Genomic DNA, 56,142 nt, shown 5'->3' with positions numbered 1-56,142 from the left:
AGCTATGACTACCAGTATAAAGATATATGGTCAACTGATAAACTACAGTGCTTTAGAACGTGTCACCCAGCTATGATCACCAGTATAAAGATATATGGTCATTTGATAAACTACAGTGCTTTAGAACGTGTCACCCAGCTATGATCACCAGTATAAAGATATATGGTCATTTGATAAACTACAGTGCTTTAGAACGTGTCACCCAGCTATGATCACCAGTATAAAGATATATGGTCAACTGATAAACTACAGTGCTTTAGAACGTGTCACCCAGCTATGATCACCAGTATAAAGACATTTGGTCAACTGATAAACTACAGTGCTTTAGAACGTGTCACCCAGCTATGATCACCAGTATAAAGACATTTGGTCAACTGATAAACTACAGTGCTTTAGAACGTGTCACCCAGCTTTGATCACCAGTATAAAGACATATGGTCAACTGATAAACTACAGTGCTTTAGAACGTGTCACCCAGCTATGACTACCAGTATAAAGACATATGGTCAACTGATAAACTACAGTGCTTTAGAACGTGTCCCCCAGCTATGATCACCAGTATAAAGACATATGGTCATTTGATAAACTACAGTGCTCTAGAACGTGTCCCCCAGCTATGATCACCAGTATAAAGACATATGGTCAACTGATAAACTACAGTGCTTTAGAACGTGTCACCCAGCTATGATCACCAGTATAAAGATATATGGTCAACTGATAAACTACAGTGCTTTAGAACGTGTCACCCAGCTATGATCACCAGTATAAAGATATATGGTCATTTGATAAACTACAGTGCTTTAGAACGTGTCACCCAGCTATGATCACCAGTATAAAGATATATGGTCATTTGATAAACTACAGTGCTCTAGAACGTGTCCCCAAGCTATGATCACCAGTATAAAGATATATGGTCAACTGATAAACTACAGTGCTTTAGAACGTGTCCCCTAGCTATGATCACCAGTATAAAGATATATGGTCATTTGATAAACTACAGTGCTTTAGAACGTGTCCCCAAGCTATGATCACCAGTATAAAGACATATGGTCAACTGATAAACTACAGTGCTTTAGAACGTGTCCCCCAGCTATGATCACCAGTATAAAGACATATGGTCATTTGATAAACTACAGTGCTTTAGAACGTGTCACCCAGCTATGACTACCAGTATAATGATATATGGTCAACTGATAAACTGCAGTGCTTTAGAATGTTTCACACAGCTATGGTCACCAAGATAGAGATAAATGGTCATTTGATAAACTACAGTGCTTTAGAACGTGTCACCCAGCTATGATCACCAGTATAAAGATATATGGTCAACTGATAAACTACAGTGCTTTAGAACGTGTCCCCCTGCAATGATCACTACAGCCATATGATTTACAGTCAAAATACTTCAAAACGTAATGGATGTCTTAAATTTCAGTGTTAATGTTGGATGCTTTTCATGATAAACATAAATATAGGATTGATAGGTATTAAAATTCAAACAATGGACTTTTTGTTTACCCCTTCTAAAATACTAGCCACAATAATCCTAGTATAGGGAACTTTCGCCTATTCAAAAACCGTTAAAGACTCTAAAGCGGCTGTTTATATGGAGTACTAAAATACTAGCTTAGAAATCTAAATCAAAGATGGGTCCCTCAAAGATGAAGTACAGCGGTCCCGAAGTACAGTGTAGATCTTCCATTATTTCTTAATTGTTATTTCATAAAATAATCATGGGAAAATGTGGCAACTACTTACATTATTATTTTATATAAACACAATCAATGTTGAGTTCATTTTGACAAGAGAAAATTATGATAAACATTATCAATACTTTGCTGCAAAGGCAAATGTAATTGTCTATTTTCTATTTACACAAATATCTATGACGTAAATAGGCCATCTAAGCACCTGCTGAAATCCGCACTGTCGTTTATCTGGCAATACTACAATCCGCACTGTACCTTAGGCTAACCGGATTTCACTCAGGTGTTTTCGGATTCAAAATGTACAAACTATCAGAAATTACATAAAAATCGTAAAAATGACGAAGAAAAGTCTTCTTACAGTAACTTGCCTTCACTTTACTGTTTTCGTTCTGTCAATTATCTCTGTAAATGCTCAGTATCACGTCCTCGTCAGAACAGAACATGGAGAGGTTGAAGGGTTCACAGTCAGATCTCAGTATGAGGCGTATGACAGGCGAAGGGTTAACGTCTTCCTTGGAGTGCCATACGCTAAGCAGCCAACACAGTACCAGGACTGGAGAAGGGAATTCCGATTCAACGTAAGATTTTCATAGATGACCTATTTTTGACTTTCGGTCCACACAAGAATGGTGTTTATCCCCGCCAAATGCTCCCGCACCCAAGGGACCCTAGGTAAGCCAAAGGCCCATTTCCCGCTATTATTGGCGCTAAGACAAAACCACCGCATTCACCCGGCACTGCGGGGCCTCCTGGAAGGTAAAAACACAGCCCATTTCCCATTTACAAATACAAATCAACAGCAATAACAGAATCAATTTACTGCAATATTTATCATAATTATTTAGTCATTGTCCCAGTTCATACTGACAATAAAAACCTAGTTTGCTAGTGACATTTAGATCCAGCATTCTGGATAACAATAAGTTGGAGAAGAAATTAATGTAATTATTCGACCTTATTTCAGACTTATTGATAGTTGTACAAGTGTACATAGTGGTGTCAGTTACTACATGTTTAAATGCCATTTGTACATGACCATTTTAGAAACCAGAGAAGCCTTCTTGGACTGGGACTTGGAAGGCAGACAAGTATGGCCCAGCGTGTCCCCAGCTGCCATGGTTTGTGAAGCAGACAGTTCCCAGCTTCAGCCGTGCAGCGACCAGCGAGGACTGCCTCTACATGAACATCTTTACCCCCAATGTAAGTAACTAGCTTATAAATAATATACTTATGATAAGTGCTTGCTTATAATTTATAAAATTACTAAATCAGTGCAAAAATGGTAAAACATTAATTCTGGCTTCCATGACTTTAATGTTGATATATATTTTTTTGATATTTACTACACATTAAAGTTGAATATATAACGTGCTCCCTGAAGTTCTCTAGCTGGTAACATATCTGAGATAATGAACCTTTAAGGAATAAAAGGATGGCATTATATTTCAGAAAAAACTTTGAAAGTTTTAAAAAAAAACAGTGTTTCTTTTTCTTACCAATTTGAGGCCTCAATTCAGCTCAATTTTAAAACATTATTTTCTTCCAAAAATTTCTGTAAATACTTTCCTTGTTTTATTATTAATTTGCTATATCAAATGATTGGAGTCCCCCATGGCAATTCTGTTTGGAAAAATCCGTGTATTCTTTAAAAATTAACTAATTATCACATTCTTTAACCTTTTCTGCCTATTTTAAAGTTAATACAATCTTGAGTACTCAGCAATTTTCACCCCAATGTTCCATGTTTAACCCCATTAAGGACCTTAAAACATGCACAGTGACCATGTATGACTTTTTCCTGACAGGCGACAGATGAACAGCCAGTCGCAAATCCTAACCTGTTTCCAGTGATGGTGTTTATCCACGGGGGAGGGTGGACAATGGGGGCCTCCCAACAGTACCCAGGGATCTTCCTAGCTGAACGCAGGGTTGTTGTCGTTACATTCAACTACAGGCTTAATGCTCTGGGTGAGAAATTGTGTGGTTTACTCAAGATTAAGATCACATTATCTTTGTCAGTTTGTTAGCATTATAGCTGCAATCTCACAGATTGACCTTTTTGACAACTTTTTATTCTTTTGTCTTGGAATGAACCATTCTTTACGTTAATATCTGGAAACTAGTGATATAAGACTGGTGACACAGCATCAGATCGCAGTATTTAATATTTATGTTCGAAAATTGAAGTTTTGTGGCCCAAAGCATCCCTAACGCTTTATGAAAATTGAGCTTTTCGGCATAAAACATCAATTTTGAACGTAAATATAAAAAAGCAATCCAATACCTTGTCAGCTGAGTCAACATCACTGGTTCTCAAACATTAACGAAAAAGAGCTCATTCTTAGACAAAAATGTTCTTTTTTTTAAAAGGTGTCAAAACGGTCCATCTGTGAGAGTGCAGCTTTACTGTAAAGATAAAAAACAAGAATGTTTTTATATGGATATTTCCTTTCCTCTGATGACAGTGTTTTATAAGCCCAATGTATTTTTGATGCTGCAATTTAGTACATTCAATAATTGTGTATACATGTTTTTCCTTTTTACAGGATTCCTGAGCACAGCCGATCAATATTCCCCGGGTAACTATGGTTTGTGGGACCAACACAGAGCCCTGGAATTTGTGAAAGAGAACATTCGCAGTTTCCGTGGTAATCCTAACATGGTGACCATATTTGGTCACAGTACTGGAGCTGCAAGTGTGGGCCTACATTTACTGTCTCCAAGATCCTACAGTAAGTGGCGTTAGCAAAGTTTCAGATTTAAACGCTCAAGATTCAGCCAGGTTGTTATATTGGAGAAGGAAAAGAAGAAGAAAAACATTTTATTATTATGCTTTCCTGTTCTTAATAGGGATTTTTCAATGAAATCAAATTCATATTTCACTGTATTAAACAGTTGAGTTCTTACTGTTTTGAAATATAAGCTCTTTTTTGTGTCCAAATACAACCGCTCACACTGCTAGGACACTATTTTATTATAAATTTCTGAAATAATGTTAGGTTTACATACAATTTGGTGCACTTTTCTGAAAATAAATGACATTTGATATTTTTTAGGCATATAATACAAAGAAAAGTTGTTAGTTTCATTGTAAGATCGCCAAATAGTTTACCTTTTGAACAGGCCTCAAGAAAGTTAGCTTTGGTGCTCACTTGGTGTAATATATTGCAATCTTACACTGAAACAAACAGTTAGCCTCCATTTATTCATAGAAATGATATATAAAATTGTATGTCTGAGGTAGGCCAATATGACCCTTGAACCGACATTTCAACATAACTCAATTGAGATTTTATACAATATAAGCAGACTTACTCTCAAAAAAGATTGACCCATTGTATACAAATGTTCTAATATACCGAAAAGGATTAATAAATGTCGAAAACAATGGTTCTTATGAAGAATACCGAGTTAAATTTGGAATGAAGGTGTAGGAAACATGGTATTTCTACCTTATGAGACGATAGTACATTAGAGTAAATCTTTAGCACTCGCCAATCATTAAATATTTTTGAGTTTTCAGCTTTTTAATACACGGTTACCATTTTGTTATCAGTAATTTATATTTTCCATAAATGCATTATTTAGAAATTATTAAAGGGTTATCTCTCAAAAGTTATGTTTGTTATACAATGTTCATGTGTAATTAATTTTGAATAAGAGTGTCACTTTAAATCATCATAAATATGACAACCTATTAATACATATTTTTAACACAAAGTACATTCAAGTCAGTCAAAAATGAAAGTTGTGCGAATTTCAGTGTTCTCAATAAGAACCGGCTACCGGGCAAAATGGACGGTTCAAATGGCAATAGGGCCGGTTCAAATTTGGAAAACTAAATGAATTTTCAGTAGAATAAGTAGAAGCTGGTCGTTTACTTTACTATTTGAGACGGTTCAACCGAAACTTCTTGAGAACCCTGGAATTTAAGGGTGTAACTAAATTTCATTACTTTTCAATTAATATAATAAATGAATTAGAAATAGTATAGTCTATACAATTTTACATTTGGTAATATTTCAATATTAAAAATTAAACGTCTGTCTTCTATTCCATTAAATAACTCTGTATGGCAGAAGATTTGATAATAATTAAATTATTTGTGAATAAAACATTTGCATGACTCACTATATATCATTTACCTATTATTATAAAATGTTATTCTACTGTTATTCTATTAATAAATTACTATGTAAGAGTAGAGTCCCTTTCATTGACCTACAGGTAGTGAATTCAATATTACCTCCAAAATTCCATTGGGAGTTGTGTCCCTTTTATTGTGATATTCCAAAATTCAAAACTTACTTTTCATACTAACACTTATTGCCATGTTGTCATGTTAATGCATATTAATCATGCGAGTGGTCTAGTGGTAGAGGGTCAGTCTGTTGCCAAAGAGGTTGTGGGTGCGCCCCCACTAGGGGTACCTTCTGATACTTCCACCACGGACCTATAAACCAGGTCCATACTTCCACCTATGGTTTAAAAAATCCAAGTGAACAGAGTATTGCTTAATTCGAAGTTAATGGAATTTGGGGTATTTTCAGTGAGTCAGTCGGGCCACTGTATGCTAAAACTTTTCAAGGAACATCAAATAAATGTTACATATAACTCATAAGAGTTTCATTTCTAAATAATATGGATATAATTGTTTCTTTTCCAGATTTGTTCCATCAGGCCATTATGATGTCAGGTTCTGATCGAACCCAGTGGGCCGTTCTGCCGAGCAGTGACGATGCAAGTTATTATGCCTCGGAGCTTGCTCGTGAGACAGGGTGTCCACCCAATGATAATTATCGGTTGATCAGGTGTCTGCAGGAATACCGCAGTGCCGATGAGATTGTGAATGCCTCAGCTAGGGTCAGGGTTAGGGTAGGTGTTGATTTTTATGCCCCCACAAAGTGGCGGCATATAGGGTTGCCCTTGTCCGTACGTACGTCTGCCTGTCTGTACGTACGTACGTACGTCCCGAAGATTGTTTCCGATCTAATTCTTGAAAACCGTTTGTCCAATCCTCACCAAACTTTACATACATGATTGTGACCATAATATCTTGATCAAGTTCGATAGCCATGGAAATCGCTTTTGTCATTTAGGAGTTACGGCCCTTTATTTGCAAAAAAAGACTTGAAAAATACGTCCCGAAGATTGTTTCCGATCTAATTCTTGAAAACTGTTTGTCCAATCCTCACCAAACTTTTAACACATGTTTGTAACCATAATACCTTGATCAAGTTCGATAGCCATGGAAATCGCTTTAATCATTTAGGAGTTAGGGCCCTTTATTGTATGAATATTTTCACCTCTTTTTTAAATTCATAGCAACTGGTTGGATATATGATGTTATGACTCAAAAAAGATTTTCATATTAGTGACTCAAGTTTTCTGGTTTTTGAGATACAAAATAAAGTTTGTTTGGTGCCCATTAATGATTAATCTATTAAATTAGATCACCCTGCAATCATAAACCCTTGGCATTTAAGGGTGGTTACAAGAGGCTTGTTTATTGTCAATATACATTTAAAGTTTTAAACACAAGTAGACTAAAGACTCAAAATCCTGTGACTTTAACACAAGATACAAGATAAAGAGAACTTTAAATGAGACTTTTACACAGAATAAAATGAGACATGTTAGAAATACATGTACATGATATTTGGATTACATGGAATATTTAAACAGATCCAGGGAGTTCTCTTCCTGGTGGTGAATGGGCTCACAATAGACCTTCTTAACAGAGCCGCCTGTGATCCTTGTGGTCAATGGGCTCACAATATCCCTCTTCACAGAACTGCCTGGGATCCTGGTGGTCAATGGGCTCACAATATCCCTCTTCACAGAGCAGCCTGTGATCCTTGTGGTCAATGGGCTCATAATATCCCTCTTCACAGAACCGCCTGTGATCCTGGTGTTCAATAGTCTCATAATATCCCTCTTCACAGAGCAGCCTGTGATCCTAGGGTCAATGGGCTCACAATATACCTTCTTGACAGAGCAGCCTGGGATCCTGGTGGTCATTGGGCTCACAATATACCTTCTTGACAGAGTAGCCTGTGATCCTTGTGGTCAATGGGCTCACAATATACCTTCTTGACAGAGCAGCCTGTGATCCTGGTGGTCAATGGGCTCATAATATCCCGTCACAGAACTGCCTGTGATCCTTGTGGTCAATGGGCTCACAATATAGCTTCTAGACAGAGCAGTCTGTGATCCTGGTGGTCATTGGGCTCACAATATCCCTCTTGACAGAACCACCTGTGATCCTGGTGTTCAATGGTCTCATAATATCCCTCTTGACAGAGCAGCCTGTGATCCTGGTGTTCAATGGTCTCATAATATCCCTCTTGACAGAGCAGCCTGTGATCCTGGTGGTCAATGGGCTCACAATATTCCTTCTTGACAGAGCAGCCAGGGATCCTGGTGGTCATTGGGCTCACAATATACCTTCTTGACAGAGCAGCCTGTGATCCTTGTGGTCAATGGGCTCACAATATACCTTCTTGACAGAGCAGCCTGTGATCCTGGTGGTCAATGGGCTCACAATATACCTTCTTGACAGAGCAGCCTGTGATCCTTGTGGTCAATGGGCTCATAATATCCCTTCTTGACAGAGCAGTCTGTGATCCTGGTGGTCAATGGGCTCACAATATACCTTCTTGACAGAGCAGCCTGTGATCCAGGTGGTCAATGGGCTCACAATATACCTTCTTGACAGAACCGCCTGTGATCCTGGTGGTCAATGGGCTCACAATATATCTTCTTGACAGAGCAGCCTGTGATCCTGGTGGTCAATGGGCTCACAATATACCTTCTAGACAGAGCAGCCTGTGATCCTTGTGGTCAATGGGCTCACAATATATCTTCTTGACAGAGCAGCCTGTGATCCTGGCGGTCAATGGGCTCACAATATCCCTCTTGACAGAACTGCCTGTGATCCTTGTGGTCAATGGGCTCACAATATACCTTCTTGACAGAGCAGCCTGTGATCCTGGTGGTCAATGGGCTCACAATATACCTTCTAGACAGAGCAGCCTGTGATCCTTGTGGTCAATGGGCTCACAATATACCTTCTTGACAGAGCAGCCTGTGATCCTGGTGGTCAATGGTCTCATAATATCCCTCTTCACAGAACCGCCTGTGATCCTTGTGGTCAATGGGCTCACAATAAACCTTCTTGACAGAGCAGTCTGTGATCCTGGTGGTCAATGGGCTCACAATATACCTTCTTGACAGAGCAGCCGGTGATCCTTGTGGTCAATGGGCTCACAATATACCTTCTTGACAGAACGGCCTGTGATCCTTGTGGTCAATGGGCTCACAATATATCTTCTTGACAGAGCAGCCTGTGATCCTGGCGGTCAATGGGCTCACAATATACCTTCTTGACAGAGCAGCCGGTGATCCTTGTGGTCAATGGGCTCACAATATACCTTCTAGACAGAGCAGCCTGTGATCCTGGTGGTCAATGGGCTCACAATATACCTTCTAGACAGAGCAGCTTGTGATCCTTGTGGTCAATGGGCTCACAATATACCTTCTTGACAGAGCAGCCTGTGATCCTGGTGGTCAATGGGCTCACAATATACCTTCTTGACAGAGCAGCCTGTGATCCTGGTGGTCAATGGGCTCACAATATACCTTCTTGACAGAGTAGCCTGTGATCCTGGTGTTCAATGGGCTCACAATATACCTTCTAGACAGAGCAGCCTGTGATCCTGGTGGTCAATGGGCTCACAATATACCTTCTTGACAGAGCAGCCTGTGATCCTGGTGGTCAATGGGCTCACAATATACCTTCTTGACAGAGCAGCCTGTGATCCTTGTGGTCAATGGGCTCACAATATACCTTCTTGACAGAACCGCCTGTGATCCTTCTGATCAATGGGCTCACAATATACCTTCTTGACAGAGCAGCCTGTGATCCTGGTGGTTAATGGTTTCATAATATCCCTCTTGACAGAACGGCCTGTGATCCTTGTGGTCAATGGTCTCACAATATCCCTCTTGACAGAACCGCCTGTGATCCTGGTGGTCAATGGGCTCACAATATCCCTTCTTGACAGAGCAGTCTGTGATCCTGGTGGTCAATGGGCTCACAATATACCTTCTTGACAGAGCAGCCTGTGATCCAGGTGGTCAATGGGCTCACAATATACCTTCTTGACAGAACCGCCTGTGATCCTGGTGGTCAATGGGCTCACAATATATCTTCTTGACAGAGCAGCCTGTGATCCTGGTGGTCAATGGGCTCACAATATACCTTCTAGACAGAGCAGCCTGTGATCCTTGTGGTCAATGGGCTCACAATATATCTTCTTGACAGAGCAGCCTGTGATCCTGGCGGTCAATGGGCTCACAATATCCCTCTTGACAGAACTGCCTGTGATCCTTGTGGTCAATGGGCTCACAATATACCTTCTTGACAGAGCAGCCTGTGATCCTGGTGGTCAATGGGCTCACAATATACCTTCTAGACAGAGCAGCCTGTGATCCTTGTGGTCAATGGGCTCACAATATACCTTCTTGACAGAGCAGCCTGTGATCCTGGTGGTCAATGGTCTCATAATATCCCTCTTCACAGAACCGCCTGTGATCCTTGTGGTCAATGGGCTCACAATAAACCTTCTTGACAGAGCAGTCTGTGATCCTGGTGGTCAATGGGCTCACAATATACCTTCTTGACAGAGCAGCCGGTGATCCTTGTGGTCAATGGGCTCACAATATACCTTCTTGACAGAACGGCCTGTGATCCTTGTGGTCAATGGGCTCACAATATATCTTCTTGACAGAGCAGCCTGTGATCCTGGCAGTCAATGGGCTCACAATATACCTTCTTGACAGAGCAGCCGGTGATCCTTGTGGTCAATGGGCTCACAATATACCTTCTAGACAGAGCAGCCTGTGATCCTGGTGGTCAATGGGCTCACAATATACCTTCTAGACAGAGCAGCTTGTGATCCTTGTGGTCAATGGGCTCACAATATACCTTCTTGACAGAGCAGCCTGTGATCCTGGTGGTCAATGGGCTCACAATATACCTTCTTGACAGAGCAGCCTGTGATCCTGGTGGTCAATGGGCTCACAATATACCTTCTTGACAGAGTAGCCTGTGATCCTGGTGTTCAATGGGCTCACAATATACCTTCTAGACAGAGCAGCCTGTGATCCTGGTGGTCAATGGGCTCACAATATACCTTCTTGACAGAGCAGCCTGTGATCCTGGTGGTCAATGGGCTCACAATATACCTTCTTGACAGAGCAGCCTGTGATCCTTGTGGTCAATGGGCTCACAATATACCTTCTTGACAGAACCGCCTGTGATCCTTCTGATCAATGGGCTCACAATATACCTTCTTGACAGAGCAGCCTGTGATCCTGGTGGTTAATGGTTTCATAATATCCCTCTTGACAGAACGGCCTGTGATCCTTGTGGTCAATGGTCTCACAATATCCCTCTTGACAGAACCGCCTGTGATCCTGGTGGTCAATGGGCTCACAATATCCCTCTTGACAAAACCGCCTGTGATCCTGGTGGTCAATGGTCTCATAATATCCCTCTTCACAGAACTGCCTGTGATCCTTGTGGTCAATGGTCTCATAATATCCTTTTGACAGAACCACCTGTGATCCTGGTGGTCAATGGTCTCCCTCTTGACAGAACCGCCTTTGATCCTGGTGGTCAATGGACTCATGATATCCCTCTTGACAGAGCAGCCTGTGATCCTTGTGGTCATGGGTCTCATAATATCCCTCTTGACAGAACCGCTTGTGATCCTGGTGGTCAATGGTCTCCCTCTTGACAGAACCGCCTTTGATCCTGGTGGTCAATGGACTCATGATATCCCTCTTGACAGAGCAGCCTGTGATCCTTGTGGTTATGGGTCTCATAATATCCTTGACAGAACCGCCTTTGATCCTGGTGGTCAATGGACTCATGATATCCCTCTTGACAGAGCAGCCTGTGATCCTTGTGGTCATGGGTCTCATAATATCCCTCTTGACAGAACCGCCTGTGATCCTGTGGTCAATGGACTCATGATATCCTTCTTGACAGAACCGCCTGTGATCCTGGTGGTCAATGGGCTCATGATATCCCTCTTGACAGAACCGCCTGTGATCCTGGTGGTCAATGGACTCATGATATCCCTCTTGACAGAACCGCCTGTGATCCTGGTGGTCAATGGGCTCATGATATCCCTCTTCACAGAACCGCCTGTGATCCTGGTGGTCAATGGTCTCACAATATCCCTCTTGACAGAACCGCCTGTGATCCTGGTGGTCAATGGACTCATGATATCCCTCTTGACAGAACCGCCCGTGATCCTGGTGGTCATTGGTCTCATAATATCCCTCTTCACAGAACCGCCTGTGATCCTGGTGGTCAATGGTCTCCCTCTTGACAGAACCGCCTGTGATCCTGGTGGTCAATGGACTCATGATATCCCTCTTGACAGAACCGCCTGTGATCCTGGTAGTCAATGGACTCATGATATCCTTCTTGACAGAGAAGCCTGTGATCCTGGTGGTCAATTGGCTCATAATATCCCTTCTTGACAGAGCAGCCTGTGATCCTGGTGGTCAATGGGCTCACAATATATCTTCTTGACAGAGCAGCCTGTGATCCTGGTGGTCAATGGGCTCACAATATATCTTCTTGACAGAGCAGCCTGTGATCCTGGTGGTCAATGGGCTCACAATATATCTTCTTGACAGAGCAGCCTGTGATCCTGGTGGTCAATGGGCTCACAATATACCGTCTTGACAGAACAGCCTATGATCCTTGTGGTCAATGGGCTCACAATATACCTTCTTGACAGAACGGCCTGTGATCCTGGTGGTCAATGGGCTCACAATATACCTTCTTGACAGAACGGCCTGTGATCCTTGTGGTCAATGGGCTCACAATATACCTTCTTGACAGAACAGCCTGTGATCCTGGTGGTCAATGGGCTCACAATATACCTTCTTGACAGAACGGCCTGTGATCCTGGTGGTCAATGGGCTCACAATATATCTTCTTGACAGAGCAGCCTGTGATCCTGGTGGTCAATGGGCTCACAATATATCTTCTTGACAGAGCAGCCTGTGATCCTGGTGGTCAATGGGCTCACAATATACCGTCTTGACAGAACAGCCTATGATCCTTGTGGTCAATGGGCTCACAATATACCTTCTTGACAGAACCGCCTGAGATCCTGGTGGTCAATGGGCTCACAATATACCTTTTTGACAGAACCGCCTGTGATATTGGAGCTAGATTTAGATTTATAATATACCACTATCGCCCATTCTAGGAGGGTACGGTAGGGAGCCCATGGAGTCCAGTTGTTGATGGCCCATTCCAGGGCTCACAGTATGCCTTTATGACCGACCAGCCCAGAGATATGCGTTCACAGGGACGTTTCCAGAAGCTACGAGTCATGGGAGGACTCACCAAGGATGATGGATCATATTTTATACGTAAGATTTATCATGATTTCTAATCATTTAGTGATTTTATTCTCTCTTTTACCAAAGAAAGAAGTCAATCATTCTTATAATGCCGATCACCCTTAAATAGCTTCTTACCCTTTGATAATAATAACATATTAATAATGTCACTACCCTGCGCTTGAGTGCAAATATAGGGTACTAAATTTTAATACTGACATTGACAGTTGTCTGAATTTCTGCTTCTGATTGTGTATAAAATATGTTTCTTTCTCCCTAGCATGCCATCCTTAGCAAGAGAGCCATATGCCAACCTAGTTTGGCAACATACTTATAATTACTCTGCTTCTTCGCCTACTAGTAATATATACATAATCTGACCCAAGCCAATGTGGTGACACTAAAGGTGGGACTGACACCAACACAGGTTGAAATGTAAGATCTGAATGAAGATTAGTCACTACTTTCTTATTATTTTTAATTATTGTACGTTCTTGACAATGTGTATTTTCCCATTTCTTTCTCTCATCCTAACGGACATACCATTTGCTCCCACAGGTCCAGATGACTATCGACTCTGACAACATATTTTACTCTTGCCCAGCTACTTTACATTTGTATAAAACATAATTCTTTTCTCCCAGCAAACATGCCATCACTCCAAGAGGGCCTATCACCAACTCAATTTGACAACATCCTGCTGGAGTTCCTGCGTGACCAGAATGTGAAGGACATGGTGAACGCCCTGGAGGCTCTCCGGTTCGAGTACTCGTATTGGCCACAACGCAGCAACTACTCCTGGGTACGCCAGGAGATGATGGATGTAAGTAGTCAGTGGCATAATGAAAGTCAGTATGATACTGACATAAGCATGTGTGTAACATTTGATTGAAAAATGAAAGAAACAGATTGCCAAACATTGCAAGTCTAGGAGAAAATAGAAGAGCAAATGTCCCGAGTCTGTGGCTGATGCTGATCATAAAAAATAGTTCAGCCCTGCTCCAAGAAGCTTTCAAGTAATGCTGAATTTCATGTTCAGAAAACTATTTACCTATAAGAAACAATAAAATGCTCAATCCCTTCCATGATATTCAAATAAAACTTTGTATGCATGTTACCAGAGACAGTATGCATATTTATAGGAAGGGGAATAACTCTGACTTATAGAGTATTGCCCCTTGTTTACTGAAAAAACAAGGGAAGACAATCGTTTGCTTTTACTCGACATCGCTCTTGATAAATTTACAACCAAATTCATTATGTATTTTATTAATAAACTATGATTTGCAATATATCTAAAGGTACGTTTTTACAATGTGTCAATATTCATATTATCTTAGTTCATAATCGCCATTAATAAGGCATAATCATACTTTTCCAGATGATGTCAGACTACCTGTTTGGTACAGGGATGGACGAGACACTGCGTTCCCAAAATCTCTACAACAGAACCTATATGTATCTTTTTAACTACAAGTCAAGATACGACTATGTCCCGACCTGGAGAGGTATGTGCCTTCTGATAGATCTATTTATTGTTAGAAAAGATATATGTACTGCAATCTCAGAATCTCTTCAATAGGGTGTACATACATATGTATCTGCAATACAAGTTAAAATAAGTGGATGGGCTCTGTTTCAGTTTAAGTACAAGTCACAAAAATGCTAATTGTTGCTATTAAATATTTTACATGTGTGAGTTCATGTATTATAACCAATGTCAGAATTATATTACATATACAATGTAATTTAAAACAACACCATGAAAATGCATATTTTTGTAAAACCACAAAATTTCGTGCCAAGTAATAATTATATGATTCACAGTATGCAAATGATCATGAATTTTATGAAGGAATGTACATGATATTGGTTCTTAAGATTGCTTTTATATGTACATTTCTAATCAAAGGGAGGTTAACGATATTCTATACCCTTCCACCCCAGCAAGTTTAAAAGGAAACTTATTTCGATGTACTGGTTATTGTCCAGGTGTTGCCCATGGTCAGGAGCTGCAGTACGTGTTTGGTTACCCGTTCATCAACCAGACATACAGGGACCTGTTCGGAGTCTACCCACGTCAGGTGTACGACATCGACTTCACGGACAGGAACATCAGTGAATACATGATCAGCCTCTTCACAAATTTCTCCAACTCAGGGTATCTCACAGTTTATACCTTTTCTTTGTATAATACTTTTCAAGAATGTTGAGACATATTTGTCATTGCTATAAATGTTAATATTGCATTATTAGAATGGTGAACTATGTTTGTTTTTCTGTATGTTCAGTGTTAAAAATGTCAAGAGAAAAGATACATGTACTGTCATCTAGTTTATAGCCTTAAAAATGTTGTTGATTTCAAAATCTAATATAACTGTGATACATTCAATTCTTAAGAAAAACTTCTAATATAAATGTGATGCATTCAATTCTTAAGAAAAACTTCTAATATAAATGTGATGCATTCAATTCTTTACAAAAGCTTCTAATATAACTGTGGTGCATTCAATTCTTTACAAAATCTTCTAATATAACTGTGATGCATTCAATTCTTAACAAAATCTTCTAATATAACTGTGATGCATTCAATTCTTTACAAAAACTTCTAATATAACTGTGATGCATTCAATTCTTAACAAAATCTAATATAATTGTGATGCATTCAATTCTTAACAAAATCTTCTAATATAACTGTGATGCATTCAATTCTTTACAAAAACTTCTAATATAACTGTGATGCATTCAATTCTTAACAAAATCTTCTAATATAACTGTGATGCATTCAATTCTTAACAAAATCTTCTAATATAACTGTGATGCATTCAATTCTTTACAAAAACTTCTAATATAACTGTGATGCATTCAATTCTTAACAAAATCTAATATAATTGTGATGCATTCAATTCTTAACAAAATCTTCTAATATAACTGTGATGCATTCAATTCTTTACAAAAACTTCTAATATAACTGTGATGCATTCAATTCTTTACAAAATCTTCTAATATAACTGTGATGCATTCAATTCTTAACAAAATCTTCTAATATAACTGTGATGCATTCAATTCTTTACAAAAACTTCTAATATAACTGTGATGCATTCAATTCTTAAGAAAATCTTCTAATATAACTGTGATGCATTCAATTCTTAACAAAATCTTCTAATATAACTGTGATGCATTCAATTCTTAACAAAAACTTCTAATATAACTGTGATGCATTCAATTCTTAACGGTGACATCATTGTACAATATCCACACAGAAAACTTGAATGCTTGCTTATACAGGAACCCTACAGATAGTAAATACACAGTGAGCAACTTTGGTAACATACCTTGGCTGGAGTATAACCTACAAAACCACAGTTATCTCGAGATTGGAAACAAGACACAAAACAGGGTGAACTTTCGACAACGGCAATATGTCTTCTGGCGGGAATATTTCCTGTCTATCACAAACAGGGGCCAAAGTGAGTTTTTAAGTAGCTCTGTACTAGTCTGTAATACTTCTGATCCATACCTCTTATTGACTAATCAACTATAAAACTGTTATCTTTATACTTTGTACTAATTTAAATTGTGCTTGAAGGATTTGCGACCATGCTTTCACCACGGTGTAGTTAACATGCAGTTGCAATCAAACATATACATTTTTAAATCTTGAATGTGCATGTATGGTGTGCTTTCAGACACTTGCTCCTCTGTAATCTATTTAATTTCGCATAATAATGTACAATGCAGATATACATATACCGGTATATCACAAATTCCTTACCACTGATTTGTGATGTGTGCATTAGCAAGATAATTGTATTATCATAGCTATATACAATGTTAACTTATAAATTTTTCGAAACAGATCAAGCTTTGAAGTATATGGTGTATATGTGTATATGTGTATATGTGTTCAAACCTTCTCTGATTAGTAATAGTTAGTTAGCTGTTTAGACTTTCTATTAGACCGATACCATTTCTGTATGTTTCAATAATAATTTTCAATAATAGTATTACTGAACTACGTAGCTGTCTTTATATTTTTCAGTTCTAACCACCACCACATCCAAACCGCTGTCAGAAAATGAGTTCCAGATTGCGACATATTCTGTCGGAGCGCTGGCCGCAGTTCTGCTCATCATTTGTATAGCACTGACCATCGTTATATGGAGAATGAGACCCAAAGACTACTGATCTACCAGTGATAAACATGCTACTTCATACTCTCTGCAAACCTCCACATACAGTTTATGTGTTTCATAGCTTCAGACTTTCCATAAACCTGTGTAACTAACAAGTTTTGCTCGCCTTTGCCTAGAATGAGGTCAAATAACATGGCTACTATGGTGAATTAGTGTTTATGGACTGTATAGATAAATTTTTGACTATCCATGGGTCCTGAAGTCAAAGTGTTTCATGACATTTGAGTGTATGTAAACATGTAACTGGAGTTTCCATATGTCAAAATATTCCTTAGAATAGAGAGTGAGCTGTAGTAATGTTAAATTTACAACAGTTAGATTTGATCATTAGAATTATTGTTAACATTTACTTGATTATGATGTACAATGTACTTTGATAAAGTTAATACTAGATCACTTTTTAATGAGTGTACACATTTATTAGTGTACACATTTATTACATGGCTGATAAACAATAACAACACACAGTATAATAGCTGTACCCTGTTATATGAAGAAAGAGACATGGTGAAGTCCAAGATGAAGATGTAGAACAGTTACAGTGCCATAATATATATCGAATACCCTACCATACACGTGTGCATCATAGTAGTGCTAACTCTTAATGGTTCCAGTGTAGTAATTTTTAGAGATGCTGGACTTCTCCCAATAATATGATTGTAAAATTTGGTGAAATGAAATGTTAAGGGGTTAAGCCTTTTGCAGTATAAACATATCATCATCTGTTTATTTCCAGGATTTTAAGTCTCAGGTTGTTATTCTTTCTCTAAAATGTTGAAAACATTGTAACTGTTGCTTTTTACTGTTGAATCGCCACTAGCGGTTCAAGATGGGGGTGCACATGGCACCCTCTCCTAATTTACTTTTAATTGTAATATTGGAGAAAAGAGAAATTAAAAATGCCATTTCGGACTAGAAATTGTTTAAATAGTCTTGGGGGAGGAGTATAAACAAAAACAATGCCCTTGATGGCATCCATTGTTAAAGAATCAGTTTAATTGCAATCCACTCATGAAACTGTGATTGTCATATGTATATGGTAGCTAGTTATACAATATAATATCAACAACTCGTGGACACTCGGGGCAGACCTTAAAAGTGATTGTCATATGTATATGGTAGCTAGTTATACAATATAATATCAACAACTCGTGGACACTCGGGGCAGACCTTAAAAGTGATTGTCATATGTATATGGTAGCTAGTTATACAATATAATATCAACAACTCGTGGACACTCGGGGCAGACCTTAAAAGTGATTGTCATATGTTTATGGTAGCTAGTTATACAATATAATATCGACAACTCGTGGACACTCGGGGCAGACCTTAAAAGTGATTGTCATATGTTTATGGTAGCTAGTTATACAATATAATATCAACAACTCGTGGACACTCGGGGCAGACCTTAAAAGTGATTGTCATATGTTTATGGTAGCTAGTTATACAATATAATATCAACAACTCGTGGACACTCGGGGCAGACCTTAAAAGTGATTGTCATATGTTTATGGTAGCTAGTTATACAATATAATATCAACAACTCGTGGACACTCGGGGCAGACCTTAAAAGTGATTGTCATATGTTTATGGTAGCTAGTTATACAATATAATATCAACAACTCGTGGACACTCGGGGCAGACCTTAAAAGTGATTGTCATATGTATATGGTAGCTAGTTATACAATATAATATCAACAACTCGTGGACACTCGGGGCAGACCTTAAAAGTGATTGTCATATGTATATGGTAGCTAGTTATACAATATAATATCGACAACTCGTGGACACTCGGGGCAGACCTTAAAAGTGATTGTCATATGTATATGGTAGCTAGTTATACAATATAATATCGACAACTCGTGGACACTCGGGGCAGACCTTAAAAGTGATTGTCATATGTATATGGTAGCTAGTTATACAATATAATATCAACAACTCGTGGACACTCGGGGCAGACCTTAAAAGTGATTGTCATATGTATATGGTAGCTAGTTATACAATATAATATCAACAACTCGTGGACACTCGGGGCAGACCTTAAAAGTGATTGTCATATGTATATGGTAGCTAGTTATACAATATAATATCAACAACTCGTGGACACTCGGGGCAGACCTTAAAAGTGATTGTCATATGTATATGGTAGCTAGTTATACAATATAATATCAACAACTCGTGGACACTCGGGGCAGACCTTAAAAGCTCGAGCTACCCAACGTTATATCTCTTTGCAAGAATGCTAACAAATTGGGCTTTTAAATTTCACATATATATGCATAAATGTTGGACTACTACAGACATGAGTTACTCTTGTTCCATTTTGGTTTTGGAAATTGAATATGAATGTGGAAACGGCTGCTCACATCGTTTGACAAATAACTGGCTTTAATTTTCACACTGTTCTTTCCATACATGTTTGTAAGTCTCAATCAATATCCATATCTATAAATTCATTGTTATTCATATGTTTTAATGATCCATACTCGCATATACTCACTGCTAACATTCCAACACTGGATCATTGTACATAGCCTTTTTATAATTACTTTCATTTTATAATATATTATTAATCTTTCATATTATTTTAAATGTTCGTTTTCTAACTTTTATTGATACTTAGTATCTGAGGTGGAAATATATATATATAAAGTATATATATATATATATATATATATACAATCCATCACCAAATATATATATATATATTAGTCGCATTTGAGGTCAGTTTTTAAAATTGTTATCACCATTTGTTAACGTTTAAGGCATTTTAAATACATGTATGTAAATTCCACTAATATTTCATTTTACATTTTGGATTCGGTTCCTTTTGCGTAAACAAAACAATTTCAATCAATGGAGATCGCATGGTTGGGTTGCTATGTACGCCATTTTAAACGATATAATCAGATAAATTCCAAGAGAATAATACAGAGATACACTGTATGATTCATATCATGCAAGGTTCGTGATACAAAAATATTTACCATATTTATATGCATTTGTAAATTGTGCAAATATGTAAAATATGTGCACACGATTGTATTTTTAATAAAAGAAATCTTAAATCCTCAAGCTTCTATGTTTTTTCTTCTCTTATTCTTATATTGCTATCAGAGGGACCATTTCAAGTCATATAATTATTTTTCTTAAAGGGAATGTATCACAATATTTGAAATCTATTTTATAGGTTAGTTCTTCGTGGTATTAACATGTATATAGCGTTGGCGTCATTGGCGGCGGCCTCGGCGCTGGGCAAAATCCTTAATATTTGCTATAGCTAAATGCGTTTAATATATTCACAAAAAGCCGGGCAAAAATGCTGGAAGTGGCAGGACGCCTCATGGAAACGAACAAGCGTCGGCATCGGTTTGCGGTGCTATTGTTTTATATGAAACTGTCATCGAATCAGTTTTACACAATTATTGTAAGAAGAGTTCTCACGTTTCCAGGTCAGTAATGAACTCTGGTCTGTATATTCTAAGACGGCCGTCTTTGAAGGCTATCCAGACGTCACCAGTAACGTCAATGCTCACGACGTAAGCGTCATGCAGATTTTTAAAAACGGCAGTTTGTTGATACTTCCCGTCTTCGCCGAATATGTGCAAATTCGATACGGCATTGGCGTCGACGACAAAAACGTGACGTTGTGGCGAGCACGCGATTCCGTTCGGGCGTAACGGGCCGCTGGTAATCGTCGTTTTGACGTCACGTTTGATGGAACGTTTCCAAATTCCGTTGTCGTCAAGTATCGTTATGTTCGAGATATCGTCTGAGAAAAACAATTCCCCGATCATGTTTGTTGTCAAATGTCGGGGCCTGTACATCATTCTGGGATCCGGATGGCTTAACGTAGCCAGCAATTCACCGCTGATGGTGAACTTTAGAATACGCCCGGCGTTATGAAAAGCGACGTACAGCAAGTTTCTTTGCCCGTTATCATCCACGCATACAGCACTCGGGACGTCGGGGACTGTAAAACATTGCAGAATTTTGCTATCGTCGGTAATTGATTTGACCGCTTTGTTGGTGATGTAGAAAATATGTCCACTTTTGTCACACGATATGTCCAATATATTCTCACTAACAGACATAATACTTGTGAATCGAATGTTTCTACTTGCCCTGCCGTGACGTCTAGAATCTAACGTGTACGTCACAATATACTCGCGGAATGATACGTACATCTCTGACGCAGACGCCAAAGAAATTTTTGCAGTTTCATCTTCGAGAACTTTCTTAGGTATTGGCAATTTCGTGTCATAAACTCTTGCGTACACAACATGCTCTTTAATTTCACGGATAAAATCTACTTTACAATTTTCATTTTGACTAGCGTCAGTCTGAAACATTATGGATCCAAAGTCTGGGACCGATTTTAAACTCATCACCAACTTGATTTCTTCCTTCGGCCACCTCGTATCGTGCATGAATTCAAGATACGAACGAAGCACCCCGATGATCAATAGTAGTTCGGCATGGTTAACAGTATCCAGTTTGTTTCGAACAAAAGCAAAAGAACTTTCAGATTTAAACAACTGTTCTTTAAGAAATGTCACCTTCTCGTCCATGAGTTTGTAGTATTCACTCGCCTTCCTGTTGACGTCATCTACCCATTCCTCCTCCATCTGGTACAGTTTATCCCTGTGCCTCTCCACATACGCTCTATATTTCCGCGTAGCGTCATCCACTTCACTCTCAAGTTTCGATCTACTTTCGGAAATCTGCAATATCAGTCCTTTTAAAGAAGGGGTGACCTCTGTTTCTTTGAACTTCAACAAGCGTCTTAGTCTTGCACGTCTGCTTCTTGCCGCCCGAACTAAAGCATCGTATCCTTTAATCTCTGCTAAGTGTCGCGCATGTGTTATCAGTTTACATTTGTCGCAAACTGGTTTTTCGCAGAACGCGCAGTATTGGTTCAAGATTTTCAAGGAATGTTGTTTGCACAGTCGCGGCACATCATAGATATCCATCTCTTCCTCCTGAGTTTTATGGGTCCATTTGGTCAACGCAGAAAATGCGCTAGATTTGTATGACTTTTTGTCATCCATTTTCCACTTTGGCGAATGCATAACTTAAATAAGAGACGCATGTCATTTTGTCCCATAATATTTAAATATCCACGTAACAGTACCGTGTTTATACATTTAACAAAGAGTATTTCAGTACGAGTTCACTGCTCATGTTTCATTTTCATTGTTTTCTTCCATTGGAACGTAAAACTGAACTTAATCATTCGACTGACAATGAACACGGTATTTGATGTATGTATAGATTTTAGTGCATGTAATGCAATATTAAAACGATTTCTCCAGAGCAGGGAAAGCTATCAGTGGAATAAGTTCGTTTTTTTTCTTTGAAACTTAAGTAAAGTGTGACGTCACGACCCAATGAATCGATTCAGTCATATAGCCTAATAAACGAAATACACTGGACAAAATATTTGACTCTGACTGGCTCGTTCTTGAAGTGATGAACTTTGAATACAACATTTATTTTATCATTGCCACGACCAAATAATATGTTTTTCAAAAGATGGTTACGGTAACTTTTTTCTCTAAAACTGTGCTTGAAACTACAGCTAGTCAGCTTTCTTTTAACCTAAACACCGATTAGTTTATTGTTACCTCAGAATTATGTTTTTTCGAACAGTGTTCTTTGTTTTTACATTCAAGTTCATCGTTGGGCGTACATGGATTAGAACCATTGCCTTGAAACCCTCAAAAGATTGGTAGTCTTGTGCTTAACAGCATAGGCATTAAAATCAGGGGCGGGTCCAGAAATTGATGTAAGAGGAGGCGTAACTTAGGGCGCAACGACCTCAAGAAAAAAATAACGATTTGTAGACGGAAATAGTTCATTATGACTCTGAGCGAATTCTATTACTTTTGCCCCTTAAAAAGTACAATCAGACGATTTTAGAGGGTGCGCGCACCGGATGCGCCCCTCTTAATCAGCATTACGGGTTAGTCCAAATAATTGTACGTTTACGGACTTTTTTACGTTTTTTGATATGGCAAATCCTTCACGTACAAATTGTTTAGTATCAAAAGTGGGTAGTTATTCCGATCGGGATTCCGGGTTAAAGCATTTAACATCTAAAAAATATCATAAAAACAAGAAATATTACTAGATTATGTTATTTTATATCAGATCCATACATAAAAATGTCATATCCTATGAATAATTATGAGTTTGACGTGTTTTTTTCATTTCTTCCTGTCAAAACATAGCAATATATACATGAAGGGCACCTGCAAGGCTTCATGGCACAATTTTTAAACAATCGGAACATTTCGGCCATGGCCGAGTTGTAAGATTGTATTCGAGGTCTATCTCGAAGCTTGTCGGAGGTGGCCGAGTTATTATGATTGGGTCGAGTTGTTCCGCTTGGCATAAATGTTGTCTGTGTCAGTCAACTTTCGTTTTATTGGAAAGGTAAACAATGTGTTTTAATGCATTAAATGCTTGTTTTGTGCATATTAACTTGTCACTTACATGGTAAAATATGAATATAAACCTTTATGATCAAATTAAACCATAAAATACTTCCCTTAATACAATTTCAATATTTTTCAAAACGTTTAGACGTTAGGGATTAGAAGAATCCCGTACACGTCTATAATTTTAGACTAATTACGGGTGTGCTACTTTCAATGATGAGCTCATTTATGGCAACCGGTATATCAGGCACGTATTTTTCTGTTGCATACTTAATAATCATTTTGTGGATGGAATTATGAACAATGTCTTCGAGCATGGTCACAACACAGTACTCTTATGGCTAAGCCACTCGTGAAATATAACTTCTGTTGCTCGCTCACTCGGCCGCATTTCACAATTTGTTTGAGTCCATATAGGAGTCATATTTATTATTTTATTATTTAACCAGAAACGCACCCTTTGTTCAAGTCAATAAAATCGTAATAAACCTTAATCTGAGTGTGACTATAACCGCTTAAGTATGTCCTACATTATGTATTCAATAGAGCATGGCCTAAAGACGATAATACAGGACAGATTTGTATTCAAGATATACACGGAAATAAAAATCCAAAAGGCACAGACTACGCATGGTGACATTTTAGACATATCAGTGTTGTTAAAGAAATCTAAGGAGAATGCATACTCACTGGCGGGATTGCAAGGTAAGTGCTGCATTTGTTAACATGTATTTTTATGACCTACTTTCTGACCTCGTATGTACATGTATATTGATGAAAAACTTCTGCTTGCCCATACAGATAATATCAACACAGTTTAATCCATAAAGGAAGTTAAGGGAGATCGCGGCGTCAGTGAAAAATTAATAAATTCCCTGAATACCATTCTATAACCTCCTATAGAATATAACAAAACCAGTACCATTTCAATGTTCAAGTCTCAGTGTAACACTTGGGAAACCGATGAAATCTCAGAGAAACACTTTGTTAACCGATAAACCATGCAAACACATACACAGCAACAGAATCAAAATAATTATATCTATAGGTTACAAGAAAATGGACTGCTTACTGACTTCAGGCGCGTAGCTAGGGCCAATCTAGGATTATGCAGATTAAAATAAGTGAATTGAGGGACAGCATATTAAGCCCTTCACCCCCTACCCCTTCGGTATTTATTTCAAATTCGGTGGTTTTGGTATAACAAAAACTTCGACCTGCCAAAATTTCATTATGCAACTGCGTGTTTGAGAACAGTCAGCTACGCGCCTGGACGTGGACGACTGGTTGAAGATTTGGGAATACTCAGGTTAGGTCCATCCGGTTGTAATCCCGATTTACAGCATACGTCTTTTAAATACCATTAGATGAAGGGCCAGATCACCCGTAAGCTATTAGCAATTATGTGTAGACAACATATTGTACATAATACACATGTACATGCCGGTATACGTGCGATATCTAGTTGTACAAGTGTGTATCATATCGCGCTGTTCTTCTTACAAGTGAACAAATTTGATAACTCATTTGATGAACTGACATAATATAGCCAACTTTCACCTTAAACAATTGCTTGTAAAATTTTACAATTATTTGAATCGATGTGAGCGTTGATTTGTCTAAATAGAGTACAAATCGAGATTTTCTGACTTTGTAAAAGTGCCGTAATTCATAATTATTTATGCTAGATAGTTGGTATGAGTGACCCCTTTGATGAATCTGAAGAAAAATATATATATTTTAGGTTTATTTTAGGTAAAATGTCACTAAATTTTGTAGAGGTCAAAATTCAGCACATTATCTCCAAGTCACTGTGTATGCGCACGTATTTGAAACATTTTGCAAATCTAGTTCACTAAAATCATCATTTACGTTTACAACTTTTTCATTTAATTTACTAAAATTTTGATGACGGATCATCCGTGCTTATTAACACCACATGGCAATTATGAATGGGAAATCATTTCTTTCTAACTTGTTAATCACACGTAGACAATTATATATAATTTTAACCTGGGAGAAAACGTGTGTCGGGTATGGGACTCGAACCCTGAACCGCCGGAACTCGAGTAAGGCGCTCTCACCAGCCGAGCTAACCGGGTGGCTGGTTCTTACCTACACACACTACAGTACGCCCCCAATTAACATTTGAGGCCGATCCAGGCACTCTTGTCTTACTTCTGACATCAGTAAAGTAAATCTAGGAGGAAGAATACGTGCCGTATGAGGCTCGAACTAATGACCACCGGAATACTAGCACGGCGCGCTTACTAGCTAAACTAACCGGGCTGCTAGTTCGTACCCCCACACAAACCACAATTTCTCCCCTGTTACCATTTAGGCCGAAAGTGTCACTGTTGCCTTTTGCTTCTGGCACCAGTAAGGATAACTGATGAACTGTTTTCAAAATATACGACTGTTTTATAGTGTAACCAGGCATCAGACCTGTAGGGTTGAATCTCTGTGGTGATAGACACGACATCGTTGTACATAATGTATCGTTAATACGCAATATACATAGTTAATAATAAATACGATTTTTATACAAAATATCACATCACTGTGGATACTAAATTTACCTGTCAAGTGAAATACATTATTTTATAAAAAGTTATATAGCGTTCAGTGGTAACGAGGATGTAGTGTTCAAAATATTCAATGTGTCATATAATCAAATGGTAAATATTATAGATACATTTAAGACAGTTTACTTGAGCTCGTAATACAATTTTGTTGAGGTTTTTGTGCCAATTGCAGGCATGGAAGGACTATGGGACCCCAGTTAATACCACCAGCAACGAAGCCGCCAAGATGTTTGATGCCTCTCTTACCCAGGTATAAATATATTCAAACGGTTTATGTAAACGATTAATGATTAGGATTACGATTGAACACACTATGTTCTAACTGACTCGTGGTTGCAAACAGGGCACCAGATTTATAGTAGCCATTTCGTAGTTTCGTATTTTCTCCGTGCCGTGAAATACAAAACTGAGGGGGGCGAAAATATAATATGACATCGCTCAAGACCCCATTTTTCTCCGACCCCAGATAAGTGGATCCAAATATTTGACAATGCTGGAAATCTTTCCACGGGCAAAGATGAAATGTGCCCTTATGTAAAAAAAAATAATTTAAAATACAATTTTACTATACTTTGTTTAACTGAGGTGGGTGGTAAACCTCGGTTCCGCAAAACACCCTAAGCTCTAAATGTTTTTAATCTGCCCCATCGCTGACCAAGATCCGGATGTTTTAACAGAAAAAAGAGTGGTTGTGTTATAGTATCAGTATATTACTGTGATTTCATAAATATTCGTGGGACATTAATTTTCGAGGATTTCATGGGTTGGCTTATCCACGAATTCAAGATCCCAACGACATTTTGACCTTTCTGAAATCATACTGAAATCAAAGTTGCTTAAGTAGTTGAATGAAAGATAAGTAACAGGTGCTCGCTCTTTTTGCATAGAACTTAGCATAATTTGACACTATAGCCATTAAAGTATCCAGCATATAGTTCACCTGTGGCCTGTATCCGGTGGCGAACTGTATGCGACACTACTGGGCGAGTATTCGCTATGTGGCTACGTGAAAATACAAACTGATAATCCGTCGTATTTTCGTCCTGCCACGTGGCGTATTGTCGTACTTCCGCCCCGTTATTTGGGGTGTTTTTGAATCGCCACCTTCCGGTACGCAAAAGTCTACCCGCACAAATCATTTCTCTGCATTCCAATTTAATAATATATTTTATAATTGTTTCAGGACTTTATCTTTATAGTACATGTTTTGGTAATTCGTGATCATTTCTGTTAAGTTGGGACTTTACTAATGGATGCGAGTCAATCGTTTGGTCCTGTCCAGTGGCGGTGCACAATGTGACGGGGCGAAAATACGACAAGAAGCCATGTGGATGGGCGGATTTGATGTTTTAAATTAATTCGTATTCCACCCTCCAGATTGCGAATTTTCGCCCCACCATAAATCGTACTTGCCAAAAGGCTTTTTATTCTCGCCATTTGGCGTAATTCTCGCTGCCATTTGGCGTATTGTCACAGCAACTTACGACAAAACGAAATGGCAGAACCCAGCCTCCATTTAAACTTTTTTTCTGTGAATTTATATATTCTATATTGTGATATAATACGTATGGTACATCTTAAAGGCCAAAAAGTATGAAATGCCGTGTTGAACAGAGCGCAAGCATGCTAGTATGCAATAGCGTAAATAAGTAAGGCAATAATTGTAAACATTAAACATTTGTCGTTATTTCCTACGGCATATACGGCACATGGGTGCATTTGGGTGCTATTTTATAAAGCGATATTTTACATGCTAAATATGTAATCTAATCTTCCGTATCTTCACCATAACATGAAACTGTATATATACTGATCACCCTACTAAACACGCGAAAGGTCGTTTGACTGTTTAAACTACGTGCATAATGGTTACAATGTGTCTTAAAATAGTGTATCACGGTATCAAATATCGCTATAACGCTTTAATAACAAAATCACATTTCCTTCTTCTCCGTTTGAACACTGTTGTGGACAACCCGGTGGGTACTGGAGAAGATCAGAGTCAAATCAAGTTGAAATGGCGACACTGCTCTTAATCCAAAAGTTATAGATGCACTATCAAGCATTCTAGAGTTTTGTTCGCATACACCACTTCATCGAGTGATTGTTCTCCACTCACCGTCATGTATAAACTGAGTGGATCTTATACTGCCTAGTTTAGTCAAGGTCAAAAAGACCTTGACCGTTGACCTTATGAACTAGGTCAACATCTGATCTAACTATGGCCAATATTTAGACAAATGTTTACTTTCAGTATGTGGGCTGGTACGATGACATGAGTGTGGGAGGGATCGAGAAATCACTGGAAAATACGCTCAAGGCGGATCCAGACTTTGGTAAGAAACTAAGAATCTATATTTGAACGCACACACACTGTTTTTCTAAGGCAATAAAAGAACATGACCTTCAAACAATACACATACTCTTTTATTTAGTCTCAATGCTTGCGATGTTCTTAACATTATGGCAATTTAATCAGATTGCGAACCATTGCTCGTTGTAGCATTACATAACCCTTTCTCCCTAGTGATGGGTCACGTGATCAAAAACGGCCTTGACCTCCTGGGGACGGGAACCAATGTGAGGCTTAACGCGGACCTCGCTACCGATATCGCCACAATGGTGAAGATGGGAACCAGTCAGCAGGGGCTTTCCAATCGGGAGAAAAAGCACGTGAACGCCGTAAAACTTTGGTCCGAAGGGTATGTCAACTATCATTTGTATTTATAGGTCCTATTTATGATTTCGTTTCCGTGAATGGTCGTATAAATTTAGCATTTGCTGTCGAACATGTGCGTAGCTAAATTGAGACGTAAACTGAAATTAAATTATCCCATTCAAACGTCAGCAAAAGTGACTTTATGGACTGCTCAATTACTTTCAAACGAGTTACATTACCGAACATGCATGCATACACGCAGGAATATGGCCCTGGCGTGTGACGAGTGGGAGAACATTCTAATGGACAACCCCTATGACATACTCGCCCTCAAGTTCGCCCATGATACCTACTTCTACCTTGGATTCTCCCGTCCAATGAGGGACTCGCTAGGCCGAGTGTTTCCCCAATGGAAGGAAGACAAGCCTCTCTATGGGTAAGTTATGACGTCATATTTTAGAATTCACCTTGACGTCATAGCGCGACACCTACTTTTACCTTGGATTCTCCCATCCAATGAGAGACTTGCTAGGCCGGGTGTTTTCCCAATGGAAGGAAGACAAGCCTCTGTATGGGTAAGTTATGACGTCATTGTTATATAATTCACCATGACGTCACTGTGCGAAACCTACTTCTACCTTAGATTCTCCCGTCCAGTGAGAGACTCGCTTGGCCGAGTGCTTCCCCAATGGAAGGAAGACAAGCCTCTCTATGGGTAAGTCATGACGTCATTGTTATAGAATTCACCATGACGTCACTGCGCGATACCTACTTCTAACTTGGATTCTCCCGTCCAATGAGAGACTCGTTAGGCCCATGGTTTCCCCAATGGAAGGAAGACAAGCCTCTCTATGGGTAAGTTATGACGTCTTTTTTTTTGGATTCACCAAGACGTCAAATGGTCGTCTGTTTTCTCAGTGAAAATAAGACAGTCCACAGTATTGATATTATTCCGTCGACGCTTTATGTTCGCAAAGTAGTTTAAGTATGGTGTTTATTTAAACAATTGCTAAAACGTAATAAACAACATATCGATTTGTCTAGGAAATCGTTCTAAATATGTATTCTTCGTCCAAAATCTAAAAGATGCAATTTAATTATTGGCAATTTGCATTTTACACATTATTTAAGTCGTGCTGATCGTACATGGTAAAAGTACATATTGACTTTAACGAATGAATACCACTCTTTACAGATACCTACATGGAATGTATTCATTTGGTTTGGAAGAAACCAATCTCTATGAGCAAGCTGAAAAAATCGCAAGTAAGGTAAGTAATCCAATCTTAACTATATACGTTTAAGATTTCTATTTTTCCTCAAACTCCCATGTGTCAGTCTTGTTGTAATCATACCATGTTCTCTGCCTTGACTATAGTTGTTTTTGTTATATTTGCCTTTCTAACCTACACCTCACCAATATTGCATTGACTTTGGCGACCAACAACTTGGTCTTGCCCTCGTCGCCCCACAACTTGGTCTTGCCCTAGTTTCCACACAACTTGGTCTTGCCCACGTCGCCCCACAACTTGGTCTTGCCCACGTCGCCCCACAACTTGTTTTTGCCTTCTTCGTCCCTCAACATGGTCTTGCCCACGTCGCCCCACAACATGGGCATGTCCTCGTCACCCCACAACTTGATCTTGCTATTGTCGCCCTTCAACTTGGTTTTTATCTTCGTGTTGAATGATTTCAACCTTATTTGTTAAGGGACTGGAGCTTAACCCTCGGGACGCATGGTCGACCCACAGCATGGCGCACGTTTTGGAGATGATGGGCCGACAGGACGAAGGGATGAAATTCATGTCCGGCACAGAGAAGGACTGGCAGGTGGGTGCAATTTCTTCTTGATATTTGTTTGTAAAGATGAACCAATTAATAACTTCGCTGTATTTAAATACCTGGTAAAGCAGAACACAGTGTTCAGTGCCAGTGGTAAGGATATTGAATGGTTTTAAATCATATCAAAAAAACTGAATTATATGATTGTGGCTTCTTTAGAAACACTGTCTAAAAGCAGCATAACCAACAATTTAAAATTCTGTATAATTATGTGTAGGCGTATGACACCCCCACTAAAGCCCTTTAAATATTGTCTCCAAACCGATTAGTTGACCACTCGTACCTTACTGAAATATACAAGATGTTTATGATTCCTATCTTTTCAGACTTGTGGGATGCTGTCATGCCACAACTACTGGCACTGGGCTCTCATCCTGATAGAGAAAGGGGACTTCTCGGGAGCACTCGGCATCTACGACAATCACGTGCGTATTTTCCCGAACACACGCTCGTAAATGTTCAATCATGTGTGTAAAAACCCGAATACACATATCTTAGATGTAATCACCAGAACACAATTTAGTAGCTTATCAGTTGCTTACAGAATCTCCCGTACACGCCATCGTAGCTTATCAGTCGCTTACAGAATCTCCCGTACACGCCATCGTAGCTTATCAGTCGCTTACAAAATCTCCCGTACAAGCCATCGTAGCTTATCAGTGGATATCGTAATCTTCCGAACACACTATCGCAGCTTATCAGTCGATATCGTAATCTCCCGAACACATTATCGTAGCTTATCAGTCGCTTACGTAATCTCCCGAATACATCATCGTAGCTTATCAGTCGATATCGTAATCTTCCGAAAACCACACAATATCGAAGCTTATTAACCGCTAATGTTATCCCCCGGAAATATCTTGGTAACTGATCAATGAATTATTAACTTATCCCCGAATTCACTCTCGTAGCTTCTCAGTAGCTTACGTAATATCCCGAACAAACACTCGTAGGTGTTACAGTGTGAACGTAATCAGCTAAACATATCATCTTCACTCTGCAATCATGCTTGTAATCAAATGTCACAAACACCCAAACGACGTTTAAAACGCAATTGTTTGTCAACGTAGGTAATGTCCTGCAATACACTCGTTACTGTTCATCCATGTAGGTAATGTCCAGCAATACACTCGTTACTGTTCATCCATGTAGGTAATGTCCTGACACACACTCGTAACTGTTCGTCCAATTAGGTAATGTCCTGACACACACTCGTAACTGTTCGTCCAATTAGGTAATGTCCTGACACACACTCGTAACTGTTCATCCAATTAGGTAATGCCCTGACACACACTCGTAACTGTTCGTCCAATTAGGTAATGTCCTGACACACACTCGTAACTGTTCATCCAATTAGGTAATGCCCTGACACACACTCGTAACTGTTCGTCCAATTAGGTAATGTCCTGACACACACTCGTAACTGTTCATCCATGAAGGTAATGCCCTGACACACACTCGTAACTGTTCATCCATGTAGGTAATGTCCTGACACACACTCGTAACTGTTCATCCATGTAGGTAATGTCCTGACACACACTCGTAACTGTTCGTCCATGTAGGTAATGTCCTGACACACACTCGTAACTGTTCGTCCATGTAGGTAATGCCCTGACACACACTCGTAACTGTTCATCCATGTAGGTAATGTCCTGACACACACTCGTAACTGTTCATCAATGTAGGTAATGTCCTGACACACACTCGTAGGTAATGTCCTGACACACACTCGTAACTGTTCGTCCATGTAGGTAATGTCCTGACACACACTCGTAACTGTTCATCCATGTAGGTAATGCCCTGACACACATTCGTAGGTAATGTCCTGACACACACTCGTAACTGTTCATCCAATTAGGTAATGTCCTGACACACACTCGTAGGTAATGTCCTGACACACACTCGTAACTGTTCATCCATGTAGGTAATGCCCTGACACACACTCGTAACTGTTCGTCCATGTAGGTAATGTCCTGACACACACTCGTAACTGTTCATCCATGTAGGTAATGCCCTGACACACACTCGTAACTGTTCATCCAATTAGGTAATGTCCTGACACATACTCGTAGGTAATGTCCTGACACACACTCGTAGGTAATGCCCTGACACACACTCGTAGGTAATGTCCTGACACACACTCGTAGGTAATGCCCTGACACACACTCGTAACTGTTCATCCAATTAGGTAATGTAATGTCCTGACACACACTCGTAACTGTTCGTCCATGTAGGTAATGTCCTGACACACACTCGTAACTGTTCATCCATGTAGGTAATGCCCTGACACACACTCGTAACTGTTCATCCAATTAGGTAATGTCCTGACACACACTCGTAACTGTTCGTCCAATTAGGTAATGTCCTGACACACACTCGTAGGTAATGTCCTGACACACACTCGTAGGTAATGCCCTGACACACACTCGTAACTGTGTATCCAATTAGGTAATGTCCTGACACACACTCGTAGGTAATGTCCTGACACACACTCGTAACTGTTCGTCCATGTAGGTAATGTCCTGACACACACTCGTAACTGTTCATCCATGTAGGTAATGCCCTGACACACACTCGTAACTGTTCATCCAATTAGGTAATGTCCTGACACACACTCGTAACTGTTCGTCCAATTAGGAAATGTCCTGACACACACTCGTAACTGTTCATCCATGTAGGTAATGCCCTGACACACACTCGTAACTGTTCGTCCAATTAGGTAATGTCCTGACACACACTCGTAACTGTTCATCCATGTAGGTAATGCCCTGACACACACTCGTAACTGTTCATCCATGTAGGTAATGCCCTGACACACACTCGTAACTGTTCATCCATGTAGGTAATGTCCTGACACACACTCGTTACTGTTCATCCATGTAGGTAATGCCCTGACACACACTCGTAACTGTTCATCCAAGTAGGTAATGTCCTGACACACACTCGTAACTGTTCATCCATGTAGGTAATGTCCTGACACACACTCGTAACTGTTCATCCATGTAGGTAATGTCCTGACACACACTCGTAACTGTTCATCCAAGTAGGTAATGTCCTGACACACACTCGTAACTGTTCATCCATGTAGGTAATGCCCTGACACACACTCGTAACTGTTCATCCATGTTGGTAATGTCCTGACACACACTCGTAACTGTTCATCAATGTAGGTAATGCCCTGACACACACTCGTAACTGTTCATCCAAGTAGGTAATGTCCTGACACACACTCGTAACTGTTCATCCATGTAGGTAATGTCCTGACACACACTCGTAACTGTTCATCCAATTAGGTAATGTCCTGACACACACTCGTAACTGTTCATCCAAGTAGGTAATGTCCTGACACACACTCGTAACTGTTCATCCATGTAGGTAATGCCCTGACACACACTCGTAACTGTTCATCCAATTAGGTAATGTCCTGACACACACTCGTAGGTAATGTCCTGACACACACTCGTAACTGTGCATCCATGTAGGTAATGTCCTGACACACACTCGTAACTGTTCATCCATGTAGGTAATGCCCTGACACACACTCGTAACTGTTCATCCAATTAGGTAATGTCCTGACACACACTCGTAACTGTTCGTCCAATTAGGTAATGTCCTGACACACACTCGTAACTGTTCATCCATGTAGGTAATGCCCTGACACACACTCGTAACTGTTCGTCCATGTAGGTAATGTCCTGACACACACTCGTAACTGTTCATCCATGTAGGTAATGTCCTGACACACACTCGTAACTGTTCATCCATGTAGGTAATGTCCTGACACACACTCGTAACTGTTCATCCAATTAGGTAATGTCCTGACACACACTCGTTACTGTTCATCCAATTAGGTAATGCCCTGACACACACTCGTAACTGTTCATCCAATTAGGTAATGTCCTGACACACACTCGTAACTGTTCGTCCAATTAGGTAATGTCCTGACACACACTCGTAACTGTTCATCCAATTAGGTAATGTCCTGACACACACTCGTAGGTAATGTCCTGACACACACTCGTAGGTAATGTCCTGACACACACTCGTAGGTAATATCCTGACACACACTCGTGTAACTGTTCATCCAATTAGGTAATGTCCTGACACACACTCGTAGGTAATGTCCTGACACACACTCGTAACTGTTCATCCAAGTAGATAATGCCCTGACACACACTCGTAACAGTTCATCCAATTAGGTAATGTCCTGACACACACTCGTAACTGTTCATCCAATTAGGTAATGTCCTGACACACACGTAACTGTTCATCTCAGAAACACACATTCATCACGGTCTTATCGGTTTCTAAATTAACACACCGAAAATAAATCTTAATATCCCGAATCATTCATCAACTGTACGTGAACGGGTTATGCAGACTATGCATTTCATCAAATGTGTAAACCTTATAAAAGTTGTCTAGTTAAAAAAAATGTAAATGGCTATAAAATTAAAAAATGTAAAATATTAATTTAGAAAACAAAATCAGTGGAGATGCCGGGGATTGAACCCGGGGCCTCTCACATGCGAAGCGAGCGCTCTACCACTGAGCTACATCCCCGATAAAACTGGTGGAGTATGCTATAATAAAGTCCCAAGATAATCAGAAAACAGATAACATTCTTCGTTTGTGGTATAACTGAAACTATACTATATAGATATATTTCATTTCATTCGATAAGTATACCTCCCTTCGAGGGAGCGTGGGGGATATTGCTCTGCACATGTCAGTTAGTCGGTAGAGCAAACCTTGTACGCTTGGGCCTAAGGTCCTCAAACTTGATAGAGAGCTTTGTCATGACCATCAAATGAACCCTATTGATTGATGTCAGTAGGTTAGAGGTCACGGTCGGGGTGATCTTTACCCAAAAATGCTTGCCCGATCGATATGTTATACTGTAAGTGTGGGCCTGTGGTTCTCAAACGTTTTCGAAGGTTGGACGTGACCTGCAGAAGCAGTTGATTTTGCGGTCAGCAGGTCAATGGTCACAGTGACTTTAACACAAAACCTTGTCCGATTACTATAAAGCGAATGTTTGATTATTGTCATATTTGGTAGGGAGGCTGGTTATGACCTGCAGATTATCCCTAAAACACAAGGTCAAAAGGTCGAAGGTCAAGGACGCAGTGACCTTGTTAATATAGCGTCATTAGGTTTAGAATAAACCCAAAGGTCAATTTTTAAGTTGGGGGTCAGTGTTGTTCAATGTAGATTTTATCGCAATAATTGGAGTCTCAGCCATAATATTTTATTATAAATGGGCCTTCATCATTTTACTCATTTAAAGAGTAACATGGAAAGGGGTGTCGCTCAATTGGTGCTCTTATCTAAAAGGTCATGGTCAATGGTGTGCAATACTGATGAGGATTTCTTAGTACCGGTTATAATTCGTGTCTCAGCTGTAACCATCTATTCAAATTCCTTTCATGTTGTACCATGGCTTTCTCTCCATCAAGGCCAACTCGGAGGGCATCTATCGCGTGTCTATGACAGCTCGTGTTCTATAAAGTTTTGGGGGGTATAATCCATTTCGGAGTCCGTCCGTATCAATTTCGTAAACACTCTATATCAACAAGGATATGTATGAAACTTTGCTTACATGTTCTGTTAATCAAGTCAGCCGGTTCGGATCTCACCGTTTGGCATTTTCATGACCGCTCTACGTCTCCTACACCTATGGAAGTATTCTGATGAATGTTGCCAAATTCTCTACTCATACATATTTGTTACAACATCACCTGCCTTGGGTCATGTTCGCTATACGTGGTCAAGGGATTGAACATCTATAACTTCTACAAGGAAATAAGAACTCGTCATAGCGACGTGCAGGAGCCGTATTTAGCCGTAGTGTAAGAGCAAGGTCAAACTACCAGGTATAGAGTTCAGTTTATTCTGTGCCCCCATCCTATCCTTTAGATATACTGAAGTGATGAAACGGTGGTCACCTGGCTTGCTTATCGATGCGGTGTAAAGAACACGTTTTATTTTTGAATACTCAATTTAAAGGTCACAGTTTTATATTAATGTTTTGAAACTTGCATATGCATATATTATACGCAACAAGGCGACGTGCAGCTCATGTGATCGAGGCGTATTGCCATTGTTTTAAAATGTACTAGAAGTCAAACTTTACATAACTGCATTTCAGGTATACAAATCCGCCCAAACGTCTGGTGCTCCTCTGGACTTCGTGGACGCTTGCTCGCTGCTCATGCGCCTCGAAATGGAAGGTAGGGGTCGCCATGGTGAAGTTCTATCAATTGGATGTTTGATTTAAGTAATACACCAGTCAATTGTAACCACGCCCCCCCCCCTTCCCCAGGTCCGGGGAATAGCGGGGACTTTGACTTTCGGTCCAGCCAAGCCCGGGTAAAAAACCCTCCATGCGGGGACGAACTACTTGTTAAATCCCCGCCAAATGCCCCCGCAGCCCAGGGACCCTAGATAAGGCCCTTCCCCGCTATATTTGGCGCAAAGAGAAAACCACCGCATTCACCCGGCACTGCGGGGCCACATGAAAGGAAAACACATGGCCCATTTACCCGGTATACCCCCGGACCTTGGGGAGCGTGGCTACAATTGACTGGCGCATTACTGTGTGTATGTATGCCTATCATTTTAACCTTAGCACACGAAAGCGCACTGTATTTAATTACAATGGGGTCCTTTGGTTGTTTATGAATATGCATTATGGTGATAGTGTGACACATTAGAGAGTCCGGGTGAATTACCCTTGCTCTTGCATTAGGCCTCTTGTTTCTTCAGCTCGGAGTTGAACCGAACCGATACATGCAAGACAACTTTCCTGGGTTTAAGCCATTACTGAGTAATTTGGTCTAGTTTATGATCGTCTTCAAAATGTATAACGCGGTCGGGGATTGAACCAACGACCCGCCGCCTCACGAACAAATTTCGTAGCACTGAGCCGCTATTAGAGTGGATAGCCCGCTAAATATGGTTTGCAATCATTTCTATGTAAGAATTATGTTTACCAACGATTTAAGGAATTATCAGTGAATAATGAAATTATATAGGATAGATGAAATGATGCCGTTGGCATTAGCTTCTATAACAAACAAGGGAATTCTTTTGTAATCAGGCGCTCAGGTTGAAGGACGATGGGAGGACTGTTACGAGGTGATCCGCCCCCACATGGACGATCACGTGCTCACGTTTAACGACAACCACATACTCCTGGCCTGTCTAGGAGCCAACAATCAAGCAGCGGTGGAACAGATGATGACGTCAATACAGGATTGGGTAGCGTAAGCATTGCCTAAAGTAGAAATATTTGTATGCGTGTTTTATTATAATTAATACTGAGTGGCATCATACGTTTAACTTATTAGCTCATTTGAGCACGAATAGCTCACGGTGAACCAGTGTGCCCGGTGTCCATTGTCCGGTTTCCGGCGTCCATTGTCCAGTGTCCGGCGTCCATTGTCCGGTTTCCGGCGTCAGCAAATGCTTATAAACATACTCTTCTCCTCAATCGCTAGGACAGTTTAAATGAAACTTAACAAGGATGTTCCTTGGCTGGTGCCCTTTCAAAGTTGTTGAAGGAATGAATACCATGCAAATTTATGGTTGCTATGGCAACCAAAGGGAAAAACTTAAGAACTCTTCTTGACAAAAACTATGAGGCCTAGAGTTTGAATATTCGGTGTGTTACATTGTCTCGTGGTCGTCTAACAAGTTTGTCCAAATTTTGCCCCTGGAGTCAAAACTTGCCCCGCCCTGGGGATAATAAGTTTCTTCCGTAAGCGTAAGTGTATTTATATAAGGAAATCTTTGAAAATATTCTTGTCTGCAACCGTTAGGCGTAGACCATTGATAGTTTGTTTGATTTTTCAGAAGAATGTATGAGAAGATAGAAATTTGACATTAATTTGATATTAATCCAAAATTGCATTACCATTAACCATTATTTGTCTGATAAAAATCAACGTAGGTTTAACACTTTCAATCAGGTGAGCGATTTATGGTCATCATGGCCCTCTTGTATGAAATTGCAATACGCCATTAATGTTCATGTTGTCGATTCCATTCCTTTACGTTACAAGTTCCAGTTGAAGAGTTTTTTGTATGGCGGTTTTAAACATCAAACGTGCTCCTTCGTCGAAAGGAACGACTATATGATCCAAGCATACTGAATAGAAAAAGTATCACAACCTGTTCACACCATTTCATACATTCCCCAGTAGCAGCACGGGCGACCAGTCGAACATTACCAAGGAGATCGGGCTTGTCATCTGTAGGGCGTTTGTGGCGTACAGGGCCGGAGACTGCGCCCAGGCGGTAGAGCTCATGTACCCGGTTAGATACCTGATATGGAAGATTGGCGGCAGTCATGCGCAGGTGGGTGAATTCTTCAGTATTTCAGAAGTAAATGGCGAAAGGTGGATGAAATAGATTCTTTTACAGAAACAATCAGTCTGATTCAAGTATAAAACTTAAAAATGTTGAAACAATTTAACATATCGTAGGCAACTGAATGTATTTTAAAAGTTTATTCCTAATAAAATGTTTCCTTATCACTTTTTTAACTTTTTGTTTTACGGTATAGAATGTTGACCTGATCTTCCCGACGTATAGTTCATGCTTGCCTTTATCTTGCAGCGGGATCTGTACAGTCTGTTCTTGATCAACGCGGCATTGAAATCAAACAAACCAGAACACCATCGCCTTGCCAAGTAACATAATTCAAACATTCTCACAATTTATATTGCGTATGAAACTTAGGTAAACTAAATTACATGTTTTAAATGACTATATGCGAAAAGATCAAAACCAGGCCGGACAACGTTAAAATTTTCACTGTCGTTTTTTTTTCGATTCTCTCAAAGTTTTTTTTTTTTCTGAAAGCTCCGTTTTAGTAAACATATCCATTAAAGATTATTGTTGCCATAACAACAACCTAAACTCAATGTCCGCAGGTTCCTGTTGATGGAGCGGAAGTCGGTAAAACCTTGCTCGCCGATGACGGACCGGCTGATGCAGAGAGCGTTGGCTATCCACGCTGACTGAGGTTGGCGCCATTCGCCGTGGCAACAGGTTGCCCCTAGCGACGTATCGGGCTTGTGTCTATACAGTTACCATGATGGCTATGATTGAATTGTTGTCATGGTCATACATTTGTGACGTCTTATCTAACAAATATTCAAAACTTCACACAACAAACTTCATTTTACAAACTACGAACTACAAACAACGCGACCAGCGATCTGCTCATCAGGGACAATGAAGAACTTAGTAGTAATTTAAAGTATAAACATGTTACCATTACACATTAAAATATATGTCATGTGTTTCTGGTCCGAATCGAAAAATCCGACTCGCGAGCAGGTGTGAGAGCCGGCACCGAGGTTTGCCAAATTAACGGTTACGCTACGTGCACGACTTTTGGATTTTCTTTATCCTAACTGGCAACTAATAATTATTTTTTTCTTGCGTATTCTTATATTATTTTATGTAAAAATTGACTAAAAAGCTAAGTTATAGTGAACATTTCACCGAACTACAGGTGTGGCGTTGCTTACTGACGTCACGATGTGTAGTAATCAAGATAAACAAAGTAATTATTTTGTTCGCTAATTATTGTACTTAAATATAAAGGTTTGGCATCTAAAACACAAGTCTGTTTTTGGTTTCGCTAAGACAATATGTGGGCACAACTCCTGCCATACTCTGGTAAAAGTACAAAGACTAATACTTCTTGCACCATTTTTTCATATTCCACATAAATGTTTGCTTGTGAATTATCAGATGGCAACAACAACTCTTTACTATTGCGGTGGTTTGGAAGTCTTCCATGAAGGGGCATTGCATTGTCAGATGCATAGCAGATGAGGAACTTTCTTATGTTTTCTCTTTCCTCAAATGTGATAGCATTATGAGGTAGTCTTTTGGTATTACCATGAGTCCTAGTAATCAATGCATCATTGTCAGGAGACCGACCAATTCGTTTTAGTTTCTCCTTTCCGATGTTGTATGCAAAACAGAATACTTCACGGCAAACATTAACTCCCTTTAGGAATGACGACACCATTAAGTCATATGTACTTCCGTTGTGTGGAAAATTCTCAATAATAAAAAAATGTTCTTATGATTGATAGACATGTTTTCACATGCTCAATACACTGTAAATCAAAAATATCATTATTCCTCAAACTTTTAAACCTTAAGTATCTATTCTTGCTTGATTTATCATTGAGAGTAGAGATTAAAGCATAAACCGCTGCCCTATAGTTGAAAGGTCATTTTGGAAGAACTGTCATGGCGGACGGTGCAATTTTTAGAGTTTGTTTTTCAAGTGGAGTGATTTTTCTTAGGAATAACTTGACCCCCCTTTTTTATTGGCTTAAAAGGTAATTTAAAGCTTGTACTTTAGGAATATATGTGGTTATCATAGCCTGCATTCGCTCGAAATGCCTTTAAATGTTGTCTAAAAATTACAATTTTACATTGAATTATATAGGGAATAACAATGGTGGTGTGTTACCTTTACATAAAACTTTTGACTGGGCCCAACCCTCGGCTGCCATTTATGTTTACTACTGTCAGTTTGTTGGCCATTTTTTCTGTGGCACAATATGGCTGATTTAATAACAAGATCAAGTTCATCTGTCTGTATACCACCTGAATACATACGTAAGTCAGAAATATCATTACCATCCACAACTTGACTGCATGGTCAAGTTTTTTACACTTGCAGGTCTGAGCAAAGAAATCATCTGTTTTCTTTCTCTGTCTTAAATCCTCTTCAGAGGGTTCTAAATCAAATCACATCAAATGACAATTTAAATAAAGGATGACAACATTGATAATTGCATACATTACCTTCCAAATATTTTTTTCCGTGTAATTAATCCGAAAAACATGCTAATGCCGCGTGGATAAACCGGCAAAACCGTCATATCTTTGGTACGGATTTTGACATGGTTTCATCAAAATGGCGGAGAGCGACGCCTTCAGATCAAGGGCGATTAATCATGATTTAAGGTCAGGCAGCATGAATATTATCGACAATATTCAACTGGAAGCAGTGTGATGTTCCTTTATAGAGTGTATACACTTCGATTTTGTAAATACTTTGAAAAAATAATGTCAAAATAGTTGATTGACAAAACGATAATAGCTCAGAAAACGTGTTGTTTTTTTAATCTCGCTTTATCTCGGTAACGTGATTACCTCAACAGGACTCATTTTCGCTGACGACGTCACATATACGATATATATATATGATAACAATAATTGCTCTTCGTTCATTTTTCTACACATTTCTTTGTCTGGAGGATATGGTTATAACTTGTCCTGCTTTCGGACATCTCAATAGTTATAACAGAAGTTCAACTCCAATATTGTGTTTTTATTCAAACAACGATTTATTCATACTGGCCATCATCACGTCGTATGCACCACAGGAAATGACGTCATAAAAAGGAAATGATGCCAATGTCTCATAACATCGACTGCGATATCATCAAAGTATGGCATACATGATTGTGAAAAATGTTGCTTATGATACTGACGTTATGTAATTTAAATGCAATATATACCAATAAATCCAGCTAACCAAACACTAACGGTTACGATTACTAAAGAAGCCCTTTGACGTCAACTACGTCATATCCACCAGTGCCGACCCGCGACAAGACGATGTGGCGTCATTTTGTTTCGCACGTTTTTTTTGTTTTGTTTTTTTGTCATTACTATTTTAGTACTGTCTATACCGTATGACGTCAATTCCTACACTTGTGAAGTCACAAACATGAACGTGACAATATCCGCGCGCGTCAGTGCACTTTAATCTAATTAAGAAAATCACACAATGATATGCAAAAATGTATTATTTGAAAGAATTGAAGCGTTCTTGCGCGTAACTCTGACATATGGCCCCAATTTCTCGAAACATATTCTGTAAGTCTTTTATAACGGAATAAAGCTAAACTCACTATTTTTGCTTTGGTTTGATTTGTGCAATATATAAATTCTTAAGAGTTTTTGGACTTATTTTTATGATAATCACGATAGATTAATTTGTATTTAGTAAAATCAAGATTCATTAAAACGTTAGCTTAATGAAATAAGCTACCTGAGTTTGTTACGAACTTAAAGAGTAGAGAGGGCCAGGCATGAGGGGTGCTACTCGGAATTTTCCAGCACGGTCATATTGACTGGAAGCGGTGCAGAAAGTGCCTATCCGGTGTGCAAGAATAAATGTGTTGCCTTCTGTAAATGCTCAATTACCGCCACTGATGATATTTAAGGGATGTCGGTCATGTTGTTGAAACAATATACAGTCGAAGGCTCGAACTCCCAGGGACAGGCGAAACTACCTCGAGCCTAGGAAAATTTGACCCAAGCATATTTTCAGTGTAAAGAAATCGGTCCTTTGCATCCAGCTCGAGCCAAGCGATTTATAGCAAACGGAGTTCGACTATTATGATTAATTATTTAAATTATGTTGGTAAATTATATGGTATACCACGTAATATCAAAGCTATTTTTTATTATTACTCGTTTTCTTTATAATAACGTACCCAGTTTATCCTTAAAAATGGTGTGTGTAATCTTGTTCCTGAAAGTGTTTATGTGAAATACTTTATCAATGTTCCTAATGTACCGCCAACAATATAATGTAAATGGTTATGGCCGTTTTAAATAAGGTGAGATTGACAGCAAGCCATTGGTTCTCGTATATATACAAGTTTAATAATGATATTTCATTAGTTGCAGGAAGATATGTTGATTTTTATAACTGAAGTATTGTCAAATAATGCGCACTGAAGAATACTTCATACTCGTGCAAGTGCTGGCCACTGAAATCACCCTTTGTTAAAGAGTGAACTTGTTAACAGCTTGTAGTGGTGAATGTTGTTTTGTTGCATTTAAACTAAGCTTGGTGCGTATACCACATGCTAAATTACGTTATATATGTGCTCCATCAGGCGGCGATTTGGTTGTTCAAAGTGTTTTCAGAAACTAACTTTCGATTCTGGTAAAAGACTGAAGGCGGGGCTCTGTTAGCAGCACAAACTGCGATATGTTTCATTTTAAAATGGTGAAGAAATAGCAAAGTTATCTTTGTTTAAAGTCTTCATATAGGGCAAAATATTGCATTCCGACGTAGCATTTATGACGCAATTTATCACGTGGTATACACACACTGTAGAAGTTTTCTCCCATCTGAGTAACCAATACTGAATTCTACCGTAGTTCACGTAAGAAAACTATCAAACTTAATAGTTTGACATACAGTATATACACTTAATACTAAACGTAGGAGGAACGGCGAATGTGTGTCGTGTCATCCAACACGCCTATAATAGTACAGCGTCGCGTTAACGTCCTCCCCAAGCGTGTAATATCCGGTGCTAGCAGCATCCCAACAGACGGCTTCCCCCTGTCGCTCCCGGATGTAGGGAAGCACTGCAGGCCGTCTTACCATGTGCCGGAAGTAGTCCCGATCAGGCACGTGCCAGTACAGGACCTGCTGGTAGGTCTTCAACAAAACCTGAAGAACATTGCATTTAGTCCAATCGCATTAACGTTTGCGTTATAGAAATGGTATACATGTATGTGTTAGAGTGTGTACGAAAGGCAACTTGGGCTGAGTGGAGATTTTTGTTTGTTAGTTTAGCTCCTGTCATCCAGCCATTGTGACAATAATGACATATGTTTGATTAGAAAAAAGGCTGTAAATACATTCTCCTTTTAAATCAAGTATAATACTAACATCCGAATGTAAATTACAATTGACTTATTAAAGATTGTATTACTGCTTGTAATGAGACCGTACCTCAGTTCCGTCAGGAGAAATATCGCCGGCAGTTGGATTATCTCTGTTTGACGTCAACTCGGGCAGGAACACGCCCATGCTCACATTCACGCGCTGATTGGTTCCCCAGGCGTGACGAGGAAGGTGTGCGAGTTTTGGCTGGTTCCAGGACATGACCTTTGAAATGACGTAAACTTCGCCCTGTTCGTCTACCATGATAGTTTCACAATCATACTGGTCCCAGCTGAAAGGAGGAAATAAAACCATATCAAATATTTTCTCAATATATGGACATGAACATCTTTTCGCACAACATTCGGGGTTTGATCCCTACAAAAATTTTCGAAGGTGGATAAGCATACATTCAGTAAAGAACAATTAGTAGTCCAATTCAATATTCGCAAAAAGAACACATATATCTGGTTTTAGAAATATCAAAGCATTTACAAACAGATCTCAAAAGCACCATGTACGTCGTATATATTAAAACATTCCCAAAATCAAAACATGCGTATGGTCAGACCTGAATTTAAGAGTTGAATCCAGTGACACATTAAGTTCACTGCCGATATTCAGCGAAAAGTCAACCTGCGGCTCCGCAATACGGAAAATGGTGTTGGCGAGACCGCCTGCGTTTCCTCCGGTGTCCGCAACGAATATGCAGTAGCCGCCTGCACTGCTGCTGGTACCGCAGGGGCCGTACGCTATATCTTCCCAGTCTTGATGCGTGGCGCCCTCTATGTAAATAGTGAGTAGATGATCGCCGGAAGTACCGCTAAAGTACACCAGTTATAATATATATGTTGTGATATTAAATTGGCTATTACTTTCCAACACACAGGCACTGGAAAGTACCTTATTGTTTTGATATAGGATTTGATAATTGTTTGAACAATAAAACGTTTTACCCTACTGCTAATCGTTCTGGAAAGTTGAACAAACGAGGGTTATATAATCGAATTTAAACTGCCTTACATAAAAGTATTAACTTACTATAGCCTCATATCGGGACTGGGGCATAATTTGTATTATGTTAACAGGTAATATATTAAAACAACTGTACTTAAGAGCGAATATCCTGTTCAAACCCCCTGAATCGTTATGTGTGTACAGAACATCTTTGTACCGGCGACTCGCGCATATACCAGAAGTTTCTGTGAGAAGTGGAAAAGTCACGTGACCGACGACTTTCCCGGGCAAAAACGACACACTGTAACCTAGAATGCATTGCAACGTATGAGTTGTTGTGTTGTGTGTCTTCACATATTTGCAGCTTCCAGGGGCGGTTCCGGCAATTAACGTAAGAGGGGGCGTAGCTTAGGGGCGCAACCTTTTGGCTTACGCACATACAGCATAAACTTTTTGAATGTGGCTTTGAGGTGATCTCCTTAAGAAAATATAAAAAATTGTAGTCGGAATTGATGCATTTTTAGCGTATTTTTTTCTCCCGTATTGAAATAAAAAAATGAACTTGGACGATTCTAGAGGGGGCGCGCGCCGTGTGCGCACCCCTCTTAAGCCGCTCGTGGCTTCATATGCTCAGTTATATATAAACAGAATGCCGTAAACGCTACATGCAGTTAGCTCTATACTAAAACCAGCTCTACATATACTTCTTTAAATAAACAGGTATTAGAGGTGTTGATATACGTGTGAGCTTATAAATGCATGTGTACAAGTTTAAGAACAACCCTTTTTATACCTGATTGTGTTGTATCTACGGCAATTGGTCCGGAAGTCGTGTTTTGTATATGACTGTCATTTTTGGAACCCTGTGTGAGCTGTTGGTTCCCTGTCTGTCCTGAGGAGGGTCGAAAGAAGAAGAATGCCCCACACAGGACCACTGTCAACACTATAACTCCAAGTGACAGCACTACACCAAGGATAACCGCGACTTTCTTTCCTATCACGTCAGCCATTTTTATTATGTATGTGGTGTATGTTTCACCAAAATACTATCAATTAAGCTTCTGCACTTAATTACGATATTATTTTCCTATTCCCACTATAACACTGGCTTTCAAGAGTAAAATCTTTCAACCATAACCCCGAATTAAACATGTACCACATAAACAATGTTCATTATACAACGATGTACTAAGGTTGTAAAATACGCTCGGAATGAGTTTCAGTTGCTATTGACTGAATACCACATCCATGTTTCTTCGACTTACAGTAAAATGAAAGTCTATATGTTTTAACCGTTTCCTAAACCTTATCTTCTCAACATGCGAACACAAAAACGTTCATTTGTTTCCCCAAAAACAATTTATTATGAACATTGCATAACACATAAATTGCATTTAGAATTAAGTATATACAGCTTACATCAATATTGATAAACTACACTTACAATTCATAGAAATAAGTCACTTGTGACTGCATAAATATGAAATACCTAACGTTGGTAATGGAGAAAATCCGTTACAAAAAAAAACATGTCTATCCTTCTATGTTAATGATAATGCTGCCTCTAAGTATGGATGTTGTAATGATGAACAGTGCAAACCTTGTATTGAGGAGCTGTTTATGTTCTACATTGAGTAGTTGAGTAATGTTGTACATACTTGGACGGTCTATTTCTGTAATAAAAAGGGAGACAATATATCCTTAAGGTTTTGTATACATCACACACAATGGTATTCATCTTCTAAATCATTCCCGCTCTCTCAATGTCGGACAATCTCATTTTTGAAAACTAATTATGCGGCGAAAAGAACATCTACGTTGGCCTGTGTTCATTATTAAAAGAGCATGTCGAGATCTACTTAACACAATTTAGAATTATATGTGAATGCATGGACTATAATATCAACAATGGCCGTTCAGGATGACGTTTATTTTGTGATAAAGGCAGTTCAACAGAAACGCATAAATAATCGTAAATGCATGATTGTGATTTCGCTTCATAACCAGTTTCACCTGACGAGAATATAGCCTAAGTTTACCCTCCCTCCGTCCGTCCGGTCGTAATTCCTGGAAAAAATGGATCCAAAAATATCTCAAGATGTATGCAATCTATGGTTATTAAACTTGGTATGGTATGTAGACAGAGTGCAATTAGGAGGTTGTGAGCGTCGTCTCTTTTGTTAGACAAACATGTGGTTGTTACGGCAACAAGAATATTGCAAATACTACATTTGACTGGATTTTTGCATAACTCTGTATGTATTTAAGTTCCATTCGTGAAACTTGGTATGTCAAGGAAGGGCTTTTAAAAGAATTTGTATTTCATTTTATTTTTATTAGACAAGTTGGGTTGTTGCTTTGGCAACGAAAAATAGTGCAAAAAACGTTTTTGACTTGCACAATGTTAAAAGTATTAATGCAACGTTCATTTAACTTGTATGACACAGGAAAACAATATGGATGCCATATTAAACAAAAGTTGTGAAAATATAAATTTTCAAGTGACTTGATCGTGGAATAGCTGAAGAAAAATTAAACCTTCATCCATGGAACTTATTTGGTCTGTCGAATGCGGATCATAATTCGATTATGCACGTCATTTGTGTCATAGCTTGATGAAAGTATAATTTGTATTTTTACAAAATAATGAAACAATCGAACTAAGTAATAAAGTATATATTTGTGAAACTTCTTATGTCGGAAAGAGACTCGAATGGAAATTGTTCGTTTTAATTGTCTTTGAATTAATGTGGTTGGCTTTCTATCGTAATTGATACAATGAAAACACATGAAAAGTAACGATTATTCTTTAGAGCATATATTATGTCTCGGGTGAAATGAATAAGGATAGCTTTTTAAATCGTTAATAAAAGGTTAATATATAATGGTATTGAACAATACAAAATAAAATGCTACAAATTTCAGATCATTGTCAACAGCGGTAGGGGGTTACTTAGTAGCTTTTGAAAAACGTCTAACAGTTTCACTGATGTTCGCACATCCTTTTTTGGCAACAGAATAGAACACTCGGTTGCGCATGACATCCCCAACGTCATCTAATTTCCGGTCCATGTAATGAAGAAAGAACATCTCGCGGATAATGCAGCGGCGGACGCTAGGGCGCTCGAGCGGCAGGAAAGGAGCACTCTCGGTGGTCAGTCCATGGTCGACCATTAACCGGTGCCACCTGTGGGCTTCGAGTGAGGGTAAACTATAGAACAAAGGCGTGTGTTTTAGAAAACGTTTACAGCCGCATACATGTAGTTTGTACCAAAAAGCTTTACGGCACTGTATGCTTCAACAGCTTCAATGCTTTGAAGAAGTTTAGTCATACATCATACTTATACCGAAATGCCAGGAAATAGTTAATCGGGCTATTTTTTTTGTTATCTTATACCCTATTGGACTTTAACATGATTAGACTTTTTACTTATGTACAGTACGAAACAGGAGTAATACTGATCGATTACCGTAGTTGCCTGAAGCCACAGTAATAGAGGCCTGTAGCTCTCGACGATTAATGCTTTCGCGGTCGGCGCCTTCAAGCCACGAGTTGAGCGCCACCGCCGCCAGTTCTGTGGATCCGATATGGCTGCAGAGAAAGTGCGCGCATACTTATATAGATTGAAGCCTTAACCTGTTATGTACTATATAATCACGGTGGAGAACCCACGTGACTTATTTGGTAAAGTGCACGGCGACAAATGTCAACAAGTCTCGATTCAGGTAAGGTTTTTAAAGATAACTTTCTTAATATTTGGAGAATTTTTGTGAAATAAAGACCATAAACCCCGCATTTAAGAGCTCTATCCACGGTAATAAAGAACTTTCTCTAATATCCTAAAGTTTTCCTGAAAATCTTGACCAACTGATTTCTCAGAGTTGAAATCTAAGGCAAAGTACACGGCTTTTGACAAATCTATCGCTTTACTTCATGTTAGCCGTAAATAATTCATACACAAATCTTATTTTAAGCAAATTTTATGCATTTTATAGTTTTCAGCGTGTATTGTAAAACTTCTAGTTATTTCAATGGTAAAAATGAACTAAAACCAAATTGATAAAGTACACGGACATTTTAGGATGATAAAGTACACGGTCATTTTAGTTTATGTTTGAAAGTAGAGTGCGGTTTACAAATTAATAGTTATATAAGCATTTTCTATTCGTGAAGTCAGAATGTATAGTGTTTAGTTTTTATTTAAGTTATATCAATAAATTTTGCATTATATAACGCACACCTAAATAACTAAATTTTTAGCAATCATATTTAATGAGGTGTTGAAAGATAGTCTATGTGATAATTTAAGAGAAAGTCTGCCATTATAAGTTCGATTACTTTTAAATATGCAGATCAATACAGAATCATACATACATTTCTTCAAAAATCAGATAGTTTTACTTATAAATTATAATCTGGACTGACGGCGAATAAAACATCTCTGTAGTTAGCGGCCCGTTTGTGGTGATTATAAATTTCATGAATGTTCCTATTTTGATGTGATATAAAACAATAAAATAGGCACATCACAATTAGTTTATACATATTTCCACATTTAAAGCATATTGTTCATACCTTTCAGGTAACGCTGAATCTTTTATTTGGTTCAGTCTAAACACATAATATCTGATCTACATCAGTAAAACTGCGGTCGTTCGAACAATACAGACAGGAACTCATTGTAAAGATGGCGGCTCGGAGTTAGATGTGAAACAGCAAGGAGGAATGAGAGCACAATATATACCAACTTACAGGCTAGGACTAAGACTTGAACATCTAGATAAGAGCTGAGCATGGAACATTAGAATGTTCTAGACTAAAGGCTGAAATGTGATTACAAAATAATTGTGTTTCAAAGCTTGCTGAATTATATAAGATACATGCAGCTTAGAGTTTATAGGACATCAATGGGAAAATGACAACAATGCATCTCTAAACCTTGTGAAAATGTTTTATGCTCAATCCGTTTTCATACTAATTTTACACAGCATTTTTTTCAGTACTGTAAGACAAACGAACATTTTGAAAGAGCACCATTTGGTAACAGTACGTTTTGCTATTTATCTTAATAAAATGTTAAACTCATCAAAACGTTATTTTAACTCGGCAACATACTGGAATGCACTTCTAACTAGACCATTGTGATCTTTCAATGTGTCCTGATTAGGTGTGTTTCGCCTTAACGTGCCTGCCGAGTCCAGATTTGAACTTGAATGCTGAGCGACACTGTAGACATTTGTGACGTGTCATTCCCCTGTGTCTAGTAGAAATCTGGTCACTGAGATTGGTCGTGTCACCCAATTTGAACCCACACACATCACAGGTTAGCTTCAATTGGCCGCTTTCGCGTCTTTCGTGTATTTTCAAGTCTTGCAAGAGCAGTTTTGGCACAATATTTGCAAACGTGCAACTTTGTCTCGCCGTGATTGCTGCACCTATAAAAAAGACATGTACTGTCACAAGTTAGCGAGAAATGCTGGCAATGTCAGTAATTGAATATAATTTATAAAAAACACTATATTACTGCCACGCAATGAGTGTTTGATCGTGTAATCAGCATCATAAAACTAAACGACCCTGTCCACTGAAACACGGACCACATTATTATGTGAATAACGCAACTCCTAAAAAAACGTTGAAAACACAGTCAGACGACGGCAAATCTTAACCTCTACACGAGGGGAGTCATAATAAAAGTATAACTTTAGTATATTCTTATTTCTCTGCGAAAAAAAATGCTAAAAACTAACCTGTGTCTGTGTAAACACTTTCCCACAAAAAAGATGGCAATTGACCAGAATGCCTTCTATCGTAGTCTACTAGGTGTTTTTTTTTTTTTTTTTTGAAATGCCATTCCGCATTCTTTGCATAAAGTCGGAGTCTTCATATTCTGAAATGAAACAAATGTCACAAAATCATAAGTCTATCAAATCAGCTAGCAATCGAAGACATTAAAAGTACAAGAACACTTTTCTTTCTCAAAATTGACAAAATGAAAAGTTATTAAGCAGTAAATGTGTTACTGTTTACCATGTACAATGAATACAAACACGTTTTACATATACGATACGAAAGAGAAGTGGAACACCCTTTACAAAAACTTCAAGCCCTTTATATGTCAATTTCGAATATATTGTTAAAATACGGGACTGAATTTTAGTGTGATAACACATGTTTCCATGATTCATGAAAATGAGCCCATCATTTAGGCGACTCAGTCGGTCTAACTGTTAACACGCGTTCATTCTTCCATAGTCACTCCATTACAATGCGTCTTTTCAAACATGGAGCAATGTTCAATAATGAATTTGAAGAATAGAAATAATAAATAAATCTATAATAACTCGTTTTAGCACCAGTCAGTGAAATAATGAGTATATACACTGAAGGTTGTAAATGACCGTGTACTTTATCAAACCTAAAATGTCCGTGTACTTTATCAATTTGGTTTTAGTTCATTTTCGCCTTTGAAATAACTATAAGAAGTTCAACAATACACGCTGAAAACTTTAAAATACATAAAATTGCTTAAAATAAGATTTGTGTATGAATTATTTACGGCTAACATGAAGTAAAGCGATAGATTTGTCAAAAGCCGTGTACTTTGCCTTAGATTTCAACTCTGAGAAATCAGTTGGTCAAGATTTTCAGGAAAACTTCAGAATATTAGAGAAAGTTCTTTATTACTGTGGATAGAGCTCTTAAATGCGGGGTTTATGGTCTTTATTTCACAAAAATTCTCCAAATATTAAGAAAGTTATCTTTAAAAACCTTACCTGAATCGAGACTTGTTGACATTTGTCGCCGTGCACTTTACCAAATAAGTCACGTGGGTTCTCCACCGTGTATAATGCACACCTTATAATATAATATTGTTTCCAAGTCTCGCGTTATGGTGATTGTTAAATAACATGTTTAAAGAAAACAATTCTCTTAGATTCATATTGTAGCCAAATTTATAAAAACTGAAACCTTTACACTCGATGTGGAATCATTTGAAAAAAATATCACTTTCAGAATACATTCTGACGGCTAACGAGACCGAATCAAACTCACGTGTTTATGTTAAATATGGCAAGGATAGTCAGATTCACTGTCCTCAAGCAGTGTCCTCAGTAGTTGGCTTGTATTGCCTGGTATTGCCTCCATGCTTTCAAACACGAACAGCGAACCACGGCCAGACCTTAGGGCGCCATCTAGCGTTGTCCGTACATACCTTTTTATGTGGTTGGAAATGATTTAAAGTACAACAATGTTTTCCGTCTGATGAAGATTGTACAATGGGTTTTACAATACAAAGCTAACAAAAGAACTACAAACGGGCCATATATAGATATCTAATTTGCCTATCTAATTATTAAAATAAAAAATCGTATGATTTGTGTACAGTTATAAAACATAAGCCTTTGACTGTTTTTCTTTAATTAATACCTACAATTAAAAGTAAATTAATCTAACATGATACATGACGATTAGCATGAAGTAGAAAACACATCTAATCTATCTAGATAAGTAGTTACAGGATGTATATTGAAAGATTAACACTTGCGACTTGAGAGCTAATATCCTGTTCAAGCCCCCTGAATCATTATGTATATACAGCACTTACGACTTACCTTGGCAAAAGGATCCGTGGTGGTAACACTATTGACTGTCAATCCAGGGTCGCAGGTTAATTTGCCCGCCGCACAAATAAACATATCAATTGTCTTCCTATATGCACTATTTTAAGAACAATCTTTTTTACACCTAATGGTGTTGCATCTACAACGATTGAACGAGGAGTCGTGTTTTGGACATGACTGATATTTTTGGAACCCTGTGTTGGCTGTTGGTTCTCTGCTTTTCAAATAAAATAACTCCAAGTGCCAACACTACACCAAGGATAACCGCGGCTTTCTTTCCTATCATGCCAGCCATTTTTTATTATACAAGTTTTTAATTGCAAATCGGCATCTTATATATGTGGTGTATATTTACCAACATAAAATTAATTTTACAGGTGAGTCTGTACTTAATCCTGTTCTCGCTATAACCACAGCAGTTTCTCTTGTAAAAATACCCTCTTATATTTATCGACAGAAGTGCATCACAATTTGTCCAAAAAAAAAATGAAATTTACAAGGTATAGGAGTTAAAACAATGTTGTTGTTTTTAATTATAAATTGACTAATTTAAAAAAACAAAACAAAAAAAAACCATTATTTCTTTGAATAACTCATATCAATAAAAATATAAATATGACTGCATTTGAACACACGTTCGCAAAAAAATCGGATTTATCTGAAAAGTCAGGAAACCTGGTTATGAGTGTGCATTATACGCAAATAAATATCCAGTTCAATAAAAAATCAGTAATTTAAACTCTAATTACTTTATTCATCGTAAATATTCGCCACTAAGATTCGCGAAAGTCTCTATTCCAGTTTTGGTTTGGTTTTACATTGGTCATTTTGATCATTGAGCTCACCGGTTGTATCGAGCGATTTCATAGGCTAAAATCTGTCCACACTTAAATTGGAAGATCCGTGGTATAGTGGTAACACACTAGATTATTAATCCAGGGGTCGCAGGTTCGATTCCCCGCCGCACCACTAAAATACTTATAGTCTTCCAGGGGGGACGTTAAATGGTGGTACCGTGTGACAGTTCTATACCCTAGTGCACGTTAAAGAATCAGGGAAGCTCTAACCAAGGTTTCATTCTGTCTGTGTACTGTGCTCTGAAAACCTAAAATTACTATCAATCTTATCGGAGCAGTCGCCGAATGGGTAAGGCCCGAGTGGGAGAATAAATAAGCTTACACCCAACCACCACCTTAAAATGGCGTATTGACAATGTTGTATGAAAACTCGATGTAGTGTGCACTTTTTCAAAATGCAATAGTTAGAAATATGCATACAATGGGAATTATTACATGTTATTTTAATGATTTGGATCATATAATATTTGTCTTTTGGTTGGTGGACCCGTGTCATGATTACGCAATCGGTGCTATATCCTTCGGTGGCAGTTCTGGGCACTTTCGAGCCTTTTTGTCTTATGATGTTTATCTTACCGGAAAGGTTTCGCGAATATTACTACATAGGTAAATAATTATTGCAAAAAAAAAGTGGTCAACACAAAAAAAATCGCAAACGTGATCATGTTATCTTACGGCAGTTATATGTCATTATATGTTCATTATACTGCCGTAAAATACGTACGGAAAGGGTTTCATTTTCTTTTTCTCTGAATAACATCCATGCTTCATCCATTGATAGAAGTCAAAATAAAGGTCTCCATTTCGTTATGGTTAAATGTTGTTTGTACGTACTTACAAGAATAAACTGTTTGATGCGACACAGTACGTATATACTATCGAACTGTAACATTTTAGTGGTCTACATACTTTTGTGTAAACTACCCACTAAGTGGGCAAGCCACTATGTTTATCTACCGATTCATCTGATTTACGGACGGATGATTTACTGAATAATGTATTGGCAATTTGAAGTACATGTAGATTGCTTTCTCTTTCGGCAAAGTATGTGTTTACATCTTAACACTGTTTTCTGAACCCTTTCTTTTCAGTTACATTTATCTCCATTGCAAACACAAAAACGTCGATTCGTTTCACCAAAAACAATTATGATGAACATATCATAACATAACATAACAAAACATAACACAAATTGCATTTATTAAGCAAATACAGGTGCTCTCCATATACAAATAATTAATTCATTAATGTGCACAACATGCATTGAAAGTTCACACTTTAAAGAGATAAGTAGCTTGTTGTGTCACATAAATCACATAATGAAGGAAATTCATTATATCGTACACCGTATATTATATTATACTATGTTAATACTATTGTCTCTAAGTCTGGAAACTTTAATGACATACACTCATATTTTATATAGGGACTACCTATATTTTACATTGGACAATTGGGAAAATGTGTACATACTTGTCTATTTCTATAGTACATGTAATTTAAAGAAGGGGTATACCCTCTCCCTACGCCATTAAATACATCACACACAACCATTAAGTGATACTCATCCTTTAAATCGTTATTGTTACATAGTTCACACTCTCTCAGTTTTGGACAACACCATTTTCTGTATATCCAACGAAAAGAACACATACTTTGACTAGTATTTATTATTAAAGGAGCATGTCGATATCTACTTTATACAATTTATCATTATTTGTTGACGTCTGTTTGTACAATAATGTCAGCAATGACCAGATCAGGATGACCTCTATTTTGTATATAAATGCAGACAACTTTTAGAATATAAGTATTTGTTCAACATGAACGCCTAAAAACAGGTTATATACAGACTGTGCCTAGCGGTGTATCCGTTTTACCGGAGGCGACTAAAGGTTTACCCCCCATCGGTCAGTCTGTCCATCAATCTTGAAAAACTGGACCCAAAACTATCTCAAGAAGTATGCACGTTAGGTTAAGTAAACTTATTATGCGGATATAAATAAAATAGGAGGTAATGCGCGTCGTTTTGACAGACCAAAAATGGTTGTTATAGCAACATAAATATTGAAAAATACTATCTGACTAAGGTATTTAACAATA

The 56,142-nt window shown here is 38.6% G+C and overlaps 4 protein-coding genes and 1 non-coding gene across 5 annotated transcripts; 2 read left to right on the top strand and 3 right to left on the bottom strand.

Moving 5' to 3' along the window:
- Positions 1-1,950: 1,950 nt before the first annotated feature.
- Positions 1,951-20,318, top strand: LOC128205202 (acetylcholinesterase-like). The gene is made up of 11 exons (XM_052906697.1): positions 1,951-2,284; positions 2,751-2,906; positions 3,512-3,674; positions 4,253-4,438; positions 6,373-6,581; positions 13,004-13,169; positions 13,784-13,962; positions 14,521-14,647; positions 15,132-15,300; positions 16,428-16,609; positions 17,182-20,318. The coding sequence occupies exons 1-11, from the start codon at positions 2,042-2,044 to the stop codon at positions 17,325-17,327; spliced, it is 1,926 nt and encodes a 641-aa protein (XP_052762657.1). The 5' UTR covers positions 1,951-2,041; the 3' UTR covers positions 17,328-20,318.
- A 457-nt stretch (positions 20,319-20,775) lies between these two features.
- On the bottom strand, positions 20,776-22,386 carry LOC128205987 (uncharacterized). The gene has a single exon (XM_052908103.1). The coding sequence runs from the start codon at positions 22,384-22,386 to the stop codon at positions 20,776-20,778; it is 1,611 nt and encodes a 536-aa protein (XP_052764063.1).
- A 1,328-nt stretch (positions 22,387-23,714) lies between these two features.
- On the top strand, positions 23,715-40,175 carry LOC128205203 (tetratricopeptide repeat protein 38-like). Its single transcript, XM_052906698.1, has 14 exons — positions 23,715-23,773; positions 24,325-24,483; positions 26,536-26,613; positions 28,618-28,699; positions 28,891-29,065; positions 29,285-29,458; positions 30,218-30,293; positions 30,733-30,852; positions 31,191-31,289; positions 37,016-37,097; positions 37,967-38,132; positions 39,069-39,225; positions 39,487-39,560; positions 39,804-40,175. Exons 2-14 carry the CDS (start codon positions 24,457-24,459, stop codon positions 39,892-39,894), a joined length of 1,401 nt encoding a protein of 466 aa, XP_052762658.1. The 5' UTR covers positions 23,715-23,773; positions 24,325-24,456; the 3' UTR covers positions 39,895-40,175.
- On the bottom strand, positions 35,356-35,427 carry Trnaa-cgc (transfer RNA alanine (anticodon CGC)). The gene has a single exon. It is a non-coding gene; the product is annotated as a tRNA-Ala (tRNA).
- Positions 40,176-43,692: 3,517 nt separating the features above from the next.
- On the bottom strand, positions 43,693-46,566 carry LOC128205986 (uncharacterized). Its single transcript, XM_052908102.1, has 5 exons — positions 46,350-46,566; positions 45,711-45,864; positions 45,171-45,422; positions 44,669-44,891; positions 43,693-44,383 (listed from the first exon to the last, which is right to left on the bottom strand). The coding sequence occupies exons 1-5, from the start codon at positions 46,564-46,566 to the stop codon at positions 44,177-44,179; spliced, it is 1,053 nt and encodes a 350-aa protein (XP_052764062.1). The 3' UTR covers positions 43,693-44,176.
- Positions 46,567-56,142: the final 9,576 nt, after the last annotated feature.

Source organism: Mya arenaria, chromosome 10, assembly GCF_026914265.1.
Source record: "Mya arenaria isolate MELC-2E11 chromosome 10, ASM2691426v1".
NCBI lineage: Eukaryota > Metazoa > Mollusca > Bivalvia > Myida > Myidae > Mya > Mya arenaria.
The sequence above is the reverse complement of the archived record's forward strand: the minus strand, read 5'-3'. Positions and strand labels throughout refer to the sequence as shown.

Coding starts and splice junctions, on each gene's coding strand:
- LOC128205202 (XM_052906697.1), top strand. CDS start 2,042: ATGACGAAGAAAAGTCTTCTTACAGTAACTTGCCTTCACTTTACTGTT. Junction 3,675..4,252: donor CTACAGGCTTAATGCTCTGG/GTGAGAAATTGT, acceptor TCCTTTTTACAG/GATTCCTGAGCACAGCCGAT. Junction 16,610..17,181: donor TATCACAAACAGGGGCCAAA/GTGAGTTTTTAA, acceptor TATATTTTTCAG/TTCTAACCACCACCACATCC.
- LOC128205987 (XM_052908103.1), bottom strand. CDS start 22,386: ATGGATGACAAAAAGTCATACAAATCTAGCGCATTTTCTGCGTTGACC.
- LOC128205203 (XM_052906698.1), top strand. CDS start 24,457: ATGCATACTCACTGGCGGGATTGCAAG. Junction 38,133..39,068: donor TCAATACAGGATTGGGTAGC/GTAAGCATTGCC, acceptor TACATTCCCCAG/TAGCAGCACGGGCGACCAGT. Junction 39,226..39,486: donor TTGGCGGCAGTCATGCGCAG/GTGGGTGAATTC, acceptor TTTATCTTGCAG/CGGGATCTGTACAGTCTGTT.
- LOC128205986 (XM_052908102.1), bottom strand. CDS start 46,566: ATGGCTGACGTGATAGGAAAGAAAGTCGCGGTTATCCTTGGTGTAGTG. Junction 45,865..46,349: donor CGTAGATACAACACAATCAG/GTATAAAAAGGG, acceptor AATGCATTCTAG/GTTACAGTGTGTCGTTTTTG. Junction 44,384..44,668: donor TTTCTCCTGACGGAACTGAG/GTACGGTCTCAT, acceptor AATGTTCTTCAG/GTTTTGTTGAAGACCTACCA.